Source organism: Macrosteles quadrilineatus, unplaced genomic scaffold (genome assembly GCF_028750875.1).
Source record: "Macrosteles quadrilineatus isolate MER2022 unplaced genomic scaffold, UCM_ALF_1.0 Scaffold_1__1_contigs__length_201487025, whole genome shotgun sequence".
Lineage (NCBI taxonomy): Eukaryota > Metazoa > Arthropoda > Insecta > Hemiptera > Cicadellidae > Macrosteles > Macrosteles quadrilineatus.
The window spans coordinates 118,766,636-118,838,724 of NW_026542594.1; the positions used below are offsets into that span (position 1 = coordinate 118,766,636).

The 72,089-nt window shown below is 35.1% G+C and overlaps 2 protein-coding genes across 2 annotated transcripts; both read left to right on the forward strand.

Annotated features, from left to right (window-relative positions):
* The first annotated feature begins 2,151 nt into the window (after nucleotides 1-2,151).
* On the forward strand, nucleotides 2,152-32,723 carry LOC128983904 (collagen alpha-1(I) chain-like). The gene is made up of 2 exons (XM_054403166.1): nucleotides 2,152-2,265; nucleotides 28,017-32,723. The coding sequence occupies exons 1-2, from the start codon at nucleotides 2,257-2,259 to the stop codon at nucleotides 31,845-31,847; spliced, it is 3,840 nt and encodes a 1,279-aa protein (XP_054259141.1). The 5' UTR covers nucleotides 2,152-2,256; the 3' UTR covers nucleotides 31,848-32,723.
* A 24,944-nt stretch (nucleotides 32,724-57,667) lies between these two features.
* Nucleotides 57,668-61,672, forward strand: LOC129000157 (uncharacterized). Its single transcript, XM_054427096.1, has 4 exons — nucleotides 57,668-57,933; nucleotides 58,908-59,006; nucleotides 60,212-60,327; nucleotides 61,534-61,672. The coding sequence occupies exons 1-4, from the start codon at nucleotides 57,694-57,696 to the stop codon at nucleotides 61,670-61,672; spliced, it is 594 nt and encodes a 197-aa protein (XP_054283071.1). The 5' UTR covers nucleotides 57,668-57,693.
* The last annotated feature ends 10,417 nt before the right edge of the window (nucleotides 61,673-72,089 follow it).

Below are 72,089 nucleotides of genomic sequence, written 5' to 3' on the forward strand. Positions count from 1 at the left end.
TTCAAGGAAAATATTACTTCTTTTACTAACCCTACATATCCTTTGGTATGTTTGGATGATTCAAAAAGATGATTGCTAATGTGTTGAACAGAATACAATTACTGTAGTACTTATGAGGATGTAACATTATGCTCATGGAACCAACTATATGAATATGGTAGTTAAAGCTATAGGGCACAAATTGTTTATATATGTTTACATTGTTATTTAAAAATACGTATAAAACACAAAATCTAATAACTAATTTGTAATTGTAATTAATGCATATTTGACTTATTGATACTTGACTATTGATATACAATAGTTTTGTAGTTGTTATGTAAACAATTATATGAAATAATAAGTCTGATCGTTAATTAGAGAGGATATTTGAGTATAAGAAAAATTACATCTGGGAAGGACAGAACTGGTTTTAGAAACATGTTTACGCTCGTATAACTGTAATTACTTAACCTTTAGAGAGATTCCGATTCTAAAAACCTACAGGAAAAGGATTAAGCGATTAACAATTACCATGAGTAATCCTAACTAACACTCATCCTGTTGCCCAAATCCGATCCGCTCTCTGGGAAGGTGATAGTTTGACATGATGTAACGGTCTCTAGGAGCTAGGAGGGTCGGGGCTGAGACGAGCAAGGCCAGGTCCATGTATAGGGCGACCTGCTACATATTGTGTTCGTCGACCTCTCCATATTCGGCAAAATTATCTGTACGTTCACATTTTGTTGAATGTTAACTGGGTAACTGGAACCAAAGTATGCCTAACTGTAACGAGTTAGTTTATGTTGTTTTAGCTCTTTCTGTTTATCACAAAATAAAAGTGTCTTACACTATTATATACTTTTTAACAATTTACATTTTGACATTTTTTTACCAGCGACTATTTATCATAAATAATAGGCCCTAAATATTTGTCAAATCAGAACTTATTAGTGTATTTTGAAAAGATTTTCAGTTGTTTTCGCCTTTGGACTATTTCAAACCTCTATTTATGAACTGAGAAAACATTCTCTTATAACATTAATACTAATACTAAGGGAATTAAACAAATATTTTATACAAATACAAAACATATTTAAAATATATTACATAAATGTTTACTTAAATTAAAAGACGGCCAAAATATGATCGCTCTTTTCTATATATTGAACAGTTCAATTAAATGCAATTCAAAATATCTTTATTTATTCAACAATACAGTTTAAAAAACAACAATTATTGGCAAATAATATACATTAAATAATAAAAATAATATTGATAACCTATAGCCAACACAAATTGTGAATGAAGGTAGCCTACCTTATTGTTGTGTGTTGAGGAATCATTAAGTTATAAGATAAATACTGGTGAATAAAAAATGATAATACATTAATGCCAAGTATGAAAATATAACATAAATAATGGTATATTTGTAATTAAAGATTTTAAAAACTATGAAATAAAAGTTTTATACAAATGCAAATAAGATCATTTAAGTGATAAATAGTGACAATAAAATACACTACATAAAAATAACAAAGCAAGAGTATTTCCATTTAGAACAACCAGGACAAAATAATTCCACTTCAGGAAAAATAAACTGCCACTTCTTAAACTTTTTCACAAATATTTTAGAATTAGCATAGCAAATACCTTTGGGAGAAGGTTAAACAACTGTAGAGTTGAAAAATCAAAAATAAACTGTCTAAAAACTTATCATAATGATGCAGAGTAATAACAAATTTTTTTTAGATCTTTATCATTTAGAATAAACATGTAGTTTCCAAGGATGCATATGTAGTGTATAATATATTAAATTTGTTAACTATATTCCATAGACTTGAAGGAAAATTTTCTCTGATTTTACTTTTTCACATGAATCGGGCTTCGTAAAATTTGTGTTTTTTACATAATTGTGTAATACCCAAGTACCTAAAATTTTTACCATATCAAGGTACAATATATACAATGTAACATTTCTCCAACTCCTGCCAGAAAAATACCTGGTTTTTCTCCCGCTTTACATAATTAATTCCCAAACTGTCCAAAAATTTCTGAAAAAAGTTAGAATCCGGCGGCGGCGGCTGATATAGCCTACTTTCGCCCGGCAGTGAGGGGCGCGGGCCCGAGTCTATATAGCTAGGCTGGTGGTCGGCGCGCCAGTGGTAGTGTGGGGACAGTGTGTTGAACATCTGCGGGTGAAGAGTGCACTGCTAGTGTGTGTGACCGCGTGTGCGGCGACTTGAACGCGCGGACAGACCGACTCCTAGGATTACCATGATTAAGGTCAGTCTATAGACAGTGGATTGCTACTATAATTCAATAGTCAGTCGTATGTTTAATATTTTGATCCAGGTATTGTAAAGCAATCGTAAAACTTGGAATACTGGTAAAAATAGTATATTTTAATAACCACATTGTAGTTATTTTTGACAATATTAAGTATGTTTTACATACGGTTAAAACTACGCAATTAACTTGTTTTAAAGTTGATATAATTGTTTATTAACACATATTTATACAGGTCTACATTTTTGCAAGGGTTTGATTAATTAGTATTTAATTGCAAAATATTGTAATGCCCTACTTTATACGTTAATAAAATTACATAAATGCGACAAATGCGTCCAGAAATGCCTAAATTAGTCGGAATTCAAAATTAACCAAACTAAATATTTAGAGACATATACATTATAAAGTATGCATAGTTGTAAAAGAAGTTCAATTAAAACAATTCTAAACTAAAGGCAGCATAAGTAATATTCCATACAAAAATCTTAAAATGTCACAAATTAATAGCTAGGTGGAGTAAATAAGTTGTGTTGTAATCAAAAAACGTTTTCAGCATACAGTAAATACAATAATTATAAATGTAGATGAATTAATTTACATAGTCCACGCAAAGTCAGCCTAAAAAAGGGTAGGCCTGTATAGGGTTAATCACACGCAAGTATTCTTCTCGATCGTTTTAATATTTACGAGCCATTGATAACGAACATTCAATTAATACACGTTTTGAAACTTGAAGGCAAGATTGAGTATCTATAAACATACTGCATCTCCAATAACAAAGCAATATTAGATCAGTCATAGTTAGTACACGATTAACCCATCTCGTGTAAACAATTATTTTACAATTAATTGTCAACAGTGACAAACAACTTGTATTAACGAAAAAACTTTAACTTACAATATGGCCGAAAACATATAAATATCCTTCACCGGGTTTCTTAATAAATACAACAACAAATAAAACATAAACTTGAAGACTTTTTAAGTGAATTTCCAGCTATTAGAATTCCATACAAACAGTTTCATAGTTAATACAGTTTATACTTAAATACACTACCTTGAGACCGTTTATACTTAAACATTGACTTGACATAGACATTAAAGTACTTAGGTTTGCCGCAAAAATTGAGTGTTAAATCTTTGATTTGAATATAAAAAATCTCATTTGTATTTAAAAAAAATATTAAATCGTGGCATCTTGAAAATTTAAAAAAGAGTATATAAATTTGTGCACAAATATTTTTCTTCTGGATTGCATAGATGCAAGTATGAAGACCAATTTATAGTATTTAAACGCGATTAGGATGCTAAAGTTCGATATAACGGAAAATATTTACTAAAAATCCTCAACTCCATAAGATGAAATGATAGGAGTGTGTTTAGCCTCTTAAAATCTCTGTATGAGTTAAATTCTCTGAAATATTTCTGTATGGTAATTATATCAATTATTGACATGAGTAGGATAACAATCCCATGGAGGGGTGATGGCGAATGGAAATCGCCGTAAATCTATTAAAAATTCAAATTGGCTGTAAAGTGCTAAACAAATTAAAACACATTACCCAATTGATATATTTTTTTATGTCAATGCAGAAAACCAATAAATCTGAGGGGTCACACGATCGGTTTTTTTGTTTTGAAATCTGAAACGATAGGTCTTTTCAAAAGGTCCTATGACAACTATGGTTCTTTTATGGTCCTATGACAACTAAATGGGGGAGGGGCGAGCTGGTCTAGTGGTTAGAGTGCGGGGGACTTCGGTTCCTGAGGTTCAAGGTTCAAATCCCGCCAATCACCAATGGATTTTATCTTAGTGATAATCCTGCAACCACCAGGTAAAGCCTTAAGTACTGTGAAAAACGATATCGGGCTCGTGCCTAGCGTTATAGGACAAAAAATAAATGCAACTAAATAGATTCCAATATTCTCCCATGATAGATTGTATCGCTATAAGAATGCGTATGGTAGCTTAAAGAATCTATTTCAAATATATTTAATACACTTTCATGTTATACACAAATATTAGGTACAGGAAAACAATTTGTAATTTGTTAGCATAACTGCTTAAAGTTGTTATTACAGTCATTCTTCTGAGTCCTTTGGAAAAGCGTAACATAAATGTTTGGATTTTTATAAGTAGGGAGCGGTAAAAATAACCCATTTTAAATTAATAGGCATAGTTGCAGTTAAATAAAATCTTTATATTTCTCAAAAATTAAATTTTACATGTCATTATCTCCTAAAAAGAGCCCGTTTAATGGTTATTTTCTCTACCTGTTACTGCTGTTATTTCAATATCCACATGTTTGGTGTGATGGGTTAGAGTTGAGGTACTGTGAGGTATGAGGTTGTGTGTAGGCTGAACCTTGGTGACAACGACATACAGGCACACTGACCTACAGACCAGTAGAGTCAACAGACACTGTTACCACAGTTACGTTCATATACACATGTTTGGTGTGATGGGTTAGAGTTGAGGTCCTGTGAGGTGTGAGGTTGTGTGTAGGCTGCACCTTGGTGACAACGACATAAAGGCACACTGACCTACAGACCAGAAACTAGAGTCAACAGACACTGTTACTGCAGTTAAGTTCATATATACATGTTTGGTGTGATGTGTTAGAGTTGAGGTACTGTGAGGTATGAGGTTGTGTGTAGGCTGCACCTTGGTGACAACGACATACAGGCACACTGACCTACAGACCAGAAACTAGAGTCAACAGACACTGTTACTGCAGTTACGTTCATATATACATGTTTGGTGTGATGTGTTAGAGTTGAGGTACTGTGAGGTATGACATTGTGTATAGGCTGCACCTTGGTGACAACGACATACAGGCACACTGACCTACAGACCAGAAACTAGAGTCGACAGACACTGTTACTGCAGTTACGTTCATATATACATGTTTGGTGTGATGTGTTAGAGTTGAGGTACTGTGAGGTGTGAGGTTGTGTGTAGGCTGCACCTTGGTGACACCGACATAAAGGCACACTGACCTACAGACCAGAAACTAGAGTCAACAGACACTGTTACTGCAGTTACGTTCATATATACATGTTTGGTGTGATGTGTTAGAGTTGAGGTACTGTGAGGTATGAGGTTGTGTGTAGGCTGCACCTTGGTGACAACGACATACAGGCACACTGACCTACAGATCAGAAACTAGAGCCAACAGAGACTGTTACCACAGTTACGTTCATATACACATGTTTGCTGTGATGGGTTAGAGTTGAGGTACTGTGTGGTATGAGGTTGTGTGTAGGCTGCACCTTGGTGACAACGACATACAGGCACACTGACCTACAGCCCAGAAACTAGAGTCAACAGACACTGTTACCACAGTTACGTTCATATACACATGTTTGGTGTGATGGGTTAGAGTTGAGGTACTGTGAGGTGTGAGGTTGTGTGTAGGCTGCACCTTGGTGACAACGACATACAGGCACACTGACCTACAGCCCAGAAACTAGAGTCAACAGACACTGTTACCACAGTTACGTTCATATACACATGTTTGGTGTGATGGGTTAGAGTTGAGGTACTGTGTGGTATGAGGTTGTGTGTAGGCTGCACCTTGGTGACAACGACATACAGGCACACTGACCTACAGCCCAGAAACTAGAGTCAACAGACACTGTTACCACAGTTACGTTCATATACACATGTTTGGTGTGATGGGTTAGAGTTGAGGTACTGTGAGGTGTGAGGTTGTGTGTAGGCTGCACCTTGGTGACAACGACATACAGGCACACTGACCTACAGACCAGAAACTAGAGTCGACAGACACTGTTACTGCAGTTACGTTCATATATACATGTTTGGTGTGATGTGTTAGAGTTGAGGTACTGTGAGGTGTGAGGTTGTGTGTAGGCTGCACCTTGGTGACACCGACATAAAGGCACACTGACCTACAGACCAGAAACTAGAGTCAACAGACACTGTTACTGCAGTTACGTTCATATATACATGTTTGGTGTGATGTGTTAGAGTTGAGGTACTGTGAGGTATGAGGTTGTGTGTAGGCTGCACCTTGGTGACAACGACATACAGGCACACTGACCTACAGATCAGAAACTAGAGCCAACAGAGACTGTTACCACAGTTACGTTCATATACACATGTTTGCTGTGATGGGTTAGAGTTGAGGTACTGTGTGGTATGAGGTTGTGTGTAGGCTGCACCTTGGTGACAACGACATACAGGCACACTGACCTACAGCCCAGAAACTAGAGTCAACAGACACTGTTACCACAGTTACGTTCATATACACATGTTTGGTGTGATGGGTTAGAGTTGAGGTACTGTGAGGTGTGAGGTTGTGTGTAGGCTGCACCTTGGTGACAACGACATACAGGCACACTGACCTACAGCCCAGAAACTAGAGTCAACAGACACTGTTACCACAGTTACGTTCATATACACATGTTTGGTGTGATGGGTTAGAGTTGAGGTACTGTGTGGTATGAGGTTGTGTGTAGGCTGCACCTTGGTGACAACGACATACAGGCACACTGACCTACAGCCCAGAAACTAGAGTCAACAGACACTGTTACCACAGTTACGTTCATATACACATGTTTGGTGTGATGGGTTAGAGTTGAGGTACTGTGAGGTGTGAGGTTGTGTGTAGGCTGCACCTTGGTGACAACGACATACAGGCACACTGACCTACAGATCAGAAACTAGAGTCAACAGAGACTGTTACCACAGTTACGTTCATATACACATGTTTGGTGTGATGGGTTAGAGTTGAGGTACTGTGTGGTATGAGGTTGTGTGTAGGCTGCACCTTGGTGACAACGACATACAGGCACACTGACCTACAGACCAGATAATAGAGTCAACAGTCACTGTTACCGCAGTTACGTTCAGATACACAAGTTTGGTGTGATGTGTTAGAGTTGAGGTTGTGTGAAGACTGCCTTGGTGACAACGACATACAGGCTCACTGACCTACAGACCAGATAATAGAGTCAACAGTCACTGTTACCGCAGTTACGTTCAGATACACAAGTTTGGTGTGATGTGTTAGAGTTGAGGTACTGTGACTGCACCTTGGTGACAACGACATACATGCACACTTACCTAGACGTAGACTAGAGGCTTTGGTGACATCACCTTGTTATCAAAAAGTATATGATAATGTATTAGTATCGACTGAACAAAGTTTACGTTTGTGATTACAAGCTAGAACGATAATTATCACCATTAGGCAATGTTTAGCTGTCATTATGATAGTTCTAGCCGAACATTAAGTGAGCAGAAAGTGTTCGCGATAAGACCGATCGTACGGTGACTTAACAGTAGAAATACCCATTTATCTTTAAATTTATTCTGATACTTTATTCATTTCAAGCAACAAGTATTGGTATTTTAATAAGACAGTTTGGAAAAAGACAATCACTAATGCTTAGTTATTATTAAAGATGCGATGATACTGTATTGATGTCGAACGAGCAGTGTTGGTGTTCTTGATAAGACAGTGTAGACGTTGACTGTCTCCATAGCAACGCTCTGTTAACGCCCGGCTGGTCAGCTAATGTGTGCCTCCCCTAATGGTGCACCAAAAGTGATTCTAGTCGCCCCTTATACCGTTATATGTCATCTCTAACTAGTCTTGACATATTTAATGTTAGCTAATGGATGTTTGGTTGAGAAGAAAACGTTTGACTATCTAGGGTAGGACAAAGCCAAATAGCGTGTTTTACTAATTGCAAACACTTAGTTTAAATACACTGTATAGAATTGAAACCTTACTTTGTATGGTACATTTAATGTTTTAGGAAAAACTAGTATTACCTTCTAATTAGATTACTTTACGTTAAACATGTGTTGTATTTTCAAATTACACACTTAATCAATTTTTTTTCTTCATAAAAATGATTACTTCTTTCATTAAAATATCTGGAATAAACTGGTTTGAGAAAAGATAATTTTTAAGAATCGATTTCACATGAACTATAAAAAAATACATTTTGATTCTAGACGATTGGACCATTGTGCAGTATGCAACGAAGACATTAACAGATTTGTTCTAACCACTCTACCAAGATCAGTGTTTTAGATGTTTTTTGTATGATCCATCTATCTGTTTGTAAAATCTACGTCAACCTTGGATTTAAATCTTTAAATTGGTTAATATTGTTTTTGTGAATTTTGTAAATCTATAATTTGATCTAAACAATGTATGATTTATACACGTTTATAGTTTAAAAGTCTATGAAGCAAATAGTTAAAGCTAAAAAGGAAAGTGGCTTAGAGGAAAGCAAAAGATTTGTAGAAAGGAATGGACAATTTCATCGATGACACGTTAATAACAAATTAATACTAAGTTGTGAGTAGAAAACGACCCATTATGGTTGCCTTTCTCCAGAAGGAACTTCTAACAATCAGTAATAAGAGTAGTTTAATAAACAGCAAAAGCAATGCAAGTCGTGAGTTGTACTCGAGTAACAATCTGTTCTACTCGTTACTTGCATGTTCAGCTATGTGTAAGCAATGCCGTCGTGGTGGTGGTGCTAGCCTGCACGAGTTTATATAGCCACGCGGTTTACGCTTGTACGGAACCAGACGAGAGGCGCAAATAACAATTACGAATTTGCTTTGGTAGGTACCAAGAGACATTTCCCAATATTTAACCACAGTTTGGCCCTTCTAATTTTGGGAAAGGAAGGGCAGAATTGCTGTTGCATAATACCAGTGTCTCGGTCCGTGGTAGTAGATGGGAGATAGTCCTTGTTGAGACAGATGCTTAGTCAGCTGGTACTATCTGTAGTATACAAAATAGGACTGAACACACATACTGTACGTCAACACACAGCCGCTCCTCATTGATTATTGATGCTTGCTTGGTGTCTGGCGATATAATATATATGTGACAAAGAACACTGTATAGTAAAATTGGTTTCTTCTCATATAAAACTTAATTATTTAAAGTTTACATGTAAATGAGTGGAAGCCAACTGTAACTGTTCGTTGTTAGGAAAATATGAATCAGATAACAATCTTACAGTGTAATTGTTACGAGTTTCCTTAGCAGTTTCCAAAGTATGTTTATAAGTATGCCTTCTCCTAAAAGTGCTAACGTACATCTTTGTTAGGTTGAGAATATCATCATCGTAAAAATATGTTAACTTTTTTAGAGCATGATACAGATTTTGTAATTTGAAGTTAGCATATTAAATCACAGTTGGAAATGGACAAGGGAATCTCTTCTGCCATCCGCTCTTGTTATATTGTGTAATTTGGTCAATAGAAACGGACAAAAATTCCTCAGGAAAAGGAAGAACAGGCGCCAATTAAGGTAAAACAGAGCAAGGAGTCGCGATATGTAAATGGGGTTGGCCAACCGTAGATGGTCCCAGAGCGATAGCCCATGGTCATTGCGGAGACTCCCAGGCATTGTCCGTTGCGTCAGGCCGACCTGTGGCGTGAACCCTTATATAACACGGTCCATCCACAACAATGCCAACACTTAACACTTTCCATCAGAAACTGGCGAAACCGAAACCGTCACTTTCATTGGGCCTTCCAGTCCTCTGCATTTTATATGAACCGGTTAAATTCGTAACGCATCAAGATTTGAAATAAGGTGTATTTTGGTGTGCATTTTCTTTGAAAGTATGAAATGATTCAACCGATTCAGATACGACGATAATAATTTTATAATAATACTAGCTGTAACTCGCGGGCTTTGCCCCGTTTAACTTCTTAATTTTCAATATTATCTCGTTCGCATGGCTCAATCACGTCCTGGTTGAAGTTTGTTCGCTACGCTCACTCACCTTTAGGATGGAGCTCGTTCGCTGCGCTCATTTGCCTTCAGGTTAGCTCGTTCGCTACGCTAACTCGCCTCCAGGTTGAAGTTCGTTCGCTACACTCACTCACCTTTTCGTTGCAAATTAGCTGTTGTCATAAATGTAAAAGAAATAATAGTGCTGCACCCTGTTGGTAATCCTTGTACGTAACTTTAATGCTATTGTACATCATAGAACAGAACCAACTTGTTTAATTGAAACAGCTGTTAAGATTCAATAATTCCATTTCTCATAAGGTTAACATGGGAAACTCCAGAGCCACTGGGGCGGAGCCCGATAGGATTTTTGAAATAAGAATATGCCTATATGTTAATCGGGAATGTGAGCTATCATCATGCCAAATTTCAGCCCAATCCGACCAGTATTTTTCGCGTTCACTTGTCACAAACATACATCCCCATCCATAAACTGAATTATTGGCACTTACTGAAGGGACGTACTTTTCAAATATTAAAAATAGTTTAGATTAAACACCAATCAATTATACCAGATAGTTTGGATTTAAATTTTTCCTGTGACATTGATAATTAATTGTGATTGACGTTAAAGGATAAAGAAAATATTTGGAAGATATGTATCTAAATAAAGTGTTCTTTTTCCATTCAAACTTGATAAAACAAATGCTCTTATCTCTCGTAGGCTACGATATTTCAGCTGAACAAACCTCAGTACAGTACTCTGATGTCATTTTTTAATCTCACCATTTAGCGTTAGGGGAACCGTTTGTGTACAATTACGGGTGTTCTAGTAGTAGTAGTGGGCAATTAGTGGGAGTTTTAGTTGTCTAATGACAGAGTGACAATTGTAAGGTGTTATGCTGTGTCAAGGCTGTGTGGCTGAGCTAGAGGGAGAGTGGTGCGGTACCATGCGGTCGCAACTACTGCGGTGGCACCGCAGAGGAACCGCATGTTACACTGACTTTGTACCGCCTACACCTACATACACGTAGATCGAGTAGTCTTCATGTTTTGTGTGACTACATATACTGTACAACACAACATAGGACTTGATTGCACACTTTACAATGCAAACATATCGAGTGGTTCACCTCAGCAAACGTGTTAGTTGGTACCTCAAAGCCTCTGTAGTCAGGATATGTGAGTGTATTATGTGCTTCAAAGGTCGAACAATTGGTTTTCAGGCATATAAAACAATAAAAGTACCAATGTAGTTTTCATTTATATGAACTTCATAAATTATGTGCATAATTAATTTGAGAAATTTTCCATTAAACCGTTTTCTTTTCGTTCAGGTCCCTTTTTCAAAGTTAATTAATTAACTAAAGCCATTTTGACCTTGGAAAGAACAATTTTCCCATTCATTTGTTTAAACAAGTGTGGAGTTAAAATGTTTTTACAATTATAAAAATATAAGCATAGCTTTGATTATCGACCAACAAGTTTCCAGCTTTTACAAACTTCATAACATATGTTAGCACAATATTATTACAAATGTAGTTTTTGTCACTAAGAATAAGAATATTTTCTCCAAAAATTTAATAATATTTACAATAGCCTAGTCATTGACAGTGTATTACATCAACAACAAAATATATCTAGTTCCATTTTAAACAAAAAATAAAGTCTATCACTTTACAATGGATATTTAAAACATAACTAAAACAGCAAACATTTTTATAAAATACACTACTTGGTTTTGTTGTCCCTATTGTAACTAAAACATATAAGAGTAATAACTTAACTGAAGAATATCTAGGGCCTAAAAGGCAAAGTCTCTTTGGAGGTTCCTTCAACTGCAGATAACAGAAATAAAGCGAACTGATAACAATTTATAATATGAAACAAAAATGGTCTCTTGGTCAAGTTTGTGCCTTCTTGTACCTTCTAAGTAAATCAATGGTTGTATTTTCAATTGAAGAACATTATCCACGAATCTTTGTCACAGAAAGTAGTGTCACTTATCCGTTAATATTGTCCTACTTACCACAATATTGTCATGCAAATTTAGCTGTACACTTACTACTCTGCGTACGGGCCACGCTGCCACGTGGTTAGACATGAATTTTCCATTAAGTAAAATCGTGTATCTCGTTTACTACAATATTCTCATGCTAAGGTAAACACCCCATTAACTACTCAGCGACACGGTAGTCCATGATGGCACGTGCCAAGTGGTCAGGCGTGCCTTTTCTTTGCAGTCACGTCGTGGATCACGTCGCGCCTCCTATTATACCTGTTCACCTAAGATTTCACAGTTTAACTTGCGAATCCTTCTTTTTATAATTTTGTTAGTTTTCTCCTAATTGAATTTATTCCAATTCTAAATTAGAATTTGATCAAATTTATTTTTACGGTTCGATGAGATACTACCAATATGTTCAAAAACTGGTTGAAGTATTGCATTATGTATTTATTATGTTGTTTTGTCATATTGATTGTTGGGTGTATTATTTGTCGCAATAATTGATAATAACTCTACATAACTCTTCAATAGTATTTTTCTACAGAATTGATAAATAAAAATAGATGCTGTCACAAATAGATGCCTAAAGGTCAAGTAATCTGGGCCCCCATTAGTGCCCTCGTTTGAGGCCAGCAGGACGAGCTAATGTCCCTCATTTCGCAGTTATGTGCATACATCGCACATCTCCAACTAGGAGAGCAGTAAGTGGCTCGTCTCCTGCCTGAGTGACAATGTTAAGTGTTTCCGGTGGTTCTCACTTACAATACTGGACAACCTCTAATATTCGGTTTACGTTTGATACTGAAAATATTGCAAAGTATTAAGTTAATATTAGTTGAAATCTCATAACAAACGACATTTTTAGATTTTAGAAAATAAATACTTTACTTTAAGTAATGAAATTTTCTATCACGGTGTACAAGTAAACTTAATGCCAGCTAGTACTTGTATTTAATTCTTATGGATGTGAAACCATTTATAAGTTTCGAGTAGAGTAAATTGCTGTGTTGAAAATCTTCAATGGCAAGTTCAAGCAGGGTTGATGGTTTCCGCTCCTTACGTTTGTTTTACTAGTAACACATTTACTCCAGCATTGAGAGATATTAAAACATATTTTTTATACTATATTTATGTATGTTTATATTTATACATCTTGGTTTGCAAAGCAGTAGCTTACATAAAACTAAAAAATTATTAAAATCTCTTAATAATTCACTTTTACAGAGTTAAACTAAATCCAAATAAAGTGAATTACCTTAAGACACTGTTTAAATTAACAATAAATGTTTGAAAAGATTTCCTATATTGATGGTTATAGATCAATATTACATTACATTTCGGTGGAACCATTTTTGTTCCGTAGACAAATTGTTTAACTAGGTGGTTGCCACGGATACACACACAACCCGCGGGCTCGATATCCGTTCAGCTGAAAAATTGCTGTTGGAGTTTTTCAATCATCGCAATCCAAACACAAAACAGAGTTGCGAGTAACAAAATAATAAGTTTGGCATGCTGAAGGCGATTTGGACTCGATTGGACCAAACAGTTGTTTCTGACATCAACTTATGTCGTAATTGGGTTTCAACTACGATATTAGCCGTGTCTGTTTGTGACTGTTTCATTATGTTTTCAAATATCTGGTACGAGGCGGTTCTGTGCTCAGCGGTTCACGTAGGCACGACAACCGACTACAAACGACGTTGCCAACAATTGATTCTCCAAAGACCCAACCAATTACAATCACGTTTTTCCTTAGTAACAATTAATTACTGGTAGTAATAGTATTTTTCAACTCCTGCAATAGCTCTAAATAAAAAAACGGTAATATTTGAATTACTTAATATACTGAAACTCTAAAAACAAAGGAATTATACTCATTATTGTACTGTTTATTTGTGCAGAAATATAATTTAACATACTCTAAAAGTAGGTATTACCTATTAACCTAAACAAAATCAGAAATCTTTAAAACCTGTTGTGTTTCAAAACTTGTTAAATGCAAAAATATCTAATAACAATTATTAAGGCCCAATCAATATTCAATGATATACTGGGTGTCCATAAAAAACGATTCAGGACTTTTGGTAAATGAATCATCATACTTAAAGGAAGAAAAAAAGCTTATGTGAAGTTATGTCCGAAAATGCATATTTACCCAGGCATCCGCCATTTTGTAAAAAACAAAACTATTTTTATCTGTGAAGTTTTTCACTCGATGATTATGAAATTTTGTAAGCACGTTAACATACACAAGATCTGTTATAGAAAAGATAATAAAGTTGGTCCGATTGTATATTTCAAAATGGTGGCTGTTTGAATTTTTATAACTTAAATAACTCAAAAACGGCTAAATCTATGAATAAATGTTAAAGAATGTTTTCTTTTTGCATTTTTAATTTCCTATCAAACTATATTAAGATCAAAAAGATTGGACATCAAATAATTGAAATATAAAATTTTTTGTGTGAAAAAAGGGTTGCCCTAAAAAAATTAGGAAACACTTAATTTTACCTGATAAAAAAATATTTTTCTATTTTTTACTGTCAGTTTTTTTTACTTGGTATCGTTTGATAGTAAATTGAAAATAAAAAAAGTATCCTCGCAATTTTTTCATTGAGTTAGCAGTTTTTGAGTTATTTAAGTTATAAACATTCAAACGGACACCATTTTTAAAATTTAAAATTGGACCAACTTTACTATTTTTTCTATAATAGGTCTTTTATATGTTAACATGCTTACAAAATGTCATTATTATCGGAAGGAAAACTTCACAGATAAAAATAGTTTTGTATAAGAAACAAAATGGTGGATATCTGGGCAAATATGCATTTTCGGACATACCTTCACGAAACTTTTTTCTTCCTTTTAGTATGAGGATTCATTTCCCAAAGTCCTGAAACGTTTTTAATGGACACCCTGTATAATCAACCCCAATACATATACTTTTATTGTATACAAACAAAAAGAAGAAACTGAATCTTGACGCCATTCTGTATTTATGCATATATTTCATGTAGGTATATAATGTATAAATCTTGAATAAAGCTTTTCTGATTCTGATTCTGATTCTGGTGATGACAAGAACAAAACAACAACTACAAGAATTGCAATAATGGAATGAAGAACAGAAATTCAGTTAATACTTTCAAACATTTACACTAACAAAACTTTTTAAATCAACTTATCAAAAACAACAAGTAATAATGTATTTATTTTTTAGAAAATACAATGTAAAAAATAAATTATCTAACTGAAAACGTATAGTATAACGAACACTGATGATAAAACACGCTATCGTCACTGATTTAATTTTGTATTTTAATAAGTTTATATTACTATAACTAAGCTGGCAACTCCACAGCTACGTTAGCAAGACATTTTGATACCACGTTTGTTAGATAAGCATCCTTTGATTCATACATCTTCTTACATCTTTCATACATCTTTCTTTTATACATCTTTGGAAGACGGAATAAAATATCTCACATCATATATATAAAAAAATATTTGTGTAGAAGGTCGTTAAGGAGCCAGAATTTTCTTTTATACCTCAGGGCTCTGACCACGGGACTTCCAAGTTCCCACGTTTTTCATGTGGAAGGGATTTTTATTTTTTATTTATGGTTTATCAATACCATATACCATCTGTTACAACATTTTTATAAAAAAAAATCTGTCTCAAAATGTTTGTTTTTGTTTATTATTTATTAAGATTAAACTATTTCTAGGTTAAGCTGTTTTGGAAAACCATAAACTTCTAAAGGGTTACGTGCTTGGCTACTATGGGTTTTACTACTTCTATTTGACAGTACACAGCTTATTTGTGTGTGTGTGTGTGTAATTTGTGTAATTTTATATTTTCTTTCATTTAGAATCATTTAGAAACATTATATTGGATTTCTACTTTATGAACAAGTGCCTACACATTTTTGGTGGCGTTTGGACGTCCATTTATATAGAAAAGGGTTCATGCCTTCTTTATGCATTTGGATATTTGTCTATGGAAGGTATCTCAATGATTGTATCAAGTACGTCAGTCAACAGATTAATCAAAGTTTTCACATCTGCATTTCTAATTTATTTTACAAAAAATTGCCCGAGCGAAGAGCTGGCCAACCAGCTAGTCAACATAAATTACAATCAAACTTAAGTGTGTTTTTTTCAATTGTTTATATTTAAAATTATCATCATACATACGAGATTCGGAGAACATCCCAATAAATTAAAGAGTATCGGACAAGCGATGGAATGTGACCAGGACCTGCTCAGATGACCTCCTTACTGCATGGCCGAAAAACGGAAGTCTGTCTTTATGTTTTGGTCCGTTTAGTTCATTACTTCGACACCCCAGGGCAGAGCCACTTCCGTCTGAGACGAGGAACGTCAGCTGGTCGGTCAACGTCAAAAAACTGTCCCAGAAAAGACCCTTCGTGTCGCGGCAACCCCACTTCTCATCGTCTCCCTGGCGCTTGTACAGATTATGTTACTAACGACTGGTGTAGGATGTTGTGGGGTATTTTGTTAGCTTTATTAAATATCGTAACGTAGATAGATTTGCATTAGCAAAACAACCGTCTCATTAAAACAATACCCCGTTGTATTCATAACATTTTGGTTTTGTATTTTAAGGGTAACATAAGGGGTCAACCCCACTAATTATTGTTATTAACTATACCTTTTTTGCAAAGAAATTATCTGTTGCTTCTTCCATCAGTAAGTTACAGCTCTTGGTTTACAACATTGACATATGTCAATTCAATGGTGATCCCTACTTAAGAATATAGCATTCTATGGTCAAATATTTTCCCAACTAACTGAATTCTATTAAATTAAATAACTATTAACCCACCAGTAATAAACAAAGCTAGTTCCTTTTGTACAGCGGCGAATTATTAATTTGGAGCTTTAAGTGAGACCTCATATAACCAGTCCCATTCGTGAAACTGACCTATGCTTAATTTTTTCTTTAACGAGTAAGCACAATAGTTTAAATCAACGGATCACGACTTAAAATAAGGGCTGTGGTTCTTAGTCCTCGTACACAGACCTCTTGGAGAAAAGTCCTGAGTTCTAACAATAAGGCCAACCGTGCTTAGAATTGATTTGACAAGCGGTATGTGTGTAATTTGCATGTCATGTGCTGTTAAACCTAAGAATTGAATTAATTTTTACTAAATTCATTTACATTATACGAATATTCCATTTGACGAATACTGTAATTTACACGGTTCTCCGTTGAAACTAGATCGAATCAACCCGGATTTTTGCATCGGAAGTGAGATTTTGGAGCATCGATAAATACGGCCGGAGGCGACAGTTTCTAAACTCGTGGAAACTAGATTGCGAATCTCGTGACAGAAGTTGGCTTGGCTTGCGAGTAGAGAACTGGTCGCGAGCGAAGCAGACCGCCAATGACTGCCTTTCCCTTAACAACAGGCTGTCTGGGCCCAATCGCACACCTGGACAAACTCACACATACACTCACACATGCATCTCGATTTTCTCTGCGGAACTTTCTATCGTTCGTGTCATTGGATCTTGATTTATAACCAGTCGCTTCGTAGGTTATTGGACCACGTGGATAAACCTCTTGGCTTCGGTGTATTGGATTGAAAGAAATATTTAATACTAAGTAGACGTCAACTATTTGTTTAAATGAAATTTATATACAATAAACAAAACATGGGTCTTAGAAAACTTATAGCCACTAAAATAACAAAACGTTAAACCACGCGGACCGAAGTAAAGTTTATATTATTGCTCACTCCAACTTATTACCCTAAACATTTGGAAATGAGTAAAATAGAGGATCGTCCCATAAGAACAGTTTGGTTATAGAAAAGAGATTAGAGATAAGAACAGAGATTAGGGTATATAAAACAAATCTAAGCAATGTACATTCCAGAGACTGGAGCAGAGAGCTAGAGAGTAACTTAGGAGATTGTAGAGTGTAGGAGATGATTGGCCCCGTCAGAACCAGAGCCCGATCACGCCGTAAACAAGTCAGAACTGTTGTGATCGCTTGGGTTGAAAGCCTTCCTTCAAAAACTTTAATTATTCTTTCAGTTTGGTTCTCCAACCGAAAGTCAACCTAAAAACGTCCAGTCTACCAAAACCTAAACTTATGATTTGTTTTACTTTGGTAAGTAATTGATTAAACAACACAAAAACTTGTGATGGCTACTCATTCAAGACAAATAATACGTTTTGTATGATCCCGAACATTTCCCCCCATATAACAGACATTTTATCTTCAGAATCAATAGGTGGATTGTCTGAAAAATTTACGGTTTTTGACTTCATTGTAAATTATTTTTAAACGAGAGGGACTATTAGCTCTCCAACGTAAACTAAGAATGTTTAACACTACTTTGGAGTGGTTTTATTTTAAGAAACAATTTAATGTAAGTAAAATTAATTACAAAACATGGAAAGCTATTTAAAGTTTTATAGCATATATAAAATTACTATGAACATTATTATGAAATCACTATAAAACCTATATAAAATTACGAAGTATAAGCTTCGTTGGCATTATATCCCTGGGAACATTATTTCCACATTCTAACATTTTTGTGTCGAGGTCTAGGGCCATGGGATAATTCATAGAAATGTTTCGAATGCTTAAACGTTTATTTAAAAATATTTAACTTAGTACATTCAGTGGATCAATTCCTAAATTTATAAATATTACACTTTACATTAAAACTAGCCTATTTGAACTGTTATCATAAAATATAACTGAACTTGAGGAGTGTCCCAAGCGATGAAGTAGCATTACGCGAATATAAGCTTTCTATTAGCTTTTAGCGGAGCGAAGAGAAGGTCGTACCCAGGGGCGTATTCCAGCCCTCACTTAAGAGAATTGGGGACTGAAAAAAACAGCAAATAAACAACACAGTCTCGGAACACTTAGGGCTTGATTAAACCTTCTCAAGGATGGAATTAGACGGTCTTGTAAAAAAAAAGCTTAGGCAGAGTACAGAAGACCTAATCTCAATCGTAAATTTTTATGCTGATATTTTAGAACAAGGGAAATTAATTGCTTGTTCTTATTTACCAACCCTAACAAATAAAAGTAGCTTGAATCGGTTGCACAGTTTGAAGGATTACTTAACTCTCGTTGCATCGATGTCAACGATCTGACGGTTAATTGACTTCTCATTTATTTCTTACTTAGTTAAAAGATAACTACTCGTAACTGATGATAACGAGAACGTCAGAGGAATTGATCTTTGGTGATTTGTAACCCTTTAAGCGAGCAGCTCTGTCGTGCTTTTACAAAGACTGATGCACTGATATCGTATAAGGCAGCTAAGCCGTCCATAGCCATAACTGTTTGTTAGTGTGCGGTAAGTACCCTGTAACTCAGGCAGTTTCAAATGGCGGTCATAAACCCAATGAGGCGGACATCTGAAGGGCGTGTGTGGCGGCCGAGCTCTCTCCGAATGACTTTTATGACTTCAGATGTCGTATAGTTTTTTCTTAAAAACATACTAATAATCATCTAAAATAATAAATAATTAAATAAAGTTCTAGAATGTATGTAGATTTGATACACTATTTTAAATTATTATAACATTCAATAATGACTAAAACCCTTCGCCGATTTCTTATCCAAATATTTACATCAGTAGACTCATTGTAGTATGACTAAGACTGCAGCAGTAGCAGGTTTAAGGTAGTATGGCCAGGACAACAGTAGCAGCAGGTTTACGGTAGTATGGCCAGGGTGGCAGTAGCAGCAGGTTTACGGTAGTATGGCCAGGACGCAGCAGTAGCAGCAGGTTTACGGTAGTATGGCCAGGATAGCAGTAGCAGCAGGTTTACGGTAGTATGGCAAGGACAGCAGTAGCAGCAGGTTTATGGTAGTATGGCCAGGACAGCAGTAGCAGCAGGTTTACGGTAGTATGGCCAGGACAGCAGTAGCAGCAGGTTTACGGTAGTATGGCCAGAACAACAGTAGCAGCAGGTTTACGGTAGTATGGCCAGGACAGCAGTAGCAGAAGGTTTACGGTAGTATGGCCAGGACAGCAGTAGCAGCAGGTTTACGGTAGTATGGCCAGGACATCAGTAGCAGCAGGTTTATGGTAGTATGGCCAGGACAGCAGTAGCAGCAGGTTTACGGTAGTATGGCCAGGACAGCAGTAGCAGCAGGTTTACGGTAATATGGCCAGGGTGGCAGTAGGAACAGTTTTACGGTGGTATAGTTAGGGTGGCAGTAGCAGCAGGTCTATGGGTGTATGACCAGGGTGGGAGTAGCAGCAAGGACAGCAGCAGGTTTACCTTAGCAGGAGTAGGAGCAAGTTCTCGGTGCTACATTGTGGTTGCGCGGCTTTGGCGATGAACACAGTTGTCAGACGGTTCATTTACACCGGTCATTAATCGTGTGTTGAATGGAGCTCCGCTGATTGAGTCAGCGCGCGCGGTCATTAGGCCTTTCACTGACCGCAGAATGTGTCGCTGACGCTGATAGTTGATACTGTGTACAACCCACAGAAAACACGCCTGTCACCCTCACTCTCGTTACTGCCTCCTTTAGGCGAGACTAGCCGTGTTATTATTTAATTACATTGATTACAGTTAAATTATGCAGTTTTAACATAACTTTTGTCGTGAGTAGAAAGAATCTTTATTATATCTATTTGGCATAGACAAACAATTTTTATTAATTTTTTAACGCTTTCCAGCTTTTAAATGATTTTGCTCTACGCCTGCTTTGTTTATTTCCCAACTAAGCGTATTGTTGCGGGCTTAGCAGGTTCTTTACAAACAAAACTTGGCGTCTTTTCGTCGTTAATGACGATCACACGACGAACCGATGCACTGTAGTCTTCCTTGCGCGCACAATGATTGCCACTGTCTCCACATTGTCTTCTGAAGAGTGCATCCGCCTTCTTATGGCCCGGCCCAGTGCGATGAGTTGACTCGAAGTCATACTCCTGCTTCGATCCTGGAGGGATTGACTGAGGCTTAGTCCGGGGACGCCCCATCTCTCCGCAGTTCCAACAGCGTGCCTGCCGGTGACGATTTTTGAGTGCCTCCAGAACTCTCTTTACTAGCTCCTCGATGTCCAGTGGAGTTGTAGGTTCTGCGTCTGCCACGCGGACTCGAGCCTGGCCCCTCACCGACTGTCGCACAGCCTCGAACTCCAGTGCCTGTGTCAGTGCGTCACTCAGGGTCTTTGGTCTGGTGAGTTTCACTACCTGTTGAGTCTCAGGTTCACGTAGACCGTCTAGGAATTTATCCACCGCCAAACTCTCGTAGACATCATCCGTGACCGATGGATAGGCGTTTCTCACCAGGCGAGCAATGTCGGCTTCAAACTCCTGAAGTGACTCGCTGGGCTTCTGGATCCGGTTCCGCAGCTGTGATCGGTCGAGCTGGTCCATATGTCGATGTCCAAAGCGCATGTCCGATCTTCTTACTAATTCTGCGAAATTCTTCCGCTCCGCCATTGTCATAGCATGCAGAACAGCTAGTGCATCGCCCCGTAGTGCAAGGCACAGTGCTGAAGCCTTTGTCTCCTCGGTCCACCCTTGGACCATAGCCGCTGTCTCGAAGAGAAGCATGTAGTCCGCCCAGGGGGTTTTTCCATCGAAGTGAGGAACGATGTTCTGAGAGGCAACGGCAGCAATGGTGGGCGCTGGCTTGGAGATCGTTTCTGGGGCGTTTTCATGCTGAAGTTCGCCAGTGCTAGCCGATGACGCAGGTGTGAAGCTTCCTGACGCAGCCATCTCCTGCCTAAGCTTATCAACTAACCTATCTTCTAGATTTTTTTCTATACAGTTAATTTTCTCGTCCATTTCATTCATTCTACTTTCTAAGCTATCAACTTTGTTCGAATATTCATCTAATTTGTTCAGCATTTTTGACTCTACATTTGAAATTTTTGACTCAATATTAGCTTCTAGGTTTTCTAATGCTTTACTAGTTTCTGACATTTTTGACTCTAATGTTTTGCTATTTTCTGACATTTTTGACTCTAAGTTCTTAAGCATTTTATTCATATCAGATGTTTCAAATAACAAGTTATCTGGGTCTTCACCTGCATCAATTAAAGCTTGTTTAAGGCGTGCCTGAAGGGCTGATTTAGTTCCAGTAGTATCTAAATCTCGTTCTTCTAATTCTCTCCTAAGATTAACTACTTTTAATTAATCAAGTTTTACACCTTTGAAAGCCATTTTTATACAAAATAATTAAAATACTTTCACAATAAATGATTTTTTTTTGACAACGTAAATTTAACAAAACTTTGTAAACAAACTTACGACACAAATTACTAATATGTAACAAAGATCCTGATTCTTACTAATATCTAATACAACTAAAATTAAACTCAATATTTTACAATTAAAATTGCCAAAATAATGCCGCTTTCTGACACCAATTGTTGCGGGCTTAGCAGGTTCTTTACAAATAAAACTTGGCGATTTTATAATAACTATTTATTTACACTAATTATTCTATATTTACAGATATTACAATTACCTAACACCTAACTAACCCTATCTAACCTAGCTAAAAAGCCTATTCTAATTTACAGTGATTCTACTTACAGCTAACCTTTACAGGATTTATCACTACTTCTGTTACAACACTGTCACTACACTGTCACTAGTGTCACTACACTGTCTCTACACCGTCACTACACTGTCACTGCCACTAGCACTAGCACTGGTCACCAACACCGACACGCGCTTGCTGCGACGATTCTCGGAAGGCTCAACTCAACTCAACTGCCGTGTGCCGGAAGACGGTCCCTTATATAAGTTTACCGTGGAACATTCTGGAGACCCCTAGTAGCCTAGACAAAGGTGTTTACAGATCACCGTGGAAGCTTCTGGTGGATGTCAAAGACCCTATTGACGTAGTCCGTTGACATGGGTCTATTGTCTTTCGGAAAACCCCATGTTGACAAACAACCCTTTTGAGACGGCACCTGGCTATTGTTGCGCGGGGCTCCTGACTTGTAACAGTATTATTAGACCAGATTTAATGCTGTGGTCTGTGTGTGTTTTTGGGTACATTAGCACTTTTATGTAATTGCAAACTTCGATGTGTGATCTTACACGGTGAATACAAATTACCGATGTAATAATTAATTTTTACTCACTCGATTTTATTTAAGAAATGAATTTTTCCGTGTACTAGTTATGGTTGCCAGGATGAGAAGTGTCTCTGTGTATCATTCTTCTTCCGACGTGGGCGTTAGAACAAAACCAGCCTGTCACTATGCAAAACCGTAGGAACTTTCTCTTAAAGAATAGCAGAATGCATGTTGTTAACGTTTCAATTTGGCAGGGAAAGTTCTACAGAAAAGCTTCAGTTAACTGTTTATTTAATCATGCCTAAGTACTGTACTGGAACGTTGATAGGCCTACTCCTAAAAACTCTGGAAATAGGGGTTGCGACCATTATTTTTTTCTGCTAGGCTGTCAAACGTTGAAGTAGCTTAAACCTAAAGTTTTTATTTTCTGTAACTCTAAAACAAATTCAACGAATATATCGAATATCTTGTAAATTTCTACAACAAAATATCTAACGATACCCGTTGTATTTACAGTTTATCGAATTGGTACGTAGGCCTACATTATTTAAAGAGATTAAATTTGTATGTTTGGCAAAAACTTCGTATGTTAATAATCATGATTGAATGTTAGTTAAATACATTTACGTTAACACACTTCCCAATGATTAAAGAAAGGATTGAGTAAACAAAATCTCCTACTTTTCTCAAAAGTTCATGGGTACTTTGAGATTTATACATGGATTTGTATTCCAAAAAGATCTTTGTATATATTATAAAATATATCTAGATTTTAAGGCTTGATCTAAAGACATTCGAAGTGATTCAAGATTGTAAAAAGCTATAAAAATAATTCAAATTATGTAACAATTATAATTTTCTACTGTTTCTACAAAAACCTGTCAGCTAAATATTGATATAAGCTTTATTTAGAATACTTGGAAATATACCTTAGATTAATACAAACATAGGTTAGAGAAGCTTACTTATTTTATCATAATCGTTGTCCACAATCTTAAGGTAAACAAACCTGTCACATGGTTGAGCAAAATATTATATTTAATTTGTTCAAGTGAACTGCGTGGAAAAAAACTATTTGACAATACTGGTTGTTTGCTTTGAAATGGAAATAGTTTTCTCATTGTAACCATGCGATCAATCAATATTTACTTTTAAACGCCTAACCTCGGTACTTTGAAGGCCAATGGGGTATAGCCCTCGGCCATCATCGTGGTGGGTGTAGTCCTAAGTGTTTCTTATTGTAGTAGTTATATTTGTGAAAAAGAGGTACAGTTGGTTCAGGAGTTTTTTGTGACTGAGTAACACACACAAACAAATACAGACAGGCACCATCTTATTTTTATGCACTAATATGAATTTGTTACAAATAAATTTGGGATATTTATAAAAGTTCATTAGTTAAATTACTTATACATTTAATTTTATTTCACTGTATGTTTTAATGTTCACATATGTTGTTTTTGACGACTATGTCAGTCTTCAGACCGTGACCAATGACACAGTAGACGCCCTTGATAACCACCGAGTAACAATCTCAATAGTTTGGCTGGGATCAATCTCAGAATTAAGAACATAGAAAGTTGTCTTTGAGGCCAATTAGGTTGCATTGTTCTACAATCTGAAGAGATAACAAAGACATGCGTAGTGTTGTAAGTGTTTCAGAACTAGACCAGATGCGCCTCGCATACGAATTTTTGTGTCGAAGGTCTCGTCGACGGAGGAGAGTAGGCACTTGCACTTCAAGTCCTTAGAAATTGTAGTTATTTTACAATGGTTTTATTATATTTTTGGTATCATATGTAAATAAAAAGACGACTAGTTCAATGTCAAACTACAGAACCTTCAAAACTAGAAAAAGAACATTGAATAGTATTATGTTGGCAGATATAAAACGGTCTTACAAAATTCCTACAAGACACCATCCTGGCAGATTTTTTGTGTTATTTTATGGACATTTAATTAGATTGATCATGGCTTAATACATAGTTATATTTTAATGTTCGAAATAATTTAAAAATAGTTTTCAAGCAGTTAAAACCAGTGTGTGTTACTAGATAGACCTACCGCTGGGCTCAGCCCAATTAATCGTTGAACTGGAACTGCGTAGGAAATACTAAGATGTACATTTGAATCTAACTATTGTATCTAATATAACGCAAGTTACTCTGCCAGCGACTATCATCTAAGTCTAGGGATTCAAAAATTGACCACGCCTGATAGGGGTTTGTTTTATTATCTTGATAGGGTTATGCATTTTCTTTTTATTGCTTTCCGAGTGATGTTGGCACCACTGAATGAAAATACCTTTAGCCCAATAATAATGTTTTTATTGTGATGCTTTTTGAGTCAAGGCTAAGATGAGATGAGAGTTGTTTCCAATTAAGTTTATAAACACAATGGTGATGCACTTTCTTCCAAACAGCACACAGTTTCTGTTCAAGTATAATTGTGAAGAATGTGAAGGTGGAGTAAATATAAAGGTGGCGTTCCTAAAATATAAAACTACACCTCAGCCATTTTACACCTGTATCTAGCACAGCGAGCTCTATTTTATTTTATCAAAATTCGTTTCAATCAGAAATATAACCACAATTATTTTTTATAATTTGTTGTAAAATCATAATGGCAAGGATCATATAAGCGAAGCAGTGGTGTAAGATCTAGTACGAACAAGGTACTTTTGTATTCATTAAATCAGTTGGATGTTTTATAACACCCTTTAATAAACAAATATGTTCTAAGCACCCTCAAAGTACAAAATGACTTTTCTTTTAGCAAATTTCCCATATAGGGAATAAGCTATTTAGTTTATACTACTTTTTAAAATAGAAACAAACAAAAAATAGAAAAAGAAATTTGAATTAAAACGACATATTTAATAAAGGTCATCCATATATAAAGCCCAAAGCACCCATGAACTTTTGAGAAAACTACAAGTCACACCCCCATAAATCATATACTTAAAATGTTCGTCATGACGAGAAACTTTGCGCAAAAACATCCATTATTTCATGAATTGCCCTTTAAGGTCGTAATTGCTTTCTTATAGGAACTTTCCATGTATCTAATATTAAAATTACCTCATCTGTACTTATTTGTTTGTTATTCTTTTAGTTTTTTACTTTTTTTTTATCAGTGTGATTATTTATTTGTATTTTACTCTTTTATGATTTGTTTATTTCAGCTTAACTTAACCAATCAATAGTTTTATTAATACTTATGAAGTCAAACGGGTCGACGCCAAATAATAGAATTTTATATTTCAGTCATCATGCAATGATATTCACATTTCAGCAAACCATGATATAACATTCGGAACCAGAATATTTTCAGTCCGGAAGCATTAAATACAAGCAGACAGGAAAATCATGTGATTTCTTTGAGTGACTGCGTCTGTGGAAGGTTCATAGTATGGAAATGGAAAGGGTAATGACAGGGACGTTGTAATGATAGAAGACGACCCTCGGTTAAGAAGTCACTTACTCTTCTCATTACATGAACCAGTCTAATCGCATTGCGTTCTCAGTTGTGATGGTTTTATATTGTGCCTACTATCAACCAAACAATACGAATCAGAAAATAAGAAAATAGGTCAATCAAATGTCAAACGAGTGGGGTCTCGTTCTTTTGCAAACATTTTTGTAAAACCTGTATTAATTACATTACTAATCAAGCATTATTAAATACAACTGTTTACTAATATGTTAACATATTGTTTAAATAAACTTTTCTGACCTAAATTTATCAACTGTCGCTATGAAATATGTCCAAATTAATTCTATAACAGACGTTATTCCACTATTATAATATAGTTTCATCATAACCTTCTCTCAAGTGACAGGTTTAAAAGGTAGATACGCAGTCGAAGCTTTCCCATATTTCACTTGCAGACGGCTCATCAATATTTAATCAAGTCAGCCCTGGTTTGAGCGGGTCCATAGATCCGGCACCGGCTGACTAAGTTACTAATTGAAGACAGTTAGGAGCATTAACCAGTTACCAGAGACAGTGGGAAAGTAGCCCTTGTGTACACACTCAGCGAAAGTATGTAAAACACGTTGGCGAGTGTCCTACGAGAGGTGCCATACTAGGAAAGGGAAAGGAAGAAAGCGGTAGAATAGCGAGCCATTTGCGAGACATCCCCGGCGCTGCCATATGCCCCGTGGGAAAGCGCCATTAAAAACAGTGACATCTTCATTGTTCATGTTGGGTGAAACTGTTCCGCGAGTCGAAACGTAAATCACAACCATCAAGATTACGTCATACAATGTATTACTTAAAAATAAGTCTTATTTTTTATTGAACGCATCCAGTTTATGAAGAATCCATTTATAGTAAAGAAAAAAATTAGTTTTATATTCAAGTGTAAATTTACTGTTTGCTTATTCAATTTTGAAACAACAAAATAGTTGGTTGTATGTATTTAAATCCAAGTTTGTTATATATTATATCATATGCGCCATTATCTATTACAAACATCGTTGTGGCGTGATAGCCTTTAGGTTTGTCTGCATACATTTTTGAAATTCTAGCGTCAATGTAAATGTTCGTCTGTGTACATTTTTTTATTCATGAGGCAATAAAGCTGCCTTTATCATTTTACTGGATCGTATGGAAAAAAGGTATACAATTTATGAATTCACTGTGACAAAATATTTCTAGAAAGTTTCAAACTATACTTAAAATATAAATGTTTATCATGTTGGATGAAAGCATAAATTAATGGTTAATGATTTATTACAATGAAGAATAATATTTGTAATATTGTAACTTGAAAACTTTATTGAAATCAAAGAAACTACTTTAGTGAAGAAAGATTTTATATAGGCCTATACAAATAATTTGATGAAATTCGTCAATGGTTGTATCTTTTCAAGTACATGTTTTAATAGTAAATGTTTCAGAGGCATAAAGGCATTTATTAATTCAACTTTTGTTGTTGTTCCAGGTGTCCGCCATAGCGGCATTGTGCCTGCTGTTGGCAAGACCCATGTCCGCAGTGGTAAACGACAAACCATCAGATTCCCCATCAGCATCCTCGTCTGAGGCAGCTAATAGGGGAGACCTCGTCTCATCCGCATCAGGACCAGCAGACTCGTTCGCCGGAGATTCCTATCTTCCACCTCCAGACTCATCGGCGTTTGGACCAAAACCTGTCTATGGACCACCACAGCCATCAGGTGGCGGGAGTTCTTTCGGACCTTCAGGACCCTCGGACTCATACCCATCAGCTGCTCCAGAGAGTGCTTATGGCCCACCTCCATCCCCTCCAAAGCATCAGTATGGTCCACCACCGAAACCAAAGCCTCAATATGGACCACCAAAACCTAGTTATGGCCCACCTAAACCAAGTTACGGCCCACCTAAACCATCTTTCGACCCACCCCCAAGCTCTTATGGGCCACCCCCAAAACCTTCTGGGTCATATGGACCGCCAACTGGGTCTGATTCGTTTGGACCTCCACCACCACCCCCAAAGCCATTTTATGGACCCCCTAAGCCAGTATATGGACCACCAGCTAAGTCACCCAAACCGTCTTATGGGCCTCCGCCAAAACCACCCAAGCCTCTTTATGGACCACCTCCCAAGCCTGTTTACGGACCTCCTCCGGGACCTCCTCCAAGTACATCATATGGGCCTCCTAGTTCCTCTTATGGTCCACCCCCTGCTGGACCTCCGAGACCTAGCAGTGGTTATGGTACACCAGTTATTGTGAACCCCAAAGGGCCTCCTGGAGTGCCAGCTCCACCAACTCCTCCTGATATAAGATATGATGGTTGGCAGCCCATACCTGGACTTACATCTCATCCTCATCAGTCTCACACACCAGGTGACACATACGGACCTCCTGATAATGGTGCTCATGGAGGCGGTGATTCGTCCTATGGTGGGCCACCCCCACCACCTCCCTCTGGTTCGTACGGTGCTCCTTCCGGAATCGGAAATGACCACAGTGGAATTGGGGGATCGTTCGATGGATCAACACATGGAGATGGTGGTGTTTTAATCAGTATTTCTGGTCATACTGACACAGCAGATATTGGAGGAGGAGGTGGAGGATGTTGTAGCTCAGCACCAAACTTTGGTGGATCTAGTGGTATAAACGGATTTTCAGGAGACTTTGGAGGAAGTGGAGGAGTCCTAACTAATATAGATAATCTAGGTTCTATAAGTGGTTCTTATGGGGCACCACCACAGAATCCTTCGACCACCTATGGAGCTCCACAGCCAGCCCCTGCGATTTCTGGAGGAGGGCATGGAGGTGGAATTCATTTCGAAGGACAAAATGGACCACCTTCCGATTCTTATGGACCACCACCTTCAGGGTCATATAAGCAACCTCCCTCAAACTCGTATGGACCACCACCCTCAGACTCTTATGGGCCACCACCCTCAGAATCTTATGGGCCACCACCCTCAGACTCTTATGGGCCACCACCTTCAGGACCTTCACATGGACCTAGTGGATCATACGAGGGCCCACCGCCCCCTCCCCCACCACCCTTACCACGACCATCTTCCTCATATGGCCCTCCTAAACCGAGCACATTATATGGACCTCCAAAACCAAGCTCTTCTTACGGACCACCCAAAAAACCGAGTGGAGCATATGGTCCACCAAAACCACCAAGTGATTCATATGGTCTACCAAAATCACCAAGTGATTCATATGGTCCACCAAAACACTCGAGCGATTCATATGGTCCACCAAAACCCCCGAGTGATTCATACGGTCCACCGAGTGACTCATATGGACCACCAAAACCACCAAGTAGCTCTTACGGTCCTCCTAAACCACCAAGTAGCTCTTACGGTCCTCCTAAACCACCAAGCGGGGCATATGGTCCTCCAAAACCTATTAATACATATGGTCCCCCAAAACCACCAAGTAGTGCCTATGGACCACCCAAACCACCAAGCTCCGCTTATGGTCCACCAAAGAAACCCTCTGGATCTTACGGACCACCCAAATCTCCTAGTTCATCATATGGCCCACCTAAATCCCCTAAGGTTCCCAGTAGCAGTTACGGTCCTCCTAGCAATTCATACGGCCCGCCGCCTTCAGGAGGTGGTCACGGTGGAGGTTATGTAGGTCCACCACCACCACCCAGTTCATCTTATGGCATCCCAAAATCACCAAGTTCATCTTATGGCATTCCTAATTACGACAATTTCGGCGGATCCAGTGGTCCGTTTGCGGAGCCAGGAGGCTCCTTTGGAGGTGGAATTTCAAGTGCTTACGGAGTTCCCGGCGATACACCACCTGGAACCTTCGGGGTGCCCATTAGTGGGTGTTGTGGCACTCCTCCACCAAACATAGGCCATCCACCCGATCAACCCCCCAGTCAGTCGTATGGAGTGCCTCAACAGGGTAAAGGTGTTGATATTCATCTTTCTGGGCTAAATTACGGATTGCCTTCAGGAAAAACAGTAGAAGGGCCAAACCATATTCAGCCAAAAGAGCCAGTAAAGTTTGTTCAACCTGTTCCAGCAGGGCTATTGGAGGCAATTGCTCAATCTGCAGAATATAAAAATTCAGGAAAGGGGCGACCTTTCCAAGGGGGGACGTACATACCTCCACCTCCCCCAGAAGTTGGAAAACCTGTAAATGAGGTCAACAATGAAAACTACATAAATGGCCAAGGTCATTTCGGAGGTAGCGATGTCAAGGGCGATGACTTCCACATCACCCAATCACTTTCTGTTGATCTTTCACCACCATCTAATGGAGGACATCAGAATTTCGATAGTTATGGGTCCCAAACAGTCGTAGACGGAAATATAGCCCAATCTATTGATCAAAATAACCAGCTCATCCAAACAACACTAGTCCAACAAGGATCTGACGGTCTTGGAAGTAGTGGACATGGTGCATTAAGTTATCAAAATAATAATTTACTCTCCCCGACAGGTCCAACCGGTGGAGAAGGGGTACCAGAGGTTAACCAGCTGATACAGTCTCTCGGTTTGGAGGGTAATTCAATCACACAATCACAGATGATTGATCTTGGCCCCCAGTTTGCAAATCACCCGGGTGGCCACTTTATAACACAATCAACAGCGAGCGGAATTCAAAATATACCTATACAGGGAAATCAAGGAAGTTATACCCTCCAGATTCAACCGGCTGGTGGCGTAGGGAGTACAGGACAACAATCTATAGCCCATGACCAAGTGCTCTCTAATGGATTGTTGCAAGATATTTTGGCAGCTATTGAACAACAACAACCAAATCAACAACAACAAACTTTCCAACAAGTTTATACTCAAGGCAATATTGATCCTTATCAGCATGCCGCTTCAAACGTTTACCAACAGTTTCAAAACGCACCGCAAAACGTTGCTGATAGTGAAATCCAGGGCTCTTCCATCAGTGAACAAGTATTGAATACAACTAACAACGAAAACGTGACACAGTACAATTCGAACTCGACTATCACATCCGATAACGACTCGAATCAGTCGGGTTACGACAAAACTTTAAGCGACCAAGAGAGGTTTACAGCGTATCTTGCGAGAAATGGCGTTGCCTTGTATTACAATAGCGAACACGGTAAAAGTCATAATAAGACAGAGCAAGAAGGCGGCCAAGCTGAAAGCCCCGAGACAAATCTTCTCGACTCCAACCAACCTCAAGGGGATGGCTCTTACGTTATCTTCAAATCTCCAAACGTGCAGTACAAATTTGGTGCAGCCTCAGATGACGTGTCACTGAACAATCATAAATTTACTTCAAACTCAACGCAATCTACGAGCGAGACCAAAGATGTGACGTGAGTTAGTTAGCCAATTGTAAAGACTTTCATAGAATGTTTGTTGAAACGCTACAACACTCTAGCTCGCAGCTTCGCCATTCTAATGTTAATTTAATAATAAAGATGGGCGTATACTGGGCTGGGAATAGCGAAGCTGCAGCCAGAGAATGTAGGTATGTGTGTTAGCCTCTGCGGGATTCAAGATCTCGGTTCCCGCTGTCCCTGACCCTCGCGCTAGTGAAAGTATGTCCATGATCGTGAACAGCTTTCTGAGCGTTTATACCACGACTCCAACTAATCATTCTGCAGCGGATATAATTGTCCACTCACTTTGACTTATTAGTGGCCCGACAGTTCAAACGCGCTCATTTTCCGCCTATCTTCTTTTGCAGTGAATCTCGGGAACATAGCTTATAGTAGCCTACACGGTTTTATTTATTTCTGTTGCATTTATACAGTTGAGAATAATTGAAATTGACGTTTAGAAAACAACTAATGATGTATCTTTCATACCGGTTTTCATTTTAAGAATAATGATCAAATATATTTCTAGACGTTCGCATAGCTTACACCTAATAGCAAAGTTCTGAAAGTTAAAAAAAAAATACAATTTAAAATAAAGTAACAGCAGTTTCCATTAAACAATTAACAAATGGCTTGAATAGAGTGAAATAAACGTTAGATATAAGTAAAAATAATTAGTGAACAAAACCACTTTGTTATGTGTCATGACATTTTGCGTGGAAGTATATTTAAAATTTAAATGTGCCAATAATTTATTTTAGAATTATGTTGAATACTCATTTATGTGTTTACCATGTATTACTTTCTTGCAATGGTAATTGTAAATACTGTGTACTAATGAATTTGTATATAAAACATGTAAAGAATTGCATAACTGTGTTATGTTTAACTCCTTAAATCTGTGTTCTTTCAACTATAATTAGAGGAGTAATTTGGTTTTGCAGTTATAGTTCTTTTGGATGCATTCTAAATTGCTCCATAACTTGTAGCAGTAAAGTTATCGTCCGTACTTACTTTAATCAAAGATATATTTAAGACAACCGCAACATTAGGTGGTTACTACTTGTAGATTTTACCTGATTAAAAGTAACAAAAAGTATAGCTGATACATCATAATGAAAAATATGCCCTATTTCAAAAAGATTGAGTTTAAAAATTTAACTAAGGAAAGGTTTAAATAGTAACATATTGTATGGGATTGTATATAAATGACAGGTACAACAGTCGTATAAGTTATAAGAGTAAGTTTTGAGTCCATGTCGTAGATCGTTGTACGGTTCCTTAATTTTAATAATCAGTTACTGTAGGTGTTTAGCAAAATGTATTTGATTAGTTTCGCCTGTGCATGAACTTTTTTGTTCAGAGTATATACAAACATGGAATGTGAGGCTCAACTCCTGACTTATTAACTTGTTATTCTGTACATGAAGCCCACACACTATGGTAAAGATCTTTAATATAATATCAAGTCAAACTGTGAACAAAAGTAATCTAAACTTCTAACTATCTATTAAATAATATAGATTTACAATGAATAAGACAGTTGAGATACTAAGGTAAACAATGAGAAGTTAAACATAAAAAATCTATGTCTATAGATTGTAAAAAACTATAAGAGTTTTACATTAAAAGAATATAATTATTTATTGTGTTATCATCCGCACCAGTTGAATGTTTATGGCGGCCAATACCCAGGTGTTGGCACTGTGTGTGTGTAGTCTGGGCCTGTTACTGTCGCTCAAAGTTAGTTAAGAAACCTGTAACCAAATCTAAAATAACAACTAAATGGTCGCAGCGCTACCAGGACCAGCTATTTAATCTACACTCAACACAGCTTATACAAATCTATTTTGACTTATAGATTTAAGAAACCCTTTGCCACTAAGCTTGGTACAAAATATCTTAAACTATGTATACGAGTTATTAGGATGTGCATAATTGAAAATTCACCTCAATCTTGAAATCTTAGTAAAAGTAATATTTAAGAGCCAATTAAAAAGCTAATATATCACTATCCATTAAAGACTCGTATGAATAATGTGTACTTGTAAATCTATAATAAATATCATAAACTACTTAATTTAACCTGTACATGAAAGATTCCTGATAACTTGGACTGCATAGCAGCTGTAATAACGCAGTAAGGGACACTGAGCAGCAATCAGATCGAAATGGCCCGTTATTATGTGAACCTTTTATAAATTTTAATTTTTTATATTTTTTATGGAATACATTTGTAAATTTACTATTGCCATTTGTTTAATCGAAAGATGTACTTGTTGTATAGAAAAGTCATACGGAATGCACGGTCAGTCACAGCTTAGTCTATTAAACATTTTTATAAATAACTGGTGTACGAACAACACGGATTAGTTATCCCGCAATACCAGGCAGCCTGTAGACGGTTATGTCCTATTCCGCCCGAGTTTTATTTCGCCCGGAGCCTAATTACTCCCAATTCGCCCGCGGTCCCAGATTAACCCCTATAATCCTCAGCTCTACCTGCGTCAGGAGTCCTATTCCATCCACGGTGGCGAAGCCCCGCCTCCTAGGACCTCACCCACCCCCAGCTATGTAAAAGCCCTCCCCTACCCATCACCCCGTTATCCACCTCCGACTACACGGTTATTTAAGCTTAAAATATTTATTTGACAAACCAGACAAACCAAGCGAATTTCCTTTATATTAATGTAAAGTTTAAACACGAAGTTTTAAGCATTAAAATATAAAGGGGCATGTGCCCTTATTGATGTAGCCGTTGTAAAGATATGTTAAATATTTATAATCTGGAACTTTCCTTTGCGTTGAAACGCTTCAACAGTGATATTGATACATGTTTACAACATAACAGATTAATAAAATTTGCTACCTATGTGCTGTTAGTTACTGTATGTTTGTCTCCCTATCCAAGATGTGCAAATAAGCAATTTAATTATTTAAAATATTGCGCTTAACGTCAAACAGAAACATATGATAACACTGCAATCCAAGACATGGCCAAACAAAGGCCACTAGTTAGCGGCTTCTAGTGTTATACCCAACTGCACACCTTTGAGTTTTCTTTATTATGCAATGTAAATAATTCACCTATTGGGTTTGATGATGATTGGAGTGTCGAATCGAACTCGACCACCATTTGCTATCTTTTATGTAAATTTATCGTCTGATGAGATAACAGTATGAGAACACAAAAAGAAGCATACCGATGACGAATCCTTAATGACCACCCTCTCTTGGAAAAATGCGAAACTCTGCTATTTCTCCCCTGTTATTTCTCACGGACAACGCTTGGGCATTCCAAGTCAACATCCCTCGCGCTTCATCCACATACTGTCTGGTTATTAATAAGAAAATATTGTCGTAGGTAAATTAGTGTACGCAACTCGCGTAAAAAGAGTAAACGACACTATTTTAACGCATTCCTTGCATAAACTACTATATTACATTGTATATGAAAAGTAAAAAAAAGATAGTCTAATAACACTTAAAACTTTTGTGCTCTCATACTGTTATCTCATCAGACGATAAATTTACATAAAAGATAGCAAATGGTGATCGAGTTCGATTCGACACTCCAATCATCATCAAACCCAATAGGTGAATTATTTACATTGCATAATAAAGAAAACTCATAGGTGTGCAGTTGGGTATTTAACACTAGAAGCCGGCCTTTGTTTGGCCATGTCTTGGATTGCAGTGTTATCATATGTTTCTGTTTGCCGTTAAACGCAATATTTTAAATAATTAAATTGCTTATTTGCACATCTTGGATAGGGAGACAAACATACAGTAACTAACAGCACATTGGTAGCAAATTTTATTAATCTGTTATGTTGTAAACATGTATCAATATCACTGTTGAAGCGTTTCAACGCAAAGGAAAGTTCTAGATTATAAAGATTTAACATATCTTTACAACGGCTACATCAATAAGGGCACATGCCCCTTTATATTTTAATGCTTAAAACTTCGTGTTTAAACTTTACATTAATATAAAGGAAATTCGCTTGGTTTGTCTGGTTTGTCAAATAAATATTTTAAGCTTAAATAACCGTGTAGTCGGAGGTGGGCTTTTACATAGTTGGGGGTGGGTGGTCCTAGGAGGCGGGGCTTCGCCACCGTGGATGGAATAGGACTCCTGACGCAGGTAGAGCTGAGGATTATAGGGGTTAATCTGGGACCGCGGGCGAATTGGGAGTAATTAGGCTCCGGGCGAAATAAAACTTGGGCGGAATAGGACTACACGCCTGTAGACGAGATGTCTGCTAGTCAGCAGTCAGCAGTCAGCAGTCAGCAGTCAGCAGTCAGCAGTCAGTGACCAGCTGATCCTGTCACATTCCTGACGAGACGACAACCAGTCAGAGGAACCTTGACCTAGAGACCACAAACTGATGCTGATGAGGCAGCCGAGGTGGGCAAAGAAAGTCAATAGGTGGTTAACACAGAGTTTCTCTAAAGACCTGCGGCGACACACACTTACTCACGCACACTCACCAACACGCTTGAAGTAACATAATGTATAGGCCTACTCTTATTCCCGCATACACGGAGAGTACCCTCTCTAAATGTTTACGATAAAATAAATTAAATTACCGATTTACATGATAAGTCTAGGTGCTAAGACAAGAACCAATAAATTATACACTCCAACACAACTCGATATATTTCTACTTATACTGTAACAATATACAACAAGGTGAACATAATATATGAAAGATTAACTGATTTTGACCAGGATCACTATCATCGGGCATTTTGAGGTGGTATGTTAGTTTATCCATAAAACCTACTATTGAAAACTTTTATAAGCTATGTTTTAATTTATAAGCAACATTATACAATTTTGAGAACATCTACCATAACTAATCAATATCAAGTTGCTGTTGCCAACAATAATTAATATACACTGACAAATAGTAATGAACTGTTATCTTTAACACATATAACAATAAAGTTTTGCATTCTGCAAAATTAATTTATACAGAGAGGTATTAGTTCCAAAATTTCTATTCTATTCTAAAATTGTTATTCAATTGGAACCACCTCTCATTCAACTTCTTTTAAATTGATAGTTAATAATTTTCGTTACATATCCTAAAAACAAGCTATACGTAATTTACCTACGTAATTGGTTACTCCAATCATCATCAGACCCAAAAGGTGAATGATGATATTTTCATTCAACCTATTTGGTCTGATGATGATTGGAGTGTCCAAATGAAATCGAACACGAATTACCATCTTTTATGTATATTTACCGTCTTGTGCGTAACACCAAAGATGACACATGCTACGCAAAATGCGTAGCATGTGTAATCTTTGGTAACACTATTAGCGTAAATATATGTTTTAAGTCTTATAAGACATTTCTTTTATTACTTTCCGTCATTTTCAATGAAAATGCAATTATAATGCTTTATCCTGAAACATCTTGAAAAGTCGCTGACACCTTTTAAGTGTGGTTCTATTTTTAAATGTTTACACCAGCAAAGGCAACAGGTTTTTACGTACGAGCTCCTATATCTATATATCAAATACTAGCCTACATTAATGTACTTTACATCTAGATAAAACTCATTAGGAATTATCGTTTTACCCATACAAATTAAGTTACACCAGATATCGTTATCATTTTCTCATTCGACCTTTAAAGGCGACATAGTAAAAAATACCGCTTTACACCCAGATAATTGGAAGTCTCATTAGTGACATTCACACTAAAATAGCTCTCATTAACCTTTGTGAAAAACTGTAACACAGCTTGGACTTGGAAACGACGTTAACCTGTCAATACAATTGAAATGTAATTTTGTACAAACTGTTTAGTGAGACTTGTGCAGTATTTTATAGGTACCTAACCTGAAATCAGTGGTTCGAAAATACATTTACACTGAAACCATTAACAGTCAATACCTAAATCACGATGTAAAGGCCTCGGCAATTTGTATTTACTTAAAACGTAGTAGTCTGGTAAAAGTTTACATTCTAAAGTTGATTGGAATGTTTTCTTGGAATTTCTACGCACCGTGTATTATATTATTTTCTTTTTATATCAAGTAAAACGTAGAAACAAGTTAACATAATTATATTAATCATGTCTTATTATAATTTAGCTAAATGTTCCATTACTATTTGAAAAATATACTGACCATACAATCTGTATTTCCTTATCATATTTTTCTTTAAATTAAACTTTGACTACTTATAGACTCAACTATACATTCCACCCACATGCGTAAGTTGTCGCCAGTTTTTAAATCAATTTCGTCCTAGTTGATGTGAGCCACCGATAGATTATTCTGATGTTAATCACTGATATCTTTCGAATAAAAATATTTTTTACCAAGTTAAACCAATGCAATGACTTATTGTGAGCTATAGCAACTGTTATGTCCCATCAACTATTTCAGAAAAAAAATAAGGCAGAAAGTGGAGTTTTGGACACTATCGCATTCTGTGACAGGCTCACACAACTATGTTGTCTTAAAAAAAAAAATCTAGACAGCTGATCCATATAGATGGTATGTATACTTCAGTATCCAATAGTATAGTTTTTCTAGTTGGTAAAAATCTACAGATGATCTGAGTTCCATGAAATCCTTATAGAAAGTTTAATTAATTATAGTATTTTTAGTGTTAAATTTCTAAGGTAGCTTTAAATTTATTTGTGATTTTACATTATTTGATAGGTGTTTTAGGTTCACGAAGTTATATTAAAATATCAAATAAGATTTTCATTTCCTTGCAGTGTTATAAAGCGTCATTTATATCTTCTTCATTCAACCTCGTAGAAGTATAAAGTAAAATAAATTGCACTTTGAAAGTTTTAGAGCGACGACGTGAACCTCAGTTGATTGCCTCAGATTTCTGCTGCAGCGTGCCTTGACGACTTCGCCCTCGCCTTTATCCCAGCTTAGCCGTTGTTTATTTGGTTATGTGACTACGACTTTTACGCTTATACCATTTATTCACTAAGTGAAACAACATTAGTCACACGTCCTTTATTAGCACACAGTATGGGTACATGTACATCTCTTTGTTTGCGTTATTTGTTTTACCTAACATATTTTTTTTTACTAGCCGTTTTAGTTAAGTTCTTAGAATTGGCAACATTCACTCAACAGCATTGTTTCACTTAAAACACGTTTAACGGACCAATTAGGTTTAAGGATTTGAGAAAGGAAGTAAAATTGTAATGCTTCGAACTTAAACTAATCAGCTGTTAAGACCAATTAAATTGTTGATTTTTAATTGCTGAGCTTTTGCTGAGTGCCCATGACAGTGAACTGCGGTGCAGCTAAAAATGTAAGTAGGTTTTTTTTAGCAATGGTCAACAATAATTAGAACAATGGAATAAACTAAACGCAAATAGTGTTTGGTATAATCTTGACAATGAATAAACCTATACGAGAGTACTGAGTCGTCGACGTTACTATATTAATAAATTAAATAAAATCTTAGAACTAAACAATGGTTCTATAGCTTTTTTACTTTCGTTATTAATATATTAATAGTTAATACTTTCACCATCATGCAAGAATTAATAAAAAAGGCAAAACTTTACGTAATCTTGTTAGCCATGGTTTTCTTAGCAATATTCATATAAAGAAATTGTATTAAGCTATTGCAGCTTTTTTTATTTACATAATCTCTTCTAAAACTCCGGTCTCAACGAAATATTTTAAATATATCTCATATTTTCAAATATCTTGCTAAGTATGGACATGTTCGTTTTAAAACTTCTAAACTAAAATTTTATCAATGATAATGTAGGCTGAAATTTTTTTCGTTGCTCTTTTTTTATCGTAAAAGTTATTAAATAACAGATCTCATTGTTTGTCAACATACCTATAAAACTCAACAACAGAAAATGTTTTATAACGGGCCACCAGAGAATTTTATGATGAGAAAACCCCGCACGGGGCAGAAAGCAGTTTAAGGAGATCAGGTAAGTGAAATAATATGCAGTTTTGAACTTTCTGAAAAAAACATAAAAGTTGCATAATTCTCATCCTTTACTAATTTCCTAAAACTAAAAAGAAATCTAGCTTTTACAAATCAATCATCAAGGATATGATTGAATTTAAAATGATATGTTCCTCCATATTTACTGTAACTAGAAACGAATGGTGGAGAAATGAAAACGTGTCGATCACACTCGTTTAGAACTACAGTAGGTGTATCTTGGTACTGTGGTATTTAGACCCCTGCAAACCACTGCACACCCTGTACATGACTGTAAGCTTGGTAGTATCGTGAGAGTGTCGGGCGGAAACCTCGCAACACTCTATACAATCAAACACCTACGTGCTGGAGGTGGTATATTGTAAACAACATGTCGTGGATGCTGGTATACAGGGCCTCCCCAAAATCCTCACCCACCTTCTGGATTAAAGAGAAAATAAGAATACATCATGTTAAGAAGGTCTGCAAATTAAAAAAAAAATACCCTTACAGCCACCATTTTGTATATTCAAAAAAACTATTTCTTATTTTCTTATTTCTTATTATTTCAAATATTTTCTTATTTGACTTTAGCACAAAAAAGACCAATTCTAAGAAAATATATTTTTTATAATGATTTGTTAACATGGGGCTAATGAAAGTTTTTAAACTAAAATAACTCAAAACATTTCAGATAAACAAAACGTTTGTTGTATATTTTTAGTTAGGTGATTTAGTTAAAACTCTAACAATAACGCAATGAAGAAAATCGGTTCATAAATAAGGGAGTAAACTAATTTTTATACACTGAGTACAACAGTTTCCTGCTCATTAGGGAACCAATAATTAAAACATCTGTTTGTTTTAGCTAAAACTATCAGTGATTTTAAGCAATGACCTCAGATATTGTTTGATGAACAGTATCTTAAAATGGGAGCTCTTCCTTAATTGTAAACAGATTCTCTTAGGTTTGGTATTGTTAGAATTGTAATACAATTTTCTTAATGAAACATTGCAACAGTAATTTAATTTACCAATGTTTTTTTTCACAAACCGTATTACCGCAAGTTGAAAAGAAATCTTCATAAAACATATTTGTCCTCAAAAATATTTAGTTTGAATTAGTACACGAAATACCAATTCACTAAAAAAACCACTTTCAAATATCATATCATGAAGACAAAATGGTGGCTGTACAGGAGGCGTTTGAGTTTTGAAAAGTATTAAACTGATGTTTAAGTTTATATTTGGTCAAGGAGTGATACCTTAAAAGGTCGATATAGAGCACGGGGAGATCATGTATATTAAACAGTATTTAACCTGATTGCTGTATGGCTAGGCAGTGGCACAGAATATTTAACATGGTGATTTTCATTTATTCTATAGTAGTAGGTAGACACCGGTAGCTTTTTTATCAGAACCTTAACTTGGAACTGAAAACTAGTATTGTAAAACCATACGTAAACTATTTCAATACTCTAAATAAAACAAAAGAATGACAAAGTGTTAAAAAGTGGTTCTAGTATTTAGGCACATGATGTAAATATATTCCAGATATTCAGAACCAAAAAAGTTTATCACATTTAAACCTACAGTGCAAACAAAACAATGACGTTTTATTCCTAGGTTATGTTGATCTTGAAGATGGTAAATTAGGAATATATATAAACTTCTTCAGCAAGTAAAGTATCGTACAGTATTGTACAGAAACAGAGACATAGGTTTCCAAGGTGTAACGCCAATATTCGTATAATATAGTAACAAATATATAAAATGTGTACACTTGGCAGTATTATTAGTACAATCTAAAACGTAAACAATCACTAGTTCCACAGAAAAACATTATTTTCCCTCAAAGATTTTAAAACAAACCTGTTATTCTTAAGTATGGTTTTATGGACACTGTTACTTTTATACAGTATCCAAATGATACACACAACTCATCACACTGTTTAATTGAACAACTGGTTTACAAGTCTTGAAGATAAAACATAAAGAAACAACAAAATTGTAACTATTGAATTATTCATTGTGAATGTAAACGACCCTGACGTCTAAGAAAAACATATACAAGTTCTGCTTCGTAAACCGCAGTGGAGACAAAACTCGCGTTATTGTTTACTGCGCAGTTCTTTAGATCAAGGAACAATAATATATAATTCAGTACAATTTCATCGCTCAGTCAACTCTTAGCTAAAGTGTTATTTGTTGAATGTATAATTGTAGCAAAGTATAGTTTACTTACGTTTAAGCTCTGTTTAAGAAAGTAAGAAATCTAATATTTTGTTGACATTCTTGGCTTAGACATATATAGACCTTTTCGGCAGTGACACAAATGAGTTTCCTTAGCCTTCATTACGTTAACAACTCAACTAACAACGTGTTCGTGATATACTACCATTTATACGTTCCATAGTGATATATATCGCCTCCAAGCACAACCGTCTATGTATAGGTGTCGTAATCACAAACAGAATTCCAAAGTTTCAAAGTCGACACGCGGGGACTAACAAGAGCTCTGAAACTTTCTAGGGTTAACTTGTTCCCTGATAAGTTTCTCTAATTGTCGTCATTGCCACAGTCTCGTATTGTAATGTCGTCGCGATGATGTACTTACGGTGCAATAAGTTGACGGAACTGACTACTGACTGTAACTCTAGCCTCGGGGAGCTGTCAGTAGAGTAGTTAACAAACACAATGCACAGTGAATACTAGAATTTAACATTGATTCATTTGAGTGCATTTCCAAAATAGGGAAAGGAGTTACAAAGGAGTAGGTAATGTAAGGTACGATTTTGGTGCTCACTTGACCGTTTTAGTAGTGACTGATTATCTGATTTTCTCCATTATTGGATCCGAGCTGGTAATATGTTCAATATTGTATCTCTTCCCACAAACAAACCGAATGCTTCGGCAACCCAGTGGTGGAGTGCGCCTCATAGTTTGTGAACCGTTTAGTTATTTAAGTTTTTTGGTTGGATAAGTTATATTTTATCAACCGTTGATTGTACAAGGCTCACCATCACCGAGCCCCTGGTACTTATAATATGGTTAGCTTTGGCTTGGATGTATTTTTTTTATTTCTACTTCTACTGCCTAATAAGTTATATAAGCAATTGATTTTGTAACAAAACCGTATTAATCACACATTGTATAACAAATTGTTGATTTCTTGCCACTAACCAAAAAACCTTCAGTGAAATACCAATCGGGGTTTTACAGTATTTTGTAAACTATTTACGGCTTAGTATTTATGTACCTACCAAAGAAAGCTGTATAATTTTAAAGGCAGTTGTGGTTTCGCTTTTCTTGACTAAACAAAGAGTTCTACTTAAGCTAAACAAAAGTTTAAACTCAAAGTTACACAAGATGGCTAAGTGGTTGTTTAAGCCAAGAGATAAAACATTATGAAACAACAAAATTGTAACTTGTGAATTATTCATAGTGGATGTAAACGAGCTTGATGTCTAAGAAAAACATCCCCAAAGTCTGGTTTTCCAACAAATTTGTTTTTGTGTTTCAACTAAAGTACAACTCTTCCATAGTTTCTATCAACAACTGCTGTTGAGGTGCATTTCTCATAGTTCTAGTCAAAGTGTTTTAACTTGCATATCATATTTTCCTGTTTATGACCTAGTTGATGGCTTATTGATATCTAATATTCGTACTATTTTTTATTTACCACTGTTAAAAATAAGAGTTGAACGGAGTTGAACCCAACACTGTTATTTTGTATAGGTAAAAGCTCATTATTTATAATTAATTATAGGCTAGATAAAAAAGTACTTTTTAAGTGCTAAATAGTTTGAATGAATGGTCTTAGAGGATATTTTTTGTTTATATAATTTGTACTCGATATCTTTTACATGATGTAGTAGTGAGTTGCAGGAATTAATTTAAATTAGTATAAATGACGCCGATGTTTTCAATAATGATATTCTTTTAACATTTTAATTGTAAATTCTAAAGACATAGCAATTAGGAATATTACAAATCACGGAACACAACTAAAAATTGTATGCCTCAAACTTACAGTCTAATACTAATGTTGTGGTATACAATTGTGCCGGTAGAAAATCGGGATTTTACGAACACTTTTTATAAACTTATTATAATATAATACAAACAGCCAAAAGCGACTTTAAACTATACATAAAAGTATTATACGATTCTTACGATTTATAACACATAGTTTGACGAAATTGTACTAGTACGAGTCCTGTTATGCATAAAAGGAATACAGGAGGGAACCATCAAGGTTCCCAGCATACGTTTACGTGATAAGAAACATTGTGAAAAATGTAAAGCCAAAATAAGTATCGTCCGTTTATAAGAAGATGTTGACTAAATTCATAAAACCTTCACTTGTTGACCTATCTGCTCTATATCATCATTATGCTATATACCTTAAATCTCTACAAAATGCAATACAAACTTGTCATATTTTAAACAGATTAATTATTAAAAATACATGTTATGTATTATAGTTTATTCTATATATAATAATTTTTATGTGCGACGTTATTGTTTTGAATTGTATTGTTTGGAGTGTTATTCAAACACAATATAACAAAATTAAACTGAAAATTATTTATTTACCTAGTATTGAATGTTCGGGGCTCGATTTGGTAAATGTTTAACGGATGACTTTACACAGTATTACAGGTAGAGTTGAAAGATGAATTCTTGACAGAGTTGACCCTCATTAAAATATGTAAACAACATCAAGCTAAATTAATCAGGATCTTCACGTAGTCATTCACTCACTGCCGCGACAGTTCAGCACACTTGCTTTGAGTTGCAATGTGGTTTCATGATGAGATACCCTCCTGATTTTATAAATTTAGAAAATAAGGTTAATTATACCTACTGTCTAGTGATCTGTGGCATTGGTTATATTAATCGATGTCCAATGGTATAAGGAAAAGAAGTTTGAATGTTCAAAGTCGTAAACCATAAGATTGTGTGTCAATTAATTAGTAGATGCAGTTCGTATTAAAATAGTTTTTTGTTTAAATGAAAGTGAAATAATAACAGTTGCTTAGAAATAGGTATACATACTAAGTTAAAGACGTCTTGTACAACATAGTCAAATTTCATCATAAACTGTATACAGTTTTACTCTCAGTTGCATTATGTAATAATATTAGTATTTTACTGTTTGCATACAGATAATCTACCAGCCTAGAAGAACTATAAATATTGCTTCACGTTGTACATAATTCTTTTTGTCCTTTGTGTATGTGTTATAAATGTGTATGTTATAAAAGACATGTTTTTAGCGAATTCCCTATAGGGAAGTAAGCTATTACTGGGAATTTTACAGATATTTGTGTCTTTGTTGTCTTTTTTTGTTATTAATTACTCAAGAGACAATTAAGGACTCATAAAACTGCATGCTACTGATTCAAACTGACAAAACTGTATGGTAAATATAAGAAACAATATTTTTAGTGCAGACAAACCATTTGTGTTTTTGCACTTTTGTATCCTATGTATTGGTCATTATTGTGTTAATAAATTTCTTGATTGATTGATTGACCGTAGGTGGCATGGTAAGACCTAGACCTGGGACCGATTTACTTTTTCATTTTGATGTCGCCAGAGACTAAAAACACCATTCGTTAAAATTTTTATAAAGAAAGCATACTAACTTAGTACCCTGAAATTATCATTTTATTATTATTATTTTTTAAAACTATTTTTTACATTTAAAAATATATATATATATGTGTGTGTGTGTCCGTGAACGCGATAACTTGAGTAATTTTTGTACGATTTTGATGAAATTTGGTTTAAAGGTGTAAAGCAAGATAGACTTGAATGAGTTCGCGAACCAGTATGATCGGACTATGGGAACGGGGGTTTATGGGGGGTTTTATGGGGTAAAAAATAGGTTTTTCCATTTTTGACCCTAAAAACACAAAACTTCACAATTACTTTCCAAACTATTATGTAGAGCTTAAAGAAACAAATAATTTAGTATATTGAAGCGTTATTATGCGCCTAAGGGTTACGGAGAAAATCCAAAAAATGTAATTTTAAAATCCCCATGTTATTCTTATGGAGAATAAGTCAACTGTTGTAGTTTGCTTGTTTATGAACATATTTTGATAAAATTTGGAAAGTACATCAATTTGTTACTAAATTACTGTACCTATTAAAATTTTACATTAAAAACACCTTTTACCCGCCCTGTTGCAGCAAACCTAAGTACTCGTTAAACTAATACTATTTAAATAGGAAATACATATGATATACTGTATTTAAGGAGACATTTTAGTGTAAATCCAATGAGGCAAATAGAAATTCGCTAAGTCTGCAGGTTGCTGCGGTGGGGGTATTTATCTCTTTTGTTGAAATTTAATGAAATATTAAAGCAAACAAATCTTGTTTTATTAAAAACCACTATTAAACTTATACAAAAAAAAAAAAAAAAAAAAAAAAAAAAAACTACTCCATAAACAGTACATAACATTCGAAAATAGAAAGCCACCAATTAGTTGTAAATAAAGAATACTATTTTATCTTAATAGTTTAACCTAATAGCGTTCATATATAAGCTATAGCTTTTAATTTAACCTATTACTCCTCGAAATGAACTTTAGGAGTTTACCATAGTATGTTGTATTTGCTATCATAGGTATACAAGTTTTTAAACTAATTACAACAAGCAAAGAACTATTTTTAAATGTTTACGTTAATCCCAAATATCTACCTTGTTTCAGATAAAAGCTATGACCAAATCACTGTCTTTATTGCAATGAATAAATCAAGCGTTCAAGGTAGTTATAGTCGTTATCTAGTGTTCACTAACACAATCGTAACAAAAAATATACTTAAAAAAGCGAAGCTTAAACCAAGAGGGAGGTATTTTTTGGAGCAAGGGCAAAACGTGTCTTTTTGATCTTCGCCCTTTTCCCAGAGGAGGAAAGAGTTAAATTTTAGTTTGTGTCGAAAAGAGTAACTTTAGTGATGAAAATACATATATACACATATTGTAAATATAGACATATGTGTATTGTTTGTATATACACATATGTTAAATACATATATTGTTTGATAAATTTACGATAATTTATGTTGCCTAGCCTATGTGCTTTTGTTACATCTCTAATACCTCAAATGGGCTTTCGGGCAATAATACTAATAAGCCTAATCTAAATAGCTAAGTGGTGTTGGTAATATTTATAATTCTCATTAGCTTATGTTTTGGGTTTTAATTATCACTAAGCTATTAATAACCATCTTTAATTTTTGTTTAACGTTCTTATATAAATATAATTATGATTACAACTCAATTTGTGTGAAACAATTAGCTATACAAATGTACAGTGATGAAAATCATTGTAAGTCAAATATAATTAGAGAAATATGTACTTAGGCGAGTAAAAACCTTTTCGTGCAAGGTTTAAATTTTTTTATTATAACAAATTAATTTTTAATTTGCTACGTAGATAATGTTTGCATGGCTGTATATTGGTTAGGCAGTTTTTGTGTGACATTTGTTTAGAGATTCAAGGTTTTTCTCTGTCCGTACTAGTCAATCACCAATTGTAGATATTAAATGATTTTATGTGTGTAGAGTACCATTGTACGAATCAATAGGAAAACACATTCAAGCACCACGTGAATAAACCTAGTCAGACTTCACTAGTATTTGCACAGTGCACATTCAATCATAAATTCATATTTGTTAAAATTTACATGTATGTAATCAATTATCTCCAATTTTTATATTTAAAAATAGTATAAATTTATTCTCCTGATGGCAATAGCAATGAATTTATTTACTGGAAGTTTCATTTTGGAAATTATACTACAAAACCTTGTACTTTTGTAACTTAACGTTGTTATTACTTAAAAATATGGCAACATGATTATAGTAGTTTACGAAACGATCGCAAAGATGGTGTCGTTAAGACTATTTACGCGAGATGCGTACATCACTTTACGGAAAGTAAATAAAATAAACGTCTTTTAACACTTAAGACTTAACGTCTTATTTTAAGTGTTATAAGACGTTTCTTTTATTTACTTTCCGCCAATTTAATAACACGTACAATGCTGATCAAGAAGTTATTTACAACACTTTATATACATTCTTTAATTACGTTAATAAAAGTCACTACTCATCACTTCGAAAAGAATTTATGTTTTCATTTATAAGCTATCATTGCCACTGACAGTGATACAACGACTCATTCTACCATCTACTAATTAACCACACAATAATTGCACCACACATTAAAAATTAAATTGATCTTAATAGCTTTTTTATTAAACTTCGAAGCGTTACAATTTTACTTCTTTAATCTTAATCCTTGAACCTCATTGGTCCGTTACTCGTTTTGTTAAGTAAACAATTCTGTTAAGTAAGTAACCATTGCTGTTAAGTGAATCTTTTAATTCTAAGAACTGAACTGTAATGGCTAGTTTAAAACACGTTCGTAGGTAAATTTCTAAAAATTAATCTGTTGTGTTTCTTAATGTTTGTGTCTGTTATATTGGAAATAGATAAAGCAATTGTCAAATTGTTATTGTATACAGCAAATTGTACAATCGTAGTTAGGTAAAGATTAGTTGCCATGTATTACCCGGATTAGTGTTCTGCTCGATCCTAGTTTTTATAGATAATCTCAATTTACATAAACATATACCATACTTTAAAATAGCTTCATTGCTTTCTAACCACATCTACAGCACATTGCTTCAGCGTATTATGCATAGCGGATTGAGTTGCCCCACTAGAATAAAGTGCAATTATTGTCTTTATTTTTTTTACACTAGAAAAATATTTACATGCATATTTACTTAAAATATATTCTCCCTTCAATATTTGTTTTCTGCTAAAAACTATTTCTAAAAGATTAAATTGGGGTTGATAATTAATCTTATAAGATACAGAAGAAGAAGCATGGCGATCATTACTGACAGTTTTGTAATGTTGCCCCAATTGTTCTTTAACATTTTTGGCGCTCGTCCACATAAGTAGGTCAGGTTTAAAGTTGACAAGTTTCAACCTGAATTGTTTAGGATGTGATAATGTCACATACATCGGCGTGTTATATTTCTTTGTCACACTCGACTGTTGTTGGTGTGATGGGGGGGGGGGGGGCTGGAGTGAGGGGATGTTTCTCACATCTCCAGAGGCAGATAAAGATGTCTTCCTGTAGGATCCCTGGACACTTCCGGCCTCTGCAGGACAGACAGTGACGGATCACACTGCAGCTCACAACATTCTACTTCTTGATGAATGTTTCTTTACCAACAATGCGTCAAAGCGACTGCATAAATAGACATTCATCACATGTTCAGTATATGCTGAAAATACAGTGATATTATGTGTGTAAAGTACACTTTCCACATCTGTACAGATGAAACTTAACTCAGTGTATCTCTTTATACCCAGCGAATTTGTGTTCAAACTAAAGTGGAACAATATTTTTTTATTTGCAATAAGAAATTAAAAGCTTAAATAGTTTTGTGTAACTAGTGGGTGAATTGTCACTTTACTGCACACGAGAGAAATGTTTCCACACTCGCCTACGGCTCGCGTTACGCATTATATTTTTCCTACTGTTACTTTAAAGTATATAAATAATTAGTCTTTCAAACGCTGTCATGTACAACACGTTTTTAAGTTAGGTTAAATCCAAACATTCAAACGAAATGGGAAAGGCTGCACCAGCTGATCGTAGTTAAATTTTTGCATCATGTTTCACGTTACAAAACCACGTACCGTAAGCAGACATTTCTCTGTGGGCTGCCCGCACCTAATTTGTAAATATATTATAAGTGTTTTGTAACATTTTTATATTTTAAACATTTTAAGTGACATTAGAAGCACGTTAGTTATAGTAACTAATTAACATCACACATGTGAGGGGTTTTAAAATACTGTAGTATGAAGACACACTTGAGAGTAACGCCACTGTGTAGTCAGTTAATGCAATTAGTTGTTGACAGAATAGTTCACATTATATAGACACTTTGGCTGGAATTATTGCTATAGTAAACGATGTTGTTAATCAAACGAAAATAATTGCATCAATTAGGCCTACATAAATCTCCATAAGTGCGTATCTAAATAACCACTCGCAGTAGGAAGGCGCACATAGGCAATATGGATACAGCCCATAGATTGCGTCGGTTCTCTTGCAGGCGCGTCGTATGACAGTATAGTAGTTCAACAAGTTTGGAATACAAAAATGCAATTAATAGTTGTGTTGTAACTCATTATTGATGATAAATATTTAAAATTTCCGCAACACAAGTTTAGTTTTAATTACAGGGAGATTTTATATTATTCTTTGTGTATCACATTTAAAATCATTTTCGTCATACTGCGGCAAAAACATCCGTTTTTAATGCATGTGTTGCGGGTCTTAAGTAGCATTTTCACTATCTACTTTAGGCTCTAGTGATGAAATATAATGTTACTGTGGTGAAGTTATTTGCCCAGGACCTAATTATTGCACTAATGCAATACGGAACGCTTACATTATGTTAACCAATGTGGCATAATGTTTGTAGAGTTTAGAATTATATAGTTATTTCTGTAACTAGTGGGCGAAGTGAGAAATGTTAACGCACGAGCCGCAGGCGAGTGTGGAAAGTGTCTCGAGTGCTGCAAATGCAGTTTGCACCCGCGTTACACATTATATTTTTCCTACAGTTATTATAAAGCATATAAATAATTAGTCTTTCAAACACTGTACAACACTTTTTTAGGTTAGGTTAAATCCAAACATTGAACTAGTTGGGAAACGCTGGTACAGATGGGACAAAGAAGTAACCCCTAGGTATAAGGGCTAAACTTGCTAAATTATATTAATATCGGGATGATAGGGTTTACTAAGAACTGTAATTAGTGATCATTTGTAAGTTTTGGAAAATATTTGATTGAATCCAAAAAGTGAAATTCAAATCTTAATCTGATATATTATGCTACAATTCTAGTAAATTTACTTTAATACTGAAGAAGCAGAACTTTTTATAAAATATTTATTATATTTAGACATATAGCATTTATAATAAAATTATAAATTTAAACTTCTACTAGTCAACTATTATTAATGAATAATAATTCTGTTTACAAACAGTATTCAACCCCTCCTTCTTCCATCAGTTCCTGGATTCGATTAGTTACTGAAGTCCCGGAATGTTAAACCAGTGGTTCATGCACACTAGGGTACGCTTCTTCATATTCTTCTACAACTGAATAGTACTATTTGGTGTATTTGTTCAAAGTTTTAGAAGGGAAACATATTCCAGCAGAATAGGAGCCTGAGGAAAATTGCAGTTCCCCAACTTATAATTCACAAGAGCCGCCCAAGTTATGGCGCAACAGTTTCATTTGGCACAGTTTAATTAACTTGCGAACTAATCTACTACGTGATATGCCAGGGAAAAGGAGGGTAACTGATTTCGGACTATGTCTTGTGTATTATATGTTTATTAAATAGCTATGCGATTCATTTTTTTTATTTATAACAAGTATAGATATATAAAATATGTATTTATAAAAGTATGTATGGAGAAATGCAAAATAAAAACGAAAACGTATTGTCTTAAACAAAAGCAAGAAACAATTCATTCAGTAATGTTGGTTTCGAATATATTAGTTTTAATTTTTATGACGTTAGATAGATCGTACTGTCCAGGATTCATAAATTGAATATGAAACCATGTAAATAAAAAATAGAATGACTAAGCCCAGTTTTATAAGAGTACATACGTTTACAAATGACTACTACAACCTTAATTTGTGCTATGTTGTATGAAAAAGTCTTCATGACACAGACGATTTATACCATCCACTACTAAAAATACGCGGACTTAAAATAGCACACTATCTGCTGTGAATGATATGTTACGGAAAGTAAATAAAATATACGTCTAATAACACTTAAAACATAATATTTATCCTTATACTGTTAACTGACAAGACATATACACCAAAGATATACATAAAGGATGGTAAGTGGTGATAGATTTCAATTGGACATTCCAATCATCATTGGACCCAATAGGCGAATGATATGTTTACACATACATTTGCAGGTTTTAGCTATCATTATTTTGACATGCAAAACACAAATTAATATGGTGTTCAGTTATACAGATTATCTTTATTTCATTATTAAAGGTCCAATTCCTATCTTGCGACTATTACGACTCTTGTCGCGTGGCTGAAATAAATGACTGCTTTAATGCAAAGTTAATGCACCCGATTCCTACCTAGCGACTAGAGTCGTAACAGTCGCAGGATAGGAATTGTACCTTTACGGAGATAATAACAGTTGGATACCTTACAAGATCTTCATAGTTACGGTGGGCCATTTAAAATGTAACCTTCACGGGGCCATGAATTGATCTGAACAAGACGATATTTGCGTGATTCCATTTAATATGCACCGAGTTACAGTGAGCGAAACGAGCTCCCACCCCTTTATGAAATGAAACAACTTTTGCATTTAAATACGAAATTCGAGCAGACTTAAGGCTTTTATCGTATCAGAAATGAAACACACTATGTTTCACAAAGGAACGGAAATAAGTATTGATAATGATGATATTATAACCATTTCCTATGTACTACCAGTAAATATTGGTTTGGTGTATCAGCTACGTATAATAGATTGTAGCCTAATTAATTTAAATTACTAACAACGTTTATAAGGTTCTTACTAAGGAAGGGTTTGTCCCAATATCTAAGAAATAAGTTTGAATACATGTTAGATTAATGATACATCAATCATGTATTGTATTTCTTTCAATCATAAACTAGTCAGGACCAATAGAACCAATCAACATAACTCCAAAACTGAACGAACACATCATGCAAGGATTAATTAAGTATCAACATTCACAATCCGTATGATCAAATTAATTATTTTAACAACCAAGTTGACGGTAAAAGTTTTTTTGTTTTATGCAACGAAAAGTCGAATAAAATACAAAAACAACAAATAACTTCTTGATCAGCATTGTACGTGTTATTAAATTTACGGAAAGTAAATAAAGACACGTCTTATAACACTTTAAACATGTATTTACGCTTATACTGTTACTCACAAGACGGTAAATATACAAAAGATGGTAAGTGGTGATCGATTTCGATTGGACACTCCAATCATCATCAGACCCAATAGGCGAATGTTCCCAACATTCGCCTATTGCCTAGTGCCCAAAATCCGACAATACATATAATAAACTGGTTTTCATATGAATAAATGTTTAAAATTTATCATTCTTATAATTTAACTACTTTTTATAGCTTTTTAGGGGGTCTTCTTCATTGACCCTGGTAGCCATAATAAATCAGATATAGTGAGAACGAATATGCTATTAGTAACAATTCCTTCACATTAAGTTTCAGTAAGCAGTTGGTTGCGTTTCGTTTTGAGAGGAGCAAAGGTTTGATGTAATCAATGCAAGTTTTCCCCTCTGTAATAAGCTCCCCAGCCCTGCTCGTAAAATATTATGGCTGTTGCATTTAAATGTCTATTTGATAAGATGCCTTGTTTTACATTCATCCAATCACAGTTTAAAAAGTTTTTGAATATCGGAAATGTTCCTTCTATTCAGTTTCCTTTAAATTGAATACAACCGACTTAATTAATTGAAATTACATTTACGTTAAATAGGATTATATTTTGTCCCGGTAGTATTCTCTTGTATTGTGTTTTGTTGAGTTGAATTAAACTGCATTGAAATGCATCCTTTGGTTTGTTTTATATTATATAGTATTGCATTACGTGGCATTACACCACTTCAAAACGCAGATTGCAGCAGTGTACCTTAGTTAAACAACCAAGGTATTATGTGTGTTTAGCACTTCATTACCCATTTGAACTTGTTTAGGTATCTTTCAATCAACATGATAAAACAGACCAATAAGATTCAGTATATTTCCTCCCATCTATATAAATAAATCCAGTGTAAGTTTGTTTGTCCTTTATGGACTCCAAAACCGCTCGACAGATTTTAATGAAAGTTTCAGGCATTATTAAGCATTATTCAAGGATGGTTTGAGTAAAGTTTGTGTGAAGGTTGGTGCAGAAAAGGGCTCCGCTCCAGTGGCTCTAGAGTTTCCCATGTTAACCTTATGAGTACTCATATTTAAATGGAATTAAAGAATCAACAGCTGGTTCAACTAAACAATTTGATTCTGTGATGTCCAATAGCATTAAAAAGTTAATAGGTTTACCAATAGGGTGTAGCACCATTATTTTTTTTTTTTATTAAGATAACAGCTAATTTGTAACCAAAAGGTGAGTACGGGTAGCGAACGAACTTCAACCTGGAGGCGAGTTAGCGTAGCGAACGAGCTAGCCTGAAGGCAAGTGAGCGCAGCGAACGAGCTCCAACCTAAAAGTAGTAAACGAACTTCAACCAGAACGTGATTGAGCCATGCGAACGAGCTAATCTTGGAAATGAACGAACATTTACATAAAACCAAATTAGGACAGGACAACGTCTCTCGGGTCAGCTAGTACAAAATAAAACTCCACACTCATAATAAGAGTGTGGGAACCCTCGATGGCAGTACCACTCACTACCAAGTCACAGTCCTACCCGTCTAACGTCAAGATATGATGTTTATTAGCGACGGAAGCATTGTACACCACACAATAAAGCGTGGCCAGCAAAATGTAACAATACGTGGCCAGACAATGCCAAGTTTCCATTAAGCCCGTGCCTTTGTCATGTAGATTAGCCGGACAAAGGGCGCGTGAACTTGGTCTTAGTTTTGCTGCAGTTTTGTTTACACATTATTACATGCATTTTAGGAACGATCACGTAATATTTACACGCCATTTAAATTTAGTCTCAAGAGGATATTTCTGTTTATTAATGAATCTTCAAACCTGATCAAGACTTTCAGTAGACATAATTAGCCAAATTAGTATACAAACCTAACCTAACCTAACCTAACCTATTACATCTTCTTAGAGGATGTGTAGTGTTTTTTTTCATTTATAATAATTGTTTGTGTTTAAATTAAATTTAATTATCTAGTTTTCTTTTTTTTGCCATTGTGTTGTTTATGTAAAACGTGATTAATTTAACATTGTACCCTACTGTACCTGCAGGATGAAAATAAAAACTACACGAGGTCATATGTCTCAAAAAGTATGTTATATTTATTTATATTATGCTGCAGTGTGATAGTTGTAAGTCTATATTTAAAAAATAAATGCATTATTATAGTACTTCGGGAAGATCCTGAACAGCCTTTTACCATTATTATAAAACACACAAAGTAATAAAACTGTTGAATTCATATGAATCATTTAAGGTTTTTTATCCTGAACAGGCCATTACCATTATTGGGCAACTCCAAAATGTATATATAAAACCATTGAATCAGAAACGAATATTATGTTGTTCAGTTAATGATTCATTAAATCATAATGCATTCTTTAATATTGCTATACCAGTTATTGAGTTACATTAACAATATTCGTGCAGATATTTGTCATAATAAACCTCATTAACGGTCGATTCATTACTATTACGGCCAACGGTATTCACTCGTACTCGTGTCTACGCTAGTAACGTGGACCCTGTAGTGAGACAGTCTCTATCTAAAATACAAAGGTGTAATAGCTCAATGCATTTTTAGTTGGTGACATTGTGTTTTGGACCAGTGCTGAGTTTCAACCACGTAGGAATGTTACTTGGACATCAGTAAATTGTTTGAGAAGACTCAGTAGTTGACAAGATCTCGTTGTTAGGTCGTATTAGGTCCAATCGCAGCAGACCACATTCTTCACCTGATCACCTCAAAGCTGCCAGAACTCAACTCTGAAATATCTCCAGTTTAGTTAACGTCTATTGTCGTGAATCAATCTTATCTTTAAGTTGACTTTTTCGGTGTTAAATGATTGCATATTAAGTAAATATAGAGCTGTTTGAAATAAAGATGAAAATTATTCTTACGCACAAAATATCAGACAATTTATTAAGAAAGATGGAGTTAAGAAAACAATTAATAGGTTTAACTATATTACTGTCACAGACCATTTTTATAACTTGTGAAAAGTATTAATTATTGAAGCCAAATGACTATTAATCTAATACCAAAAGCTTAACCTTTTCATTCCAAACCCTATTACATGAATCCAATTTTGAACCTACTTCAAAGCAATGCGTTATTATTAAGCCCATATAATAAGGAAATAACCGTTTATACCTATTTAACTCCCTCTTGAGCTCCCCAGTCAGAGAAATTATTTGATTGGCGTGGCTCCGGAATATTTCAATATTGACGTTATTCAGGAGTGCTTTTCTCCCTTGAATTATTCATCAAGATCAGCTCCAACAACATATTTCTAAGATATCAATTAGCTAGTTGACAGATTAAATTATTACTGTGAACTTTCTTTGCCACATTTTAGAAACGAATTTCTACTGGCAATCTTTTTGTTCAATACTTTTTATGTTTTAATACCTGTTAAGAGGAATAGAACAATTATTTTTTTCATAATGTTTACGACAACACACCTTCCACGTTCTTTAAGATAATCCGTTCCCAAAAAGTTAAATAAATAAAATATTCTTGCTAACAATCCCGATAGTTATGCTATATGCATAAATGAAACAGTAAAATATATAATACATTTAATACAATGTCAAAAATTAATTATATAGGTGTTGTCAGTGATCTGAGCTGCGCAGTATTTCTTTTAAAACTAAACAAAACAACAATTTGAGCGGAGAGGAGTAAAAACTGAAATGAGTCTAAGAACAATTATGCAGCGTGCTGTGTTCTTCCCTCGTTTCATTCTGTTTTATTTTTTTATTTTGTAAGAACTAAAATATAAAATAAAATCATATAGAACACAATAAAATAAACACTACGAAACAAAATTTGAGTTAAATCCAGAAAGTATAGGTACTATATTTATCATGCCGATTAAAATAATAATAAATTATTTTAAATATTATACCGGCTGCGGAACAATTTATGTATATTTAACTTATTGTGGATTAACATAAGCATATTTGGCAAATTCGTAAGCTTAACTTTTAAAATACGAAGGAATCAAAGGGCATCATAACCCCAATCTTTTAAGGATCATTTACTCTGTAAGTATAGATAATCTATTTACATCTAATTTCAAGCAATATTGCAAAGAACTAGGATACAAGGGAGAGAACTGCTGTGAGATTGTCACTCTAATCTCTGTTATAGACTACCTGGTCCAAATAGTAACCTTTGAGTTGTGACACAGCGATTCGGTTAAACGAATAGCGTAAATTATTCTTTGAAGTAAGTATCAAAGACTTTTAATTCCTGTTTTTCTAGATAAAACTCTTCTTTTTTTTAAGTTAAATGCTTTACTAAAAGTTGTGATAATGTTAACTCTAATAACCTTTTACTATAGTCACCCGACAAAGTGAGCTTCCTTACACAGATTATAGTACAGAAAGTCTTACTTAGGCGCACAGTTTTTACTTTAGCATAGACCAGTATTTCAATCAAACAACACAAAACAGCTTGCTTTTGTTATGCACGTAATCCATGTACGCTTGAAAATAAGTTGGCAACACTTAAAGATATTACGACTACGATCAGCTGTTGCAGGGTTTCCCATTTATTTCAATGTTTGGATTTAACCTAACCTAAAAACGTGTTGTATAGTGTTTGAAAAAAGAATTATTTATATGATTTATAGTAACCGTAGGAAAAATATAATGTGTTACACGAGTGCAAACTGCCTTTGCTGCACTCAAGAAACTTTCATGTTCAGAAAAATGCCACTTCGCCCACTAGTTATGCAAATAACTAATTCATTAATTACAATCGTTATAGTTGTTGCCAAGCAATCATTACACGTCACTTTTTCAGCACAATGTATATTCCAAATTAACCATACAGCAGCGAAATGAGTCGACCCAGAAAATCGCCGTTGAAGTCTGCCTCGTACGCCGGCTGCCGTATCCTGCTGTGGTTCCTGGTCGTGGTCCCCTGCATGGTAATGGTTGCCACCACAACCGACCAGACAGCCGAGGGGTGGTGGGGGGTCGTGCCGAGGATGCTGTTCATGGTTGCTGTAGGGCACTACACCGTCCACACTCTAAGTCGCCTTACCAAGGCAGGAGACGTTTACTATGTTTGTCTAGAGGTATACAAAGTCATTTACTACGTTACTTGCTTATTGGCAAGTCAAATACTAATAAATAATAACACTTAATTAATTAGGTAGAAATAATCAAAACGATTCATTTGAATGATACAACAAGTATCTAATAAAATAAATGTTCAGAGTAAATATGATTAGTTCCATGTAGCTTATTGATTGTTGGCTATTAGAGAATAGCTGCTTTAGCAGGCACAACTTTACTGTTGTTTGGTACCGGGACTCGTTAGTCTGTTTCAGTTTGTGAAAAAAACTGTAAACAATGGTTTCAACGACGGTAGGGGTTGGGCCTGATAGTCTCATTACAATTACACATGTAACCATATTGTGGTGATATTTAGATATATTTAGCCTGATTAATATGACCAATAAGATGTTTTCACTATACGAAATTCATCTTATATCTAGCATTTCGGACTTTTCCTGAATTTTCTTTCTACCTGGACGAACAGTTAGCTGCCATGGGTGCATAGAAAAAAGAAATATAAATAAATATATAAATGTATATATTTAAACTTTACTACTTTTACTACTTTAAACTTTACTAAAGAATATATATGTATATAATTATACATGTGTGAGTACGAAATTTGAATGGAGGCTCTATTTGGCCTCTGGGGACCCCAAAACGAAAAAGTAAATCAATCCCGGATCTAGGTCTTACCATGATACCTACGGTAATAGCTTATTCCCTAATGGGATATTCGCTAAAAACTTGTAGTAATAAAATAATAATAATAATAATATAGTAATATAATAGTAATTATACCACAATATTATAGTAAAAACTTGTACACACAAATCTTTGTCACCCTTAAAGTTTTAGTGTATATAGTGTGAAGTTATATATAATGTCTAACTTGCTTAATTATATCGATGTATTCTTTGTAATTAAAATATTATATGTTTAATTTATCACTGTTAATAATCACTAATTTTATGATCTGTATTCCTTACAGACTATAATTGTACTTATAACGAGCTATTTAGCTTTACTGGTTGTCTGGACTCAAATCGAAACATGCGTGAACGTGATCACCACCATCTGTTCAAAGTTTGTAAGTATTACTTAAACTTTTTAAACAGTTTTTCTATAACTTTGGAGTAATTAAGCTTACGAAAAATTTATGTATGCAATGATCTTTACATTACATTTTTCACTTGAAAGAATTAGACCTAAAAAATCATACAGCAACCAAATGATTCGACCCACCAAAAAAACGTAAAATTGATTTCGCCGTTGAAGTCAGCGATTATATTATAGGCCTATTATAAGTATTATAATATAATTAGAAAAAATGTAATATGTACTGTTTTTGTAAATGGACTTTTGAAGAACCTGAATTTATCTTATTGATTGGCATTGAAACTGACAATTGTATACATCTATTATGATCGTTATTACAGTATCTTTAGGAACTTTAACATGAATAATTTTAAATGGAGGTATCGTATTTACTTTTATCATAATGTATAAGCACACAAGGTGTTGATAATCAAAATAATAAATGTCAATAACAAAGCTTGCCAAATCCTTGTGATCTTTGCTCTTAGATACTTCTCGGAATCCATAAAATATCCAACAAAGGATTCTGAAATACTCTTAAAATATTCCGAGTGTACATCAACAGGGCCAGGTTCAGTGTAGTAAACTAACAGTGATATATGTGTACTAAAATTGCGATCAAATGTACCTGACATTATCTATTTTGGCCAAAGTCTTATGTTAAGTTTTTATAATTCAGTTTTGAATCATTCAATTTTTAAATGGTCAAAAGTTATATCTCATCCTTTTATAAAAGTTTCTTATTGGATAGTATTGTATTTAATAATCTAAAACGAAAGTTTCACATGTAGAATATAAGAGTACTTGAAAAGTGTTAATTTTTTGAAGTGTTTTAAGGATTTGTTAATGTTTATGTATATGTGTTTTTTTTATATTCATAGGGTATGCTGTTACCAAATTAAAATTGCAAAATATCTGTTACATTATCTTTCCTTAATTTCTTTGGGAAGTGGAGCTCGTTGATTTACGGTTAAACTTAAAATTGGGTCATTCAAAGAAATTAATATGCATAAGGGAAAATAAAGGCATACGAAATTTTGCATATAAACAGTTTTATGTAATAAACAAAAGTAAAAGTGCATGTAACATTTTGATAGCCTATTATAATCGTTAGTTGACTGATGTCATAACTTCTTTTAGACACTTTAAAGGTTAGATTACTAAACAATTACTCTTGCATATACTGTATATTTATAGTTAACGAATATTCACAACGAAGCATTGCAAGAGAATTGTATTAAAACCATCCAGATCATCACAACTACATTATTAGCCTCTGCGTTACTCGTTTGGACATATTTCTTATCACGTAAGTACGTATCACATACGCAATTTCTGCACTGTACAGATAGTTTTACTATGGATTTGTATTTGTCTAATCTGTATAGTAAAAAATAAGTACGTACATCATACAGTAGAACCTCGATAACAAGTCTCTCTTGGGGATTATTTGATAAGATTTGTTATCAGGATTGACTTCTTATAGGGGTTCACAATAACGTGTGATTAAGGGTATTATAAAATGAGGTTATGTGTAAATGCCACTTGCGATCATGGGTGACTTATTTCGAAGGTATTTTATCGAGGTAGCAATAAGTAATAGGACGGAGTTTTATGGGGTTGTGGTTTTAACGTCAATCCTAACTCTTTTTTCCACTCGTTTCGTGAACTAATGCCTACTATAATACTCTAAATTATTTTGGGTATCAGAATGATTACATTATTCACATACCAAAACCTGAAAGTCGCTGAATCGATTCCGATAAAGATCAACTATGGACCCAGATCATCTTTTGTCATTGGGCTAACCAACTAACTCCCAAAGGTGGACGTAACAAGTCCAGAGAGTTCAGGAATATCCCTTAAAAACTTAAAAGTTCCAACTTTGGCAGAAACACAAAAAAAAAAAATAAAAAAAAAATATAACATAAAAACCATGAAAAACTAATAATTTAATTAAATAATAACATTTACGTAATTGCTCAGTAAAATTAATTTAAAACGTCGTGCATCGTTTTAGTTATGGTGTAGTTTTACATGTCAAAGCTCGTATTAAACGGTATGCAACGTCAGAGGCTACTTTACCTTGTGGGGGATAAAACACGTGACAGCAGTTTCTAGAGGCTTAGTTTCACCGGTATTAAACGTAAAATAATGCAATTATAAAAGGACTCTTTCAAGTTTGAAAACTAAGTAGCACCTTAATGAACCTAGGAGCCATCTTCCTATACTTACACATGGAACCACTACTAAATTGGAGTCATCTTATATGTCTTTGATTGTTAGTTTTACTTAAGACGAATTATACAGGAGGGTGTACCTGAATATGTGGTACTACAACAAAACACGTTTTAACGACTACTATGAATACTGTACTAATATAAATAAACATTTAAAAGTAGGAAATTTAATTGTAAACAATTGCTTCTGATCCTAGTACTATTTATATGAATACCGATAACCTCATTTAAGTATAAAAATAAATCTCTGATAATTGATTGTCGTATGATATTTTCTAGGAAGGGCAAGCGCAGTGTCCGGTTCTCTTCGTTGGTGGAGGTAAGACATGTCCTACCTAGGAGTCACCACCTCCTGGGTCCTACAACACAAGCACTTAGCTCTCCTCCCAGCGTGGGCAGCAACCCTGTGGTCATCTGATGTCCAATACTTCAGCTTCTGTGTTAAAGTGGCAAATGATATATCGTCAAAAGTTCAAAATAAATAGCCTACTCTTACCAGATTATCCTATGTTTTTCTTCAAAGAATCCACCATATTGTTATTTGTCGTTAGACAAAACAGGAAGAAGGATTTTAGATGGAAAAACTCGACAGTGTATATTAAAATGTTGGCGAAGCAATTGCTTAAAACGAAATTGACACAAGTAATAAGTTTTAAAATATAGTTTAATAAATACTATTTTACTTCCAAGTGAAACCAAATGTAACTAGTTCAGATTATAGTTATTAGTTATTAGTTTTAACTTATTGAAATAGAAAAGAATATGGGGCATTTCTTAGCTCAGTAGCTATAGTGCTCAAATCTTCAATTGGAAGAACGTGTAACATGAATAAGTAATGAATATTTCACAGTATTATGTACAATTATTACTATTATTAGTATGAAAGTTTTAATTGATTTTATGAGCTTAGTATATAAAACACAAGTACTACAACTAAGTACAAAGTAGTATACGCTATGTAAATCAAATAAATTGCTTTCTTTATTAGGTTGGCGAATACACAATTGAAATTCGATGGCACTCAGTTGAACAAAGTTGAAGCCATTAAGACTGGAGTTGCGAAGAGCTGATAAGCGGGTCATTAGCGAATGTAAATGACGAGCATTCCCATTCATGAGGTCTGTGTCATCGGCCTAGCTATGCGAGGGAGGAATTGACAGTGTCTGGTTGTTACTTGAAGTGTAGGCATGGAATTCTAATGTGAGTTTGTGCAAAGCTGCAGCAAAAATATCTAACTATAGCATGTGATGTTAAAACATTTCCATTCATGAGGTCTGTGTCATCGGCCTAGCTATGCGAGGGAGGAATTGACAGTGTCTGGTTGTTACTTGAAGTGTAGGCATGGAATTCTAATGTGAGTTTGTGCAAAGCTGCAGCAAAAATATCTAACTATACCATGTGATGTTAAAACATTTCCATTCATGAGGTCTGTGTCATCGGCCTAGCTCTGCGAGGGAGGAATTGACAGTGTCTGGTTGTTACTTGAAGTGTAGGCATGGAATTCTAATGTGAGTTTGTGCAAAGCTGCAGCAAAAATATCTAACTATAGCATGTGATGTTAAAACATTTCCATTCATGAGGTCTGTGTCATCGGCCTAGCTCTGCGAGGGAGGAATCGACAGTGTCTGATTGTTACTTGAAGTATAGGCATGGAATTCTAATGTGAGTTTGTGCAAAGCTGCAGCAAAAATATCTAACTATAGCATGTGATGTTAAAACATTTCCATTCATGAGGTCTGTGTCATCGGCCTAGCTATGCGAGGGAGGAATTGACAGTGTCTGGTTGTTACTTGAAGTGTAGGCATGGAATTCTAATGTGAGCTTATGCAAAGCTGCAGCAAAAATATCTAACTATAGCATGTGATGTTTAGACGTTTCCATTCATGAGGTCTGTGTCATCGGCCTAGCTCTGCGAGGGAGGAATCGACAGTGTCTGATTGTTACTTGAAGTATAGGCATGGAATTCTAATGTGAGTTTGTGCAAAGCTGCAGCAAAAATATCTAACTATAGCATGTGATGTTAAAACATTTCCATTCATGAGGTCTGTGTCATCGGCCTAGCTATGCGAGGGAGGAATTGACAGTGTCTGGTTGTTACTTGAAGTGTAGGCATGGAATTCTAATGTGAGTTTGTGCAAAGCTGCAGCAAAAATATCTAACTATACCATGTGATGTTAAAACATTTCCATTCATGAGGTCTGTGTCATCGGCCTAGCTATGCGAGGGAGGAATCGACAGTGTCTGATTGTTACTTGAAGTATAGGCATGGAATTCTAATGTGAGATTGTGCAAAGCTGCAGCAAAAATATCTAACTATACCATGTGATGTTAAAACATTTCCATTCATAAGGTCTGCGTCATCGGCCTAGCTATGCGTGGGAGGAATCGACAGTGTCTGATTGTTACTTGAAGTGTAGGCATGGAATTCTAATGTGAGTTTGTGCAAAGCTGCAGCAAAAATATCTAACTATAGCATGTGATGTTAAAACATTTCCATTCATGAGGTCTGCGTCATCGGCCTAGCTATGCGAGGGAGGAATCGACAGTGTCTGATTGTTACTTGAAGTGTAGACATGGAATTCTAATGTGAGCTTATGCAAAGCTGCAGCAAAAATATCTAACTATAGCATGTGATGTTTAGACGTTTCTATTCATGAGGTCTGTGTCATCGGCCTAGCTATGCGAGGGAGGAATTGACAGTGTCTGATTGTTACTTGAAGTGTAGGCATGGAATTCTAATGTGAGTTTGTGCAAAGCTGCAGCAAAAATATCTAACTATAGCATGTGATGTTAAAACATTTCCATTCATGAGGTCTGTGTCATCGGCCTAGCTATGCGAGGGAGGAATTGACAGTGTCTGGTTGTTACTTGAAGTGTAGGCATGGAATTCTAATGTGAGTTTGTGCAAAGCTGCAGCAAAAATATCTAACTATACCATGTGATGTTAAAACATTTCCATTCATGAGGTCTGTGTCATCGGCCTAGCTCTGCGAGGGAGGAATTGACAGTGTCTGGTTGTTACTTGAAGTGTAGGCATGGAATTCTAATGTGAGTTTGTGCAAAGCTGCAGCAAAAATATCTAACTATAGCATGTGATGTTAAAACATTTCCATTCATGAGGTCTGTGTCATCGGCCTAGCTCTGCGAGGGAGGAATCGACAGTGTCTGATTGTTACTTGAAGTATAGGCATGGAATTCTAATGTGAGTTTGTGCAAAGCTGCAGCAAAAATATCTAACTATAGCATGTGATGTTAAAACATTTCCATTCATGAGGTCTGTGTCATCGGCCTAGCTATGCGAGGGAGGAATTGACAGTGTCTGGTTGTTACTTGAAGTGTAGGCATGGAATTCTAATGTGAGCTTATGCAAAGCTGCAGCAAAAATATCTAACTATAGCATGTGATGTTTAGACGTTTCCATTCATGAGGTCTGTGTCATCGGCCTAGCTCTGCGAGGGAGGAATCGACAGTGTCTGATTGTTACTTGAAGTATAGGCATGGAATTCTAATGTGAGTTTGTGCAAAGCTGCAGCAAAAATATCTAACTATAGCATGTGATGTTAAAACATTTCCATTCATGAGGTCTGTGTCATCGGCCTAGCTATGCGAGGGAGGAATTGACAGTGTCTGGTTGTTACTTGAAGTGTAGGCATGGAATTCTAATGTGAGTTTGTGCAAAGCTGCAGCAAAAATATCTAACTATACCATGTGATGTTAAAACATTTCCATTCATGAGGTCTGTGTCATCGGCCTAGCTATGCGAGGGAGGAATCGACAGTGTCTGATTGTTACTTGAAGTATAGGCATGGAATTCTAATGTGAGATTGTGCAAAGCTGCAGCAAAAATATCTAACTATACCATGTGATGTTAAAACATTTCCATTCATGAGGTCTGTGTCATCGGCCTAGCTATGCGAGGGAGGAATTGACAGTGTCTGGTTGTTACTTGAAGTGTAGGCATGGAATTCTAATGTGAGTTTGTGCAAAGCTGCAGCAAAAATATCTAACTATACCATGTGATGTTAAAACATTTCCATTCATGAGGTCTGTGTCATCGGCCTAGCTATGCGAGGGAGGAATCGACAGTGTCTGATTGTTACTTGAAGTATAGGCATGGAATTCTAATGTGAGATTGTGCAAAGCTGCAGCAAAAATATCTAACTATACCATGTGATGTTAAAACATTTCCATTCATAAGGTCTGCGTCATCGGCCTAGCTATGCGTGGGAGGAATCGACAGTGTCTGATTGTTACTTGAAGTGTAGGCATGGAATTCTAATGTGAGTTTGTGCAAAGCTGCAGCAAAAATATCTAACTATAGCATGTGATGTTAAAACATTTCCATTCATGAGGTCTGCGTCATCGGCCTAGCTATGCGAGGGAGGAATCGACAGTGTCTGATTGTTACTTGAAGTGTAGACATGGAATTCTAATGTGAGCTTATGCAAAGCTGCAGCAAAAATATCTAACTATAGCATGTGATGTTTAGACGTTTCCATTCATGAGGTCTGTGTCATCGGCCTAGCTATGCGAGGGAGGAATTGACAGTGTCTGATTGTTACTTGAAGTGTAGGCATGGAATTCTAATGTGAGTTTGTGCAAAGCTGCAGCAAAAATATCTAACTATAGCATGTGATGTTAAAACATTTCCATTCATGAGGTCTGTGTCATCGGCCTAGCTATGCGAGGGAGGAATTGACAGTGTCTGGTTGTTACTTGAAGTGTAGGCATGGAATTCTAATGTGAGTTTGTGCAAAGCTGCAGCAAAAATATCTAACTATAGCATGTGATGTTAAAACATTTCCATTCATGAGGTCTGTGTCATCGGCCTAGCTCTGCGAGGGAGGAATTGACAGTGTCTGATTGTTACTTGAAGTGTAGGCATGGAATTCTAATGTGAGTTTGTGCAAAGCTGCAGCAAAAATATCTAACTATAGCATGTGATGTTAAAACATTTCCATTCATGAGGTCTGTGTCATCGGCCTAGCTCTGCGAGGGAGGAATTGACAGTGTCTGGTTGTTACTTGAAGTGTAGGCATGGAATTCTAATGTGAGTTTGTGCAAAGCTGCAGCAAAAATATCTAACTATACCATGTGATGTTAAAACATTTCCATTCATGAGGTCTGTGTCATCGGCCTAGCTCTGCGAGGGAGGAATTGACAGTGTCTGGTTGTTACTTGAAGTGTAGGCATGGAATTCTAATGTGAGTTTGTGCAAAGCTGCAGCAAAAATATCTAACTTTAGCATGTGACGTTTAGACATTCCCATTCATGAGGTCTGTGTCATCGGCCTAGCTATGCGAGGGAGGAATCGACAGTGTCTGATTGTTACTTGAAGTGTAGGCATGGAATTCTAATGTGAGCTTATGCAAATCTGCAGCAAAAATATCTAACTCCAGCGTGTGATGTTTAGACATTCCCATTCATGAGGTCTGTGTCATCGGCCAAGTTCCGCAAGGGAGGAATCGACAATGTCTGATTGTTACTTAAAGTGTAGACATGGAATTCTAATGTGAGCTTGTGTAATGAAGTAATCGTTATACTTCTGCGTATTTATTTATATAAGAAGAATTATTTTGTTACCTTGCCCTTATAATATCCTTATCCGTCAGGTCTAACTACATGTTTCTGGCAACTGCAACATCTTCAGGTTCATACCCTTCTACAATTCGTCATATTTTTAATTTTACTATCAGCTATGTTTACCACTAGTGTAAAACAGTGTTTGTTAACTATTTGTTTAGTAATGGGAATAATTCTCTCGTGTAGTGTAAAAACCAAAAATAAATAGTGATTTTACTCAAATAAACAACATTACTTAGGAAACCTTATTCAAAAGTACATTTTACCAAAAAAGACGAGGTATCTGTAATCGTGGTATCTGAGGAATGACAAAGTATATTCATTTTTATGAAGCTGAAAATAATCAATGTAATTAAAATTATCATCCCCAATGTACAAAATATTAAATCGTCAAGCTGATAAATAATTTGAACTTAAAAGAAGATGATAATGTTGACCATAGTAAGCTATTTATGAAACCTACATTAGCTATCGTGACAGTTAATAGTAGTCTGAGCTGCTTGTTTATGATTAAACGAATCGTTTGAACGTTAAAGTGTTCTAATATAGTAACCTAATACATACATGCTCTTATATTAGATGTATGAGGTTAAATGTAATTTGTTAGGTTTTTTTTGATTTCACTACTATGCTGGAATAAACAAATACAATGAATTATATTGGATAAACTGTGCAACTTTCAATTTAGTTGCAAAATGCTGTCGCATATAAGTAAGACTGTCGTGTTAGGCCTACTTGATGTTTTATGAAAATATTATAAACTTAATTTATTTTTATTTGTTTCTAGAAGGTAAGTGTAGAAATGATGTTTTATGTTGGTCGACGCAGGCGCTGACACGATAATATACGAGTACTTGACAATGGCTCGGCAACTAATGGAAACTTTCCTTTGTCCGCACACGTATTGTTACGTTCTACTGGCCACACCTTATTGTTTGGTCTACCAAGCTTTAGCTGTTAATAAACATGCTGGTTTAGTGAAGTTAATTTACCCAACTTACTGGAACCACGAGCCTAGAGTAGTGGGAACAAGACCATTAGAGTTATCTATGAACCTAATTTACACATGAAATATGTATGTGTAACTTTTTTTTCTCATTTTATTGTAATTATTTGAATTTATTTATATCGATGATAATATTTTGTATTATTTATCAGTTTGGAAACATGAAGTATTTGACAGACACCTGTACAAGTTTAAGCGTTAACTTTATTTTAAATTATCGTTCAGTTCGGCGAAACCCTAAAGTTTCTTAACGAGCTTCACCACAGTGTTATAATTAATTGTACTTAGAGGTGAACACTAAAAATAATAATTGAAACCAGAAAAACAATATATGATTGTATAAAATTTAAAACATGTGTAAGTAATGTTACATACGCCAGTATATATCCAACTGCAATTGCACAAATAAACAACTTATGTTTCTATTTTATCCCTGCAAATAAAATAAATAGGACGTGAATAGATACCATGTTAGTTAAACAAATACCATGAATGCAGTAAAAATATTTAAAAACACATATTTTATTCAAAACATAAAATTACATTTTTTTATTCTTAAATTTAATAAAATTAACTTTTTATGAAAGTTTGTAAGGTTGTTGAACGTTTCAATCTGTGTTTAAATATAAGTCTTATTATTATTTACTTAATACTCAACAACGAAACTTTTTATAACCAAGCCAAGAGTGAAAATATCTAGAATTGCTAGTTGCTTTTAAATTACTATTTATCAATAGTTATATTTTTATTTTTTGTTTACCTTTGTTCCCCGTACATTCCAGAATGTATTTTCTGAAAAAATTGATTATTTTAAAAACTAATTACTACATTTCTTGATGTTTTTAAATTTATTATGAAATAAAACTCTAAATATTCCTGGAAAATGAGTTTATTCTTAACTCACCTGATTGGAAATTTGTAACAACATCCAAATTAAAATTATAGATATATAGTTACACTTATTTAATATTAATGAAGATGACAACTTAGAAGCAACTTAATTACAAACCTAACACATTTAAGCCGAGAAAATCTATTGAGAAATAACAAAGCTACTTCAATGGAAGGATTCTCTTTATTATGAATAAAAAGAAAAATCTGGAACATCCGTTGTTGGGCATTGCTAGGTGTAAAATTTGCCGTCTTTGCTGTTCTATACTATTTTGGGTTTAACTATAACTCAGGTAAACCCAAACCCATATCCTTGATATTTGTAAAATTATTAATTTAATCTTCGTTTCAAATTTAATAAAACATGAGTTTCGTTTGTAGTACTACAAAAGAGAGTTACAAATGGACACTTATAAAAAATAGCAACCTTGCGTCGTTATTAGTGAAGAATTGGTGACCTGATGAACCATGAATTTAGTTGACAATATAGGCTGCTACTTAACAATTGTCTGGATAATAATAAAAAATATCTTCGAATATTTTTATTTGAGTCAAGTACCAAGAGTATATCCGTGAACAGATTATATTTTGTAATGTTATGAGATTAATTAAATTTTTTGACTTCGTTTTTTATGTACATTGCCTTGAATAGAGTACCAGTTATTGCTTATACGAATGGGTTTTTGCCTTTTAACGCAAGCCTTGTCTTTCCTTAAAATGGAAGAGATCGTTCCAAAGTCTAAATATGTTATGAATAAGAAGAATAGCTAAATATAAAAACCTAAACATAAGGCATAAACATTTATCACACTATTTAATAAAATATTATACAGTACGTATAATTTGCCATGTTCAATTCAGCTGCTCAACGTATATCAAACTGTGTTGCTTGTGGTGAGTTCTAAATCGTTTAGTTTAAATCAACAGTGGCACTCATGAATCAAATAGCACATGAATATGAAGTAGGGTTTGGTTAATATAACAGACCAGGAGGAATTATTTGAAACATACCGGAAAGACAATTAGTGATAAAGCGATTACCTTGAGGGTGATTTGTGGCGTAAGGGCTGCCTTGGGGAGGGGAAAGAGGGATACGAAATGCAAACATTGACATCTAGGGTTTGTGATTCCTCACCATTTTGGCCATCCTTATCGCTTTATCCTTTAAACATTTTTCATCTGGCTTATTTCTTCATACGATTGTGGTCCTAATATTGCCTAATAATTGGTACGTAGTAAACCATTTCAATTTGCAACCAGAAGCAAAAAAATAAAAAAAACATAAAAAATGTCACCGCTACCACAATGGGACCTGATTTTCTTTATTAATATTTTAAGTAATAACCAAAATGTAAATAAAGTTCTGGCAAAAGAAGAGATTTGTTAAGCTAAGGTTAAAAACTATAGCCATTCAGTGCTGATTATGTATTTTATCTGGACATCGGTAATTTATAACAGAAATATACTTGTAGGACATTTATTAACCTTTATGTATAGTTTAAGTTTGGTAACGCTTTAGGCTATGAATATTATGTAGGCAATGACTGTGGATTCGTCCTGTAATCCAGCTACTAGGAGTTCACGAATTAATTGTGGATAATTATAGGCATTCACTGTGGATGCGATGTCCCCTGGTGTGGATTAACGTCCACACTAGTGAGTACAACTATTATTCGCAATACTATACTGATAATTAGACCAATTAATTAATTACAAGGGAAAAATTTAGTTCGGATTCCACTATAAACTGTAGGTCCCTTAGTTGCCATTGACAGTATGAGCTATTTTAGTTAACATCGGTGTCTAAGGAACATGTCGGCCTTAGTCACTAACAAGACTATAAGGTCCCGCTAATCATCCCATATTTGGGTTAAAATACACATATAGTGGCGTCCCCATTTTAAATAATTGATTTGATTGATTGATTGATTATAACCAATTTGTTTTTCTTAAGTTGTCTTAAGCTGTATAGGAACTAATAAGAATATTAAATATACTGTAGCCCATCCAGTATGAAGATTTTGAATATGGAAACAAATTTAAACTCATGTAAATAAATTTTATGTATAAAAAAAGAAATATGTTGCTGTAGCAGTCCTGCAGACTAATCAAATTAGAATCATTCAAATTGAATTTTCACTAAGATAATGACTTACAATAGTCAGATTTATTTTCTTTAAGAAGAACCCGAATTTTCACCAAAGGTTGATAGTTAAAAATCTTAATTTTAACAAGATTTACAAGTTTGTACTTAATTACATCAATATCCAAAGCTTTTACTTGATTAATTGTGCTTAAGATCATATATTCACAATATATATAAACTTTAACAGTTTTTTTTTCTCTGGGGACATCAAAATGAAAAATCAAATATCTCCCAATTCTAGGTCTTACCATGAGATACAACCGTAATATGTTTTTTACCCTAAATGGGAAATTGACTGAAATGACTGCAATGTTCACTTACTTACAAAACAGTTAAAAAGATACTCATTTACTTAAACTAACAACCAGTCAGTCCTGTTTAAATAGCCTGTACTATGTGAAAGCCAAACGTTTCATATCTATTTACAAATTGTTCTTAAAAGTTTTAAAAATGGAATCCAATCTTGCTTTCGTTTAAGATCTGATATCTACAATGCTTTAGTGTTTACACAGTAAAACTTGTTTGACGGCAGTTTCTTTTTTATGTTCTCAAATACCACAATACATATTAAGTTTTTAAAAATATAACTTTTCATCATACTGTCCGGAAAACAGCCCCTTTTAGTTCTCTTAATCGTCCGAGAAATTATCGTTTTTGGGTAACTTCAAATAGGGAACAGAAAAATAATATGGCAAACCTTTTGGTTCACTAAACTCAACATTTGTTTGAAAACGCTGCTGATCACATTATATTCTTAAAGTTATGAGAAATGTAAGCATTGTTGACGACTTTGAATAACCTCAAATTATGTGGTCTAATTTTGTAATAATTAGAAGGTTATTTCCACAGTAAAGGTTGTTCATCACACGGAGTGAAAGTGTCTTTTTGTTATTTAATCGTATTTCCAAGCTCGGCGCATTGTTACCAAAAACATCCAATTTCCCTCCTAGTGATAAAAACTACTACATTTTGTATTGCTGTAAGTCTAATGGTCTTAGTAAACTGAGGGGTGATTATGCAGTTTAACCACAGGAAAGAAAATCTTAATCCTGTGATACTTTACTTCCTCTTTTTCAACAGCAATGTATGCAAATCATCAGGTATTCAAACAAGTTTAGGAATGTTATATAGAGCAGGGTGAGGAGGTTGAGGTTATTGCCGAAGTGGTGCTAAGATCTGAGGGTATATTTATGAGCCGCGAGGAGGAGG

Coding starts and splice junctions, on each gene's coding strand:
- LOC129000157 (XM_054427096.1), top strand. CDS start 57,694: ATGAGTCGACCCAGAAAATCGCCGTTGAAGTCTGCCTCGTACGCCGGC. Junction 57,934..58,907: donor TTTACTATGTTTGTCTAGAG/GTATACAAAGTC, acceptor TATTCCTTACAG/ACTATAATTGTACTTATAAC. Junction 60,328..61,533: donor ACATATTTCTTATCACGTAA/GTACGTATCACA, acceptor GATATTTTCTAG/GAAGGGCAAGCGCAGTGTCC.